At 42.5% G+C, this 70,248-nt stretch overlaps 4 protein-coding genes across 4 annotated transcripts; all 4 read right to left on the bottom strand.

Moving 5' to 3' along the window:
• Nucleotides 1-2,324: 2,324 nt before the first annotated feature.
• Nucleotides 2,325-10,004, bottom strand: LOC136790277 (uncharacterized). Its single transcript, XM_066993212.1, has 10 exons — nt 9,846-10,004; nt 8,654-8,938; nt 8,309-8,465; nt 7,550-7,707; nt 6,557-6,688; nt 6,086-6,193; nt 5,822-5,894; nt 5,046-5,179; nt 4,501-4,740; nt 2,325-2,387 (listed from the first exon to the last, which is right to left on the bottom strand). Exons 1-10 carry the CDS (start codon nt 9,894-9,896, stop codon nt 2,325-2,327), a joined length of 1,401 nt encoding a protein of 466 aa, XP_066849313.1. The 5' UTR covers nt 9,897-10,004.
• A 3,411-nt stretch (nt 10,005-13,415) lies between these two features.
• LOC136790278 (uncharacterized) lies at nt 13,416-21,095 on the bottom strand. Its single transcript, XM_066993214.1, has 10 exons — nt 20,937-21,095; nt 19,745-20,029; nt 19,400-19,556; nt 18,641-18,798; nt 17,648-17,779; nt 17,177-17,284; nt 16,913-16,985; nt 16,137-16,270; nt 15,592-15,831; nt 13,416-13,478 (listed from the first exon to the last, which is right to left on the bottom strand). The coding sequence occupies exons 1-10, from the start codon at nt 20,985-20,987 to the stop codon at nt 13,416-13,418; spliced, it is 1,401 nt and encodes a 466-aa protein (XP_066849315.1). The 5' UTR covers nt 20,988-21,095.
• Nucleotides 21,096-21,932: 837 nt separating this feature from the next.
• Nucleotides 21,933-32,184, bottom strand: LOC136790279 (uncharacterized). Its single transcript, XM_066993215.1, has 10 exons — nt 32,026-32,184; nt 30,834-31,118; nt 30,489-30,645; nt 29,731-29,888; nt 28,738-28,869; nt 28,267-28,374; nt 28,003-28,075; nt 27,228-27,361; nt 26,683-26,922; nt 21,933-21,983 (listed from the first exon to the last, which is right to left on the bottom strand). Exons 1-10 carry the CDS (start codon nt 32,074-32,076, stop codon nt 21,933-21,935), a joined length of 1,389 nt encoding a protein of 462 aa, XP_066849316.1. The 5' UTR covers nt 32,077-32,184.
• An 837-nt stretch (nt 32,185-33,021) lies between these two features.
• Nucleotides 33,022-43,273, bottom strand: LOC136790280 (uncharacterized). The gene is made up of 10 exons (XM_066993216.1): nt 43,115-43,273; nt 41,923-42,207; nt 41,578-41,734; nt 40,819-40,976; nt 39,826-39,957; nt 39,355-39,462; nt 39,091-39,163; nt 38,317-38,450; nt 37,772-38,011; nt 33,022-33,072 (listed from the first exon to the last, which is right to left on the bottom strand). Exons 1-10 carry the CDS (start codon nt 43,163-43,165, stop codon nt 33,022-33,024), a joined length of 1,389 nt encoding a protein of 462 aa, XP_066849317.1. The 5' UTR covers nt 43,166-43,273.
• Nucleotides 43,274-70,248: the final 26,975 nt, after the last annotated feature.

A 70,248-nucleotide genomic window follows, 5' to 3' on the forward strand; every position in this document is an offset into this window, starting at 1 on the left:
TGGAATTAACTTTCCCTGGAGCAGCCCATACAGTGCTGTGTTCTGCAATTGTAGCTCAAACAGCACTGGTATCACACCAGTGTTTTTTTCTATTAGTGAGCAATACTGGCACCACATCAAGACTCCCTCCAAGCCCCAAGAGCCAGCAGGCTGGGGGTGGGCAAGTGACGGGGAGGGGACATCACCGGTGCAGCTGACCTAAACTGACCAAAGGGATATTCCATGCCATGTGATGTCACACTCAGCAATAAAAGGTGGGAAAGGGGAAGGAGGCGGGGGGGGCTCTTGTTGTGGAAGCGTCTGTCCTCCTGAAAAACCACCACGCACATTGAGGCCCTGCTTCCCAGGACGTGGCTGAACAGCCCCCATTGATGGGAAGTAGAACCACAAAAAGACGAACCACAAAAGATGATGGGAGAAATTCCTGCCTTCTAGCATAGAAAGATTATTATAATTTGATTAATTGCTTTAATGGGATACGCAGGGAGATGGTTCCTGCTGCAGGCCAACTGGTCTTCCACTTCCGGTCCCCAGGAGAGTGGACATCAAACAAAATTCTCTGAGGATCATCCAACAAAGATGTTCAGATGTCAGGACACACTTGACATAGGAAATAGGAAATTTTAAGAAAAAAGATTTTTTTCTCTTTGCGGAAGTACAGATGAAAAGTTTTTTTTGGGGGGGATCATAGTAGATAATCTGTCACGCAAGAAAAGAGATTTGAGTTGGAGGAGGAGAACTTGGAATGCCCTTCACAACTCTGAAGTGAAGCCTGAAGAAGACTACAGTAGTAAGAACAATGAACTGGGAAATGCTACAAAGGATTGACCATTTTTCTCATATCTGTGGTGTCTTTGCACTAGCTAAGGAGTAAAAAAAAGTGATTTTTCAGAACCCTCATAAACGCTGTGCTTCTAATGATGCTTTGCTTGTTGCATATATATCTAAGGAGGTGAACTGCAAACCTATAATGCTTCCAGAATGGGGCTGCTTGGAGAGGATGTGCTTCAGCTACCTGGTAGCCTCAGGCTCATTGCTGGTGCTGAGGCAGAAGGTCTAATGCAGCCAGCCCAGAGCCCATTAGCTTTGCCAGGGGGTACGAAAGAATACCTGGTCTGGCATGGTAGGAGTAGGAATTCGATCAGGAAAGTGTCTTGAGGCAAGTGGCTACAAGAGCCCCAGCAGGGCTTTCCTGGATACTTGTGCACCAGAGTGCTCAGGGTGAGCCTTTACTATTCAAGAGAATTATAATAAACTCCGCATAGTGCTCTAAAGCCAAGACTAGAAAGAATCAAGCTGCCGATTGCAGGAAGGGAGGTTTTGTTCCCTGAGCTGCATGGCTTCGCTAAGTGTGACCTGTTCGTGTTCTGACATGACAAATTTCAGCCTGAGAGATGCCCTGGGTGACTGCTCACTTAGAAAATTCCCCCCCCCCCTTTTTTTTTTGGGGGGGGGGACGGACCAAATTTAACATGGTCTCCTGTTCCAAATTGTCTCTGATTATCTGCAAAGTCTTGATGTCGGCAGGAGGAGAACAGCTGCATCAGCGTGTGCTGTCAGCCAGGACTCGGGGCTGCAGGGACTTGCTGGGATGCCTCTGCAAGGCATGGCTCACTGGGGTAACCACTGACATGGTTTGCATGAGGCTGTCAGATAACATAACTGCAGTCATTTCTCTCTAAACTGCCTTCACCTCCTCTACTCCCCACCTGTTTCTTTCCTCACGCTGGAGCTCCCTACCAGCAGTGCCACGCTGTTTCTTCTCGCCTGATGGAAGCAATGTTGCAGCAGAGTAGGAAGGCCTCGCATGAAAGGGAGGCGGTCTTACTTCAAAAGTGGTTTCCCTTCCACTCTTCACCCACACATGAGCACTAACATGGATGTACTCAAGTGCTCTGGCCAGCGGCCTGGCACCAAGACACTTGTACCTGGTTGGCCTGGTCAGGGGTCCTTGCGGCAGCCCAGAGCACAAGGCTTGCCTGCTCTGAAGTCCTCCTCGCGTCTGCTGTTGGCTGTTTGGGCTGGGGAGGGTTTGCAAGTGCCTTTCCTGCTCTTACTGCTTCTCCTCTGAGAGTCATTAGGGTTTTCTCACTGTCCATTCTCATCTCCTCTGAGCTGCCAAGTGCTCCAAGCTGATCTTTATCTTCCCACCATCACCCCTTAATGGCTTACATTTTTCTTTTACCCTGGGTATCGGCTGCCCCCGGTATTCCAAGCAGCCACAAAAAGCTGCACGTTGCTCTGATAGGACCTTGAATTCTCATGAAACTAAACCCTGAACTGCCTGTGTGAACCAAGCACCAAGCCCTGGCAATAATTCTTATTTAGCCAGCAATCATTACTTTGTTTGCTTGGTACCCATTTTTCTTTGTCTCATAAATTATCTTCTAGAATAACAGCAATGATGTCCAGGTTTTAGTGAAAATTTTGCCTCAGCGTGCTCTCTAATCCTGTTGGCTTCACAGCACCCATGTGAACATCCTGAGAAAATGAGAGGTACAGAAGGTCTTCTCTGAGTCCCACCGGCTGCTGACAGAATTTAGACCAGAAGTGTCCATATTCTCACTCCTAGCATGGCACCACTCCACTCCCATGTGCGTATAGGCATCCTCTATCCAAATCTCAGATATTTGAATGCAAAGGCTTTCAACTAATGATCAGTCCTGGAATGAACTGCAAGATGGATTTTTTTTTTTCCGTCAAGGAAATGCACAAACCTAGGATGAAAGTCTTCTTCTTAAGAATACTCTAATGTCTTCTGAAAAAAAAATAATAATAATAAAATAAATTGTCTTGGAGTTTGTTTGCTTCCAGTGAATACACTGTATATGCTGTCACAGGATGCAGTTTTGCTTTAATTGATAAGCATCCTCGTGACACTATGCCTTCAATCCAGGGGAAAAAAGCACGAGTAACATTTACAACATTCACTGAAAATATTTAATTCAATGCTATATTGATATTTCTGTGTTCTCCTCAATTATAAGGTACACTCTGAGATCTAGAGTTCATCCAAAACCTAATCCAGTATATCCTCACTTTAACGAGTGGTAATCACAAAACCTGGGAATAATTGTCCTGATTTTCTGAGGAGCATAGTATTGCAGTGCGTACTGAATTCAAAGTAAGATTAATCTTCCTGGGCAGCAGATTGTTGTTATCCTGACATAATGGCAGCCCATACATAAGACCTGCAGATTGGTACTTTGGAGATCCAGAGTTCTTCCCCTGACTGTGATTTTTACAGTTTTTCTTTTCAGACATGCCTTTGCCAAAGAAAGATGCTAGAAGACTGCTGAGAGGCCTAGGAATCACAGAATCACTGAATGTTAGGGATTGGAAGGGACCTTGGAAGATCGTCTGGTCCAATGCCCCTGCCGGAGCAGGAGCAGCTAGATCAGGTCACACAGGATGGCGTCCAGGCAGGTTTTGAGTGTCTCTGGAGAAGGAAACTCCACGACCCTCCTTTGGGTAGCCTGTTCTCGTGCTCTGTCACCCTCACCATAAAAAAGTTTTGTCTCACATTTAAGTGGAACCTCCTATGTTCCAGCTTACACCCATTGCCCCTTGTCCTATCATTAGATGTCACCGAGAAGAGCCTAGCTCCGTCCTCCTGACACTCTCCCTTTACATATTTATAAACGTTAATAAGGTCACCTCTGACTCTCCTCTTCTCTAACTAAAGAGACCCAGCTCCCTCAGCCTTTCCTCAAAAGGGAGATGCTCCACTCCCTTAATCATCCTCGTGGCTCTGTGCTGGACTCTCTCAAGCAGTTCCCTGTCCTTCTTGAACTGGGGGGCCCAGAACTGGACGCAATATTGCAGATGTGGTCTCACTAGGGCAGAGTAGAGGGGGAGGAGAACCTCTCTCGACCTACTAACCACAGCCCTGCTAATACACCCCAGGATGCCATTGGCCTTCTTGGCCACAAGGGCACAGTGCTGGCTCATGGTCAGCCGGCTCTCCACCAGGACACCCACGTCCCTTTCCCCTTTGCTGCTCTCTAGCAGGTCAGTCAGCAACTTATCCTGGTGTCTGGGGTTGTTCTTGCCCCGATGCAGGGCTCTACACTTGCCCTCGTTATATTTCATGAACTTTCTCCCCGCCTGATGCTCCAACCTGTTGAGACCGGCAGCAAAAGTTCAGACAAGTCTGTTAGTTTTGAGTCACTTCATCTCTTTATTGTCAACTTGTTGTGCATTACTGCACAACACAGAGACTGTGACGCTTGCGTCTTTGTTCTTCAGGCCGGATTCTGTTGTTTTGAACCCTTGCGCATCCTCCACCAGAAAAGCAGCCCCTTCCTGGTTTGGACGCCTTTGAGAATGGTGTAGGTTCCTGTGGATGTCGTTGATGGCCTTAATTCTGGAAGCCGCACAATTGCTTCTGCTTTTGGGTTGTCTCAGTGGCTCCCTCATCTGTGGCTCCCTAGGCTTAGGGAGCATCTCGTCTGAATAGATGGCGCCTCTTTGAACCTTTGGGTTTTCTTGTGCACATACGCTTAGAACTGGCAGCCCAGCAGCTCCTTGGTGACGTGGCCGTCTTACAGAATGTGCATGGCTCTTGATGATTGCATTCACGGCTCTCATTCTGGCAAGAGCAGACGGCATGGTGCTTTTGGGCTGGTGCAGTGCTTCGCTCGGCAGTGCCAGTGGAATTGCCTGGTCCAGATAGCCCTCGACATTTTGACGCTTGTCTTCGTTTTTCCTCAAGTTGAGAGTTTCTGTGCATCTGAGGAACTGGTGACAGAAAACATAGCCTTTTAGAGACTGAAAGCAGGGAAAGAAGAGGCTTCCTTCATCAGAGAAGGAAAGGAAAAGCAGAAGCGTTTGAGTTCAACTTCCAGTTGTGTTTGTCATGTAGTAGAAGTACTTGCTGAATTACAGGTTGTACTAAATACCACCTTGTGTGCCCGTCATTGCTAAGCTCCGTATATTCCTACTGCTTTCACAGGTTGCATTTTCAATTGCAACTACGTTGTAAAAATAGAAATTCAGACTGTATTTGACAGACTGATGTCTACTCTTACTATAAAGGCACAGACCTTGCCATCTGGTACAGATGTTGCAGTCTCTCTGTCTATGGGAACAGCGTTTTCCTCTGCTGTCCTTTCCATCTGATGGTCACACACCTCTGTGGAAGTCTTTGGGACCTCCACTTCCACAGCTGCATTGCTTACTGCAATGGAAAGAATAATAATTACTATTATTATTAAAAAAAAAAAAAAAAAGTAAATGAACAACGGACAATATGAAGAGAAGAAATACATAGGAAATGGATGGAAGAAGTGTTGAGGGACACGTTATCTATGGCCTGCTGTTTTGCCGTACCTGAATTGCCTGAATGTCACGGCTCGCAGAGGACTGAGGTCTTTGTGTTAACCAAACGCGTGAATTCTAATACCAGGACTAGACTGCGGAAGCAGCACCTCAGCACCGTGATCGTGATCTCCAGGCCTGTTCAGCTTGGCTATAAATTGAGCCTTTATCATCCACAGTTTCGGCTATACAGGGGCAAGGGTTTGCGTGTGTCTTCAGACATCTCTTAAAATGCCCCGCTCTTTCCAGCAGCTCAGCACAAATTTGAAGCTACCTCCTTCTGCCAAACTCCTCTCTGTGTACCAGCACGGAAACCTGTTTCTTAGGTCCCACTGAGACCAATGAATGTGCTTAACTGAGGAAGGAGGCACTGAACAACTTGGAGCAATGTCCTGTATCTGTATCCTAAAAGCAGCCCCACGTTTGTGCCAGTAAAGACAGTTGCCAAGAACTTGGTTTGTCGTGCTCCTTTGGGAGCCAGTACTCTCAAGCCACTTCTTACCTGCTTCATCAGTATGCCGGGTGAGTGTAGAAGCCCCGTTTGTCTCTGGAGTCACTTGCTCCCCGAGAGAAACCTGTGCACAAAACCTTCACGTTACTGCGGGATTTAGTGCAACATGGAAGAATACTCCATATTTCGGCTGCTGTCTTTGAAACATCACAGAGAAGTCTGAGTGGGAAGCCCCATTCATTACCACATCCAAACAACCCTGTCTAGGACACTGTTTTAAAACCAAATGATATAATTGTTAATTGATAAAGTTACCTCTTTGCTTTGAAAGGCTTCTAGTGGGGCTTCTTTGGAGCTCGTCGCACTGCACTCAGCTTCCCTGGTGCTGCTTGATAGTGGGAGCTGAGTGGTACTTGAGGTCTCCTGAAAACAAATACAAAGAATCACATAATTAACAGTAATCTGGATTTGTGTTTCTGCCTGTGAAGGGCTGTCACAAATCAGTTCTACTTTAACAGATGTTAAGCCCAAATGGTTCCTTTATGGCAGTGTACCGTGATGATTTAGGGGATTACGAGCACCACAAGGAACCCATGTGATGAGAAGTTTGAACCGTTAAAGTTAGGTGAGGCTCGAGGAGGGCAAGTTGAAAAGAAAATGGGGTGCAAATTTTTCCAGGGACACCGGGAATGGTGAATCCTGGAATCAAGCAAATAATGTTATTTTCCTCTCGAGCTCTTTAACAGGGGAAACCTAATTTGTTAGTATTCAAAATGCCATTGTTACCTCTGCAGATTTGTGCTGGTGCTGGGAGTGAGCAAAGGTGGTCATTGAAGGGGTCATCTGCCCGTTCTCAAAGTGTTTCCTCACTGCAGCCAGGCCCCCGGGCACAGTGCAGGACTTGATTTCCTCTGAGGTCTAGAGTGATCAAATAAGGCCAGGTGTTTTCCATTTGCAGTAAGAACATACCATCCATTTCAACAAGTAAGGGCAAGGTGTTATAGGGTGTAAATGAAGCAGTTCATATGTTCTCAACACAGTTCGGTTGGGTCAGGCTTCCTCCAGTTCTTCCTTTTGGGGAGAGAGAGCTAACAGCACCATTGCTGGCAGTGTTGGGAGGAGGGAATTGGAACCTTCTTGGCCCAAAGAACCGCAGGAATCTGTTCCAAATATACAAGGGCAATTAGGAAATCAAGAAGACAGTGGGCAGGAATTGCATGGTTTGAAAACACGTGGACTCTGAAGGCGAGCGTGGCTGTTGGCTGCTTCCCTCAGGTGGCTTCTGGGCTACCTGAGCACCCATAGCTGAGCTGTTTTATCATGCGGTAATTTCAAATTCTTCAGCTCGAGCAGCAAGAGCTCTAAAGTCACTGTGCTCCTGAATAGGATTTTATTATTTGGCGATAGAGAATAGTTGTTGTGGTAAGGAAACTGCCTTGTTTTGTCATCATAGGATAACCGTGTTGCTGATCTCTCTCTCACCCATGATCCTCATACATGAAGTTCAGGCAAAGGTGGACTGAAAGGAAGAGCACTTCCATGAAGTAATGGGGATTGTCCAAAAGACCAAAGGCATCTAGCGTGAAAAACCTCATTTGGTAGAGAGAGAGACTGATGGATGACTATGTTTGCTCTGTAGGTTTCCTAATTTGGGATTTAAATTTTGATCCACCCTATGATCCACCTGATAGCTTGCTTGTAGAAATAAAGATGGTTACGATCTGTCCCTGGGCAAAGCAAAGGTAGAATTAAGAAGATATTGAGACATTGGTATCTTACATTGGCAAAGCGGTTGCTGTTCTCTGCCTTTGACACCGCAGCCTGATACAGAGCCATTTTGTCTTTCAAGGAGACATTCTCCTGGAATTCCATCAGCGTGTTTCCAGTGTGTGGAGGGCTCTCTTCTTGAAGTCCTCCTACAGCTTTGCAGCCACCCACTGCAACCACAAAGAGACGTCATAGTTGGGGAGAGGGAGATGGGTGCATGTGTTTCAAAGCTTGAAAGAAAAGCAGTAAGCAAAACAAACAGTATTGCCAACATTTTGCCAACTGTGTCGTACTTTTACTTTAGAACACATAAAGTACGGAGCATTTAATGTGTGGAAACCAGAATGCCTTTAACTAATAAAAGTTAACACATTGTTACCAAAGCAACAAGTTGCTAAATCCAAACTATCTTCACCAAAGAAGAAAATGAAGATACCACTTTTTCGTAATTGATGAATGCTGCCCATAGTTTTGATATCATATTTGTAATCTGGGCTGTCTTCATCAAAAGTTATCTTCTCAAAACATAAGACACCATTCTGTTGTGTTTTGTTCAAAAAGTATTTAATGGGCATCAGGCACTCCTCCGTAATACAAAAGACAAAATGGAGAAGGCTGGAAAGCTTGTTTTGCATTGGGAAGAACGCCACGTTCTCTCCCTGGGCGGCCTGGGGGCTGCCCTGATGAGGTGAGTGTGCTTGCCCCTTGTCACCTCAGAGATGGAGTGCATTGAACTGAAGGGAGAAATCCGATCCAAGTGGTAAGGCTAACCTTCAGTGTTGGTGGTCTGTCCATTGCCTGAGGACATCTTCTCAAAGATTGCCCTCCCCCGTTTCACGCTGGACACTTCCATCAGAGAAATGTCTGTCTGGCTCCCAGGCTGAGTGGCCAGTGCTGGTGGCAGTGAGCTTCTGCCACTTTCCGCTTCCTGTTGGAAGACATGGAGGGGATGTGAGCTAGAAGCTACTGGGAGGAGCCAGGTAGGCTTTTCAGGGGGCAGAAAGGATATGAAGAGGCAGCAGATTGGAAGGGGGTGCTGTTCTGGCAGTAGTGTTCTCCAAGTCCTCAGTGAGAGCACGGGAATCCTTTTCAGCTGCGGAACCTGCGTGCACTCACCTTCCTGCCACCCAGGGTCTCAAAGTGGCTCTGCAGCTCCTTGACGGAGATGGGGAAGGTCTCAGTCCGGCGAGGGCCACCCAGGGTGACGTCCGCCCTCCCGCTGTCTGCCGCGGCTTCCTCCACGGTGCTGCCTGGGCTGGCTTTCTCTGGTGCCAGGGACCGTGGGGCTGGCAGGCGTTGGAAGGCCAGGCTAGGTGTCAGAGCACTGGCGGCCTCCCATCTCTTCATGAGGAGCTTCACAGAGCTCTTCTGCACGGTCAAGTCGGGCAGCTCCATCGCGCCCTGCCAATGCAACGGGTACCTCATGACATAGCTTGTATTTCAGACCAGGGTTTGAGTGGTTTGCAGTATTTCATGGGGGAGGAAGAAGCACAGGAGAAGCGCTAGGTTTCTGCAACCCAAGGGTACTCATGAAGGAAATTCCCCTGGGACACGTGCACTTGTCAGCAAAGAATTTGACTTTAGGCCGCAACCTGACTTTAAGCCACTTTTGCCACCTGCTCACGGCCGCTTAAATCACTACAGAATGCTGAGGGCAATTCATTCTTAAGTCAAATACTTGGTGAAGACTGCACGTCTGACACTGTCAGGGCCTTGAATTGTTTCCCAGGCTTCGTAGAACCTTCTTAGCCTTTATGAAAATGCAGGAAGAAAATTGGGGGAATACGAAAACCCAAAGAGGTATGGAGCTGGGCTTCAATGGCCTTTAGCATGTCATACCGCCTTCGCCGACTGTACTTCCTAACTTTTGCTGGCCACTTCTAAAGTTATCATGCTTAAAACGTGCCAGAGGAAGGCACAAACTAAGGGCTTGGCTGCTTTTTGTTCGATGGCCATGCTGGGCAGGAAGGCAGAGGGATGCGAGAGAGAGAACCAGAAGCTGCTTCAGTTCTTCCCTCTGTCTGGTGACTAATATTCACTGGCCACGGTACTAGAGGATCTCTTCTCCACTAAAGACTCCCTGAAAGTGCACGTGAGAGCTAGCTGCACGCTTCTGACACTGTCACTGGAAGAGCGTGCAGTTTTTCTTCTGCAGGTAAGCAGAGCCACAAGTATCTGAAGCATTTCATTTTTTTTTCTTTTGCTCCCTCTCGCCCATTTATCACATGAAGAGTATCAGGCTTTGCGCTAGACCACCTACGTCCAAAAAAATGCACGAACTTGTGTATTCGTAAGGAGCTAATCTTACCGCTTGGCTCTTCTCAGTTGAATTTTCCTTTTGTGACTCTGCTGCACACATTGCGTGCCTGTTGAAAGGAAGGCAAATTTAAACATTCTCTTATTCACTGGTCTCATTTGACTAATGAATGTGAAGCTAGATCGACAGTTCACAGTATGCATTGGAGAAAAGCCTCATCCTACCTCGTCCGTCACAACCTCACTTCCAAGAAGTGATGGCCGCAGGAAGAGGCGCCGCCTTTTAACCTGCCTGTCTGCATTGTGAGCACACAGTCAGTCCACAGTGTCCAGGTTACCGTCTCCATGTGTGGGCATACGGAAACCAAGGCAACCAAGCCGGCCTCCTGGCTTTCCTTACCCCAACAGACCCACCAGAGAGTCCTTGGAATCTGTTGAGATTCTGTTGGTGGTGGTGCACAACCTCTCCCAGAAAGAACTTGGTGTCCTTAGGGACAAGTTCTTGGGCAGACCGTTGTGGTAGACAATAAATGCCCTCAAACAGAGAGACTATTGGCTTTTCATTTTTATTCTCCGTTACTCAGCTAACTTCAAATTCTCTCTTAGAGCTAACTGGCAGAATTGTTAGACTAGCTCTGGCATGCCGTGCTTGGTTTTCTTTCATTCACTCATGCTGGTGTTTTTTGTGTGTGTGTTTTTTGATACCGAAGAGAAATATCAAAATGTTGGGTAATTTACCCTTGGGGGCGTTCTCTCTTCCTGTAGTATCGGGGAGACTTCTGACTCTCAGGCTACAGCTCTTTGGCCAACAAAAGTTTTGAAGGACTCTCTAGTAAGCCAACCCATTTTATGATGCCACAAAAGTACAAGGGCAGAAGCAGAGAAAGCTAAGGACTGTAGATTTAAAGTAGAGAGTTAACATTTGGCAGTTAGGTACCTTCCTTTGGAAAAGGATCAGGGAGATCAAGGTGACTTAATCAAAAAAGTGATTACTTAGATGAAAATATCAAGGAAAACGCAGATTTCAATACTAAGAAAGGAAAGAAGTCTAATTTAATGGAACAACTCTTTGGAAGTAGCGCCAGTACCGTCCTCCTTTCTAGAAGTAACGACATGACACCTTTTGACATAGACTGGGAGTTTAGTAATACTCTTCTTGTTGATAAAAACAGTAAAGTCAAAGTAAAAGAAGACAATGATCTTTTCAGTGAAAGAAGAAACCTAAACAGACACAGTCTGCAACGAACTACACTCAAGCCAGGAGTTAAAACCTGCCTTACGCTAGGTCTGGCTGGGATGGAATTAACTTTCCCTGGAGCAGCCCATACAGTGCTGTGTTCTGCAATTGTAGCTCAAACAGCACTGGTATCACACCAGTGTTTTTTTCTATTAGTGAGCAATACTGGCACCACATCAAGACTCCCTCCAAGCCCCAAGAGCCAGCAGGCTGGGGGTGGGCAAGTGACGGGGAGGGGACATCACCGGTGCAGCTGACCTAAACTGACCAAAGGGATATTCCATGCCATGTGATGTCACACTCAGCAATAAAAGGTGGGAAAGGGGAAGGAGGCGGGGGGGGCTCTTGTTGTGGAAGCGTCTGTCCTCCTGAAAAACCACCACGCACATTGAGGCCCTGCTTCCCAGGACGTGGCTGAACAGCCCCCATTGATGGGAAGTAGAACCACAAAAAGACGAACCACAAAAGATGATGGGAGAAATTCCTGCCTTCTAGCATAGAAAGATTATTATAATTTGATTAATTGCTTTAATGGGATACGCAGGGAGATGGTTCCTGCTGCAGGCCAACTGGTCTTCCACTTCCGGTCCCCAGGAGAGTGGACATCAAACAAAATTCTCTGAGGATCATCCAACAAAGATGTTCAGATGTCAGGACACACTTGACATAGGAAATAGGAAATTTTAAGAAAAAAGATTTTTTTCTCTTTGCGGAAGTACAGATGAAAAGTTTTTTTGGGGGGGGATCATAGTAGATAATCTGTCACGCAAGAAAAGAGATTTGAGTTGGAGGAAGAGAACTTGGAATGCCCTTCACAACTCTGAAGTGAAGCCTGAAGAAGACTACAGTAGTAAGAACAATGAACTGGGAAATGCTACAAAGGATTGACCATTTTTCTCATATCTGTGGTGTCTTTGCACTAGCTAAGGAGTAAAAAAAAGTGATTTTTCAGAACCCTCATAAACGCTGTGCTTCTAATGATGCTTTGCTTGTTGCATATATATCTAAGGAGGTGAACTGCAAATCTATAATGCTTCCAGAATGGGGCTGCTTGGAGAGGATGTGCTTCAGCTACCTGGTAGCCTCAGGCTCATTGCTGGTGCTGAGGCAGAAGGTCTAATGCAGCCAGCCCAGAGCCCATTAGCTTTGCCAGGGGGTACGAAAGAATATCTGGTCTGGCATGGTAGGAGTAGGAATTCGATCAGGAAAGTGTCTTGAGGCAAGTGGCTACAAGAGCCCCAGCAGGGCTTTCCTGGATACTTGTGCACCAGAGTGCTCAGGGTGAGCCTTTACTATTCAAGAGAATTATAATAAACTCCGCATAGTGCTCTAAAGCCAAGACTAGAAAGAATCAAGCTGCCGATTGCAGGAAGGGAGGTTTTGTTCCCTGAGCTGCACGGCTTCGCTAAGTGTGACCTGTTCGTGTTCTGACATGACAAATTTCAGCCTGAGAGATGCCCTGGGTGACTGCTCACTTAGAAAATTCCCCCCCCCCCTTTTTTTTTTGGGGGGGGGGGACGGACCAAATTTAACATGGTCTCCTGTTCCAAATTGTCTCTGATTATCTGCAAAGTCTTGATGTCGGCAGGAGGAGAACAGCTGCATCAGCGTGTGCTGTCAGCCAGGACTCGGGGCTGCAGGGACTTGCTGGGATGCCTCTGCAAGGCATGGCTCACTGGGGTAACCACTGACATGGTTTGCATGAGGCTGTCAGATAACATAACTGCAGTCATTTCTCTCTAAACTGCCTTCACCTCCTCTACTCCCCACCTGTTTCTTTCCTCACGCTGGAGCTCCCTACCAGCAGTGCCACGCTGTTTCTTCTCGCCTGATGGAAGCAATGTTGCAGCAGAGTAGGAAGGCCTCGTATGAAAGGGAGGTGGTCTTACTTCAAAAGTGGTTTCCCTTCCACTCTTCACCCACACATGAGCGCTAACATGGATGTACTCAAGTGCTCTGGCCAGCGGCCTGGCACCAAGACACTTGTACCTGGTTGGCCTGGTCAGGGGTCCTTGCGGCAGCCCAGAGCACAAGGCTTGCCTGCTCTGAAGTCCTCCTCGCGTCTGCTGTTGGCTGTTTGGGCTGGGGAGGGTTTGCAAGTGCCTTTCCTGCTCTTACTGCTTCTCCTCTGAGAGTCATTAGGGTTTTCTCACTGTCCATTCTCATCTCCTCTGAGCTGCCAAGTGCTCCAAGCTGATCTTTATCTTCCCACCATCACCCCTTAATGGCTTACATTTTTCTTTTACCCTGGGTATCGGCTGCCCCCGGTATTCCAAGCAGCCACAAAAAGCTGCACGTTGCTCTGATAGGATCTTGAATTCTCATGAAACTAAACCCTGAACTGCCTGTGTGAACCAAGCACCAAGCCCTGGCAATAATTCTTATTTAGCCAGCAATCATTACTTTGTTTGCTTGGTACCCATTTTTCTTTGTCTCATAAATTATCTTCTAGAATAACAGCAATGATGTCCAGGTTTTAGTGAAAATTTTGCCTCAGCGTGCTCTCTAATCCTGTTGGCTTCACAGCACCCATGTGAACATCCTGAGAAAATGAGAGGTACAGAAGGTCTTCTCTGAGTCCCACCGGCTGCTGACAGAATTTAGACCAGAAGTGTCCATATTCTCACTCCTAGCATGGCACCACTCCACTCCCATGTGCGTATAGGCATCCTCTATCCAAATCTCAGATATTTGAATGCAAAGGCTTTCAACTAATGATCAGTCCTGGAATGAACTGCAAGATGGATTTTTTTTTTTCCGTCAAGGAAATGCACAAACCTAGGATGAAAGTCTTCTTCTTAAGAATACTCTAATGTCTTCTGAAAAAAAAATAATAATAATAAAATAAATTGTCTTGGAGTTTGTTTGCTTCCAGTGAATACACTGTATATGCTGTCACAGGATGCAGTTTTGCTTTAATTGATAAGCATCCTCGTGACACTATGCCTTCAATCCAGGGGAAAAAAGCACGAGTAACATTTACAACATTCACTGAAAATATTTAATTCAATGCTATATTGATATTTCTGTGTTCTCCTCAATTATAAGGTACACTCTGAGATCTAGAGTTCATCCAAAACCTAATCCAGTAAATCCTCACTTTAACGAGTGGTAATCACAAAACCTGGGAATAATTGTCCTGATTTTCTGAGGAGCATAGTATTGCAGTGCGTACTGAATTCAAAGTAAGATTAATCTTCCTGGGCAGCAGATTGTTGTTATCCTGACATAATGGCAGCCCATATATAAGACCTGCAGATTGGTACTTTGGAGATCCAGAGTTCTTCCCCTGACTGTGATTTTTACAGTTTTTCTTTTCAGACATGCCTTTGCCAAAGAAAGATGCTAGAAGACTGCTGAGAGGCCTAGGAATCACAGAATCACTGAATGTTAGGGATTGGAAGGGACCTTGGAAGATCGTCTGGTCCAATGCCCCTGCCGGAGCAGGAGCAGCTAGATCAGGTCACACAGGATGGCGTCCAGGCAGGTTTTGAGTGTCTCTGGAGAAGGAAACTCCACGACCCTCCTTTGGGTAGCCTGTTCTCGTGCTCTGTCACCCTCACCATAAAAAAGTTTTGTCTCACATTTAAGTGGAACCTCCTATGTTCCAGCTTACACCCATTGCCCCTTGTCCTATCATTAGATGTCACCGAGAAGAGCCTAGCTCCGTCCTCCTGACACTCTCCCTTTACATATTTATAAACGTTAATAAGGTCACCTCTGACTCTCCTCTTCTCTAACTAAAGAGACCCAGCTCCCTCAGCCTTTCCTCAAAAGGGAGATGCTCCACTCCCTTAATCATCCTCGTGGCTCTGTGCTGGACTCTCTCAAGCAGTTCCCTGTCCTTCTTGAACTGGGGGGCCCAGAACTGGACGCAATATTGCAGATGTGGTCTCACTAGGGCAGAGTAGAGGGGGAGGAGAACCTCTCTCGACCTACTAACCACAGCCCTGCTAATACACCCCAGGATGCCATTGGCCTTCTTGGCCACAAGGGCACAGTGCTGGCTCATGGTCAGCCGGCTCTCCACCAGGACACCCACGTCCCTTTCCCCTTTGCTGCTCTCTAGCAGGTCAGTCAGCAACTTATCCTGGTGTCTGGGGTTGTTCTTGCCCCGATGCAGGGCTCTACACTTGCCCTCGTTATATTTCATGAACTTTCTCCCCGCCTGATGCTCCAACCTGTTGAGACCGGCAGCAAAAGTTCAGACAAGTCTGTTAGTTTTGAGTCACTTCATCTCTTTATTGTCAACTTGTTGTGCATTACTGCACAACACAGAGACTGTGACGCTTGCGTCTTTGTTCTTCAGGCCGGATTCTGTTGTTTTGAACCCTTGCGCATCCTCCACCAGAAAAGCAGCCCCTTCCTGGTTTGGACGCCTTTGAGAATGGTGTAGGTTCCTGTGGATGTCGTTGATGGCCTTAATTCTGGAAGCCGCACAATTGCTTCTGCTTTTGGGTTGTCTCAGTGGCTCCCTCATCTGTGGCTCCCTAGGCTTAGGGAGCATCTCGTCTGAATAGATGGCGCCTCTTTGAACCTTTGGGTTTTCTTGTGCACATACGCTTAGAACTGGCAGCCCAGCAGCTCCTTGGTGACGTGGCCGTCTTACAGAATGTGCATGGCTCTTGATGATTGCATTCACGGCTCTCATTCTGGCAAGAGCAGACGGCATGGTGCTTTTGGGCTGGTGCAGTGCTTCGCTCGGCAGTGCCAGTGGAATTGCCTGGTCCAGATAGCCCTCGACATTTTGACGCTTGTCTTCGTTTTTCCTCAAGTTGAGAGTTTCTGTGCATCTGAGGAACTGGTGACAGAAAACATAGCCTTTTAGAGACTGAAAGCAGGGAAAGAAGAGGCTTCCTTCATCAGAGAAGGAAAGGAAAAGCAGAAGCGTTTGAGTTCAACTTTCAGTTGTGTTTGTCATGTAGTAGAAGTACTTGCTGAATTACAGGTTGTACTAAATACCACCTTGTGTGCCCGTCATTGCTAAGCTCCGTATATTCCTACTGCTTTCACAGGTTGCATTTTCAATTGCAACTACATTGTAAAAATAGAAATTCAGACTGTATTTGACAGACTGATGTCTACTCTTACTATAAAGGCACAGACCTTGCCATCTGGTACAGATGTTGCAGTCTCTCTGTCTATGGGAACAGCGTTTTCCTCTGCTGTCCTTTCCATCTGATGGTCACACACCTCTGTGGAAGTCTTTGGGACCTCCACTTCCACAGCTGCATTGCTTACTGCAATGGAAAGAATAATAATTACTATTATTATTAAAAAAAAAAAAAAAAAGTAAATGAACAACGGACAATATGAAGAGAAGAAATACATAGGAAATGGATGGAAGAAGTGTTGAGGGACACGTTATCTATGGCCTGCTGTTTTGCCGTACCTGAATTGCCTGAATGTCACGGCTCGCAGAGGACTGAGGTCTTTGTGTTAACCAAACGCGTGAATTCTAATACCAGGACTAGACTGCGGAAGCAGCACCTCAGCACCGTGATCGTGATCTCCAGGCCTGTTCAGCTTGGCTATAAATTGAGCCTTTATCATCCACAGTTTCGGCTATACAGGGGCAAGGGTTTGCGTGTGTCTTCAGACATCTCTTAAAATGCCCCGCTCTTTCCAGCAGCTCAGCACAAATTTGAAGCTACCTCCTTCTGCCAAACTCCTCTCTGTGTACCAGCACGGAAACCTGTTTCTTAGGTCCCACTGAGACCAATGAATGTGCTTAACTGAGGAAGGAGGCACTGAACAACTTGGAGCAATGTCCTGTATCTGTATCCTAAAAGCAGCCCCACGTTTGTGCCAGTAAAGACAGTTGCCAAGAACTTGGTTTGTCGTGCTCCTTTGGGAGCCAGTACTCTCAAGCCACTTCTTACCTGCTTCATCAGTATGCCGGGTGAGTGTAGAAGCCCCGTTTGTCTCTGGAGTCACTTGCTCCCCGAGAGAAACCTGTGCACAAAACCTTCACGTTACTGCGGGATTTAGTGCAACATGGAAGAATACTCCATATTTCGGCTGCTGTCTTTGAAACATCACAGAGAAGTCTGAGTGGGAAGCCCCATTCATTACCACATCCAAACAACCCTGTCTAGGACACTGTTTTAAAACCAAATGATATAATTGTTAATTGATAAAGTTACCTCTTTGCTTTGAAAGGCTTCTAGTGGGGCTTCTTTGGAGCTCGTCGCACTGCACTCAGCTTCCCTGGTGCTGCTTGATAGTGGGAGCTGAGTGGTACTTGAGGTCTCCTGAAAACAAATACAAAGAATCACATAATTAACAGTAATCTGGATTTGTGTTTCTGCCTGTGAAGGGCTGTCACAAATCAGTTCTACTTTAACAGATGTTAAGCCCAAATGGTTCCTTTATGGCAGTGTACCGTGATGATTTAGGGGATTACGAGCACCACAAGGAACCCATGTGATGAGAAGTTTGAACCGTTAAAGTTAGGTGAGGCTCGAGGAGGGCAAGTTGAAAAGAAAATGGGGTGCAAATTTTTCCAGGGACACCGGGAATGGTGAATCCTGGAATCAAGCAAATAATGTTATTTTCCTCTCGAGCTCTTTAACAGGGGAAACCTAATTTGTTAGTATTCAAAATGCCATTGTTACCTCTGCAGATTTGTGCTGGTGCTGGGAGTGAGCAAAGGTGGTCATTGAAGGGGTCATCTGCCCGTTCTCAAAGTGTTTCCTCACTGCAGCCAGGCCCCCGGGCACAGTGCAGGACTTGATTTCCTCTGAGGTCTAGAGTGATCAAATAAGGCCAGGTGTTTTCCATTTGCAGTAAGAACATACCATCCATTTCAACAAGTAAGGGCAAGGTGTTATAGGGTGTAAATGAAGCAGTTCATATGTTCTCAACACAGTTCGGTTGGGTCAGGCTTCCTCCAGTTCTTCCTTTTGGGGAGAGAGAGCTAACAGCACCATTGCTGGCAGTGTTGGGAGGAGGGAATTGGAACCTTCTTGGCCCAAAGAACCGCAGGAATCTGTTCCAAATACACAAGGGCAATTAGGAAATCAAGAAGACAGTGGGCAGGAATTGCATGGTTTGAAAACACGTGGACTCTGAAGGCGAGCGTGGCTGTTGGCTGCTTCCCTCAGGTGGCTTCTGGGCTACCTGAGCACCCATAGCTGAGCTGTTTTATCATGCGGTAATTTCAAATTCTTCAGCTCGAGCAGCAAGAGCTCTAAAGTCACTGTGCTCCTGAATAGGATTTTATTATTTGGCGATAGAGAATAGTTGTTGTGGTAAGGAAACTGCCTTGTTTTGTCATCATAGGATAACCGTGTTGCTGATCTCTCTCTCACCCATGATCCTCATACATGAAGTTCAGGCAAAGGTGGACTGAAAGGAAGAGCACTTCCATGAAGTAATGGGGATTGTCCAAAAGACCAAAGGCATCTAGCGTGAAAAACCTCATTTGGTAGAGAGAGAGACTGATGGATGACTATGTTTGCTCTGTAGGTTTCCTAATTTGGGATTTAAATTTTGATCCACCCTATGATCCACCTGATAGCTTGCTTGTAGAAATAAAGATGGTTACGATCTGTCCCTGGGCAAAGCAAAGGTAGAATTAAGAAGATATTGAGACATTGGTATCTTACATTGGCAAAGCGGTTGCTGTTCTCTGCCTTTGACACCGCAGCCTGATACAGAGCCATTTTGTCTTTCAAGGAGACATTCTCCTGGAATTCCATCAGCGTGTTTCCAGTGTGTGGAGGGCTCTCTTCTTGAAGTCCTCCTACAGCTTTGCAGCCACCCACTGCAACCACAAAGAGACGTCATAGTTGGGGAGAGGGAGATGGGTGCATGTGTTTCAAAGCTTGAAAGAAAAGCAGTAAGCAAAACAAACAGTATTGCCAACATTTTGCCAACTGTGTCGTACTTTTACTTTAGAACACATAAAGTACGGAGCATTTAATGTGTGGAAACCAGAATGCCTTTAACTAATAAAAGTTAACACATTGTTACCAAAGCAACAAGTTGCTAAATCCAAACTATCTTCACCAAAGAAGAAAATGAAGATACCACTTTTTCGTAATTGATGAATGCTGCCCATAGTTTTGATATCATATTTGTAATCTGGGCTGTCTTCATCAAAAGTTATCTTCTCAAAACATAAGACACCATTCTGTTGTGTTTTGTTCAAAAAGTATTTAATGGGCATCAGGCACTCCTCCGTAATACAAAAGACAAAATGGAGAAGGCTGGAAAGCTTGTTTTGCATTGGGAAGAACGCCACGTTCTCTCCCTGGGCGGCCTGGGGGCTGCCCTGATGAGGTGAGTGTGCTTGCCCCTTGTCACCTCAGAGATGGAGTGCATTGAACTGAAGGGAGAAATCCGATCCAAGTGGTAAGGCTAACCTTCAGTGTTGGTGGTCTGTCCATTGCCTGAGGACATCTTCTCAAAGATTGCCCTCCCCCGTTTCACGCTGGACACTTCCATCAGAGAAATGTCTGTCTGGCTCCCAGGCTGAGTGGCCAGTGCTGGTGGCAGTGAGCTTCTGCCACTTTCCGCTTCCTGTTGGAAGACATGGAGGGGATGTGAGCTAGAAGCTACTGGGAGGAGCCAGGTAGGCTTTTCAGGGGGCAGAAAGGATATGAAGAGGCAGCAGATTGGAAGGGGGTGCTGTTCTGGCAGTAGTGTTCTCCAAGTCCTCAGTGAGAGCACGGGAATCCTTTTCAGCTGCGGAACCTGCGTGCACTCACCTTCCTGCCACCCAGGGTCTCAAAGTGGCTCTGCAGCTCCTTGACGGAGATGGGGAAGGTCTCAGTCCGGCGAGGGCCACCCAGGGTGACGTCCGCCCTCCCGCTGTCTGCCGCGGCTTCCTCCACGGTGCTGCCTGGGCTGGCTTTCTCTGGTGCCAGGGACCGTGGGGCTGGCAGGCGTTGGAAGGCCAGGCTAGGTGTCAGAGCACTGGCGGCCTCCCATCTCTTCATGAGGAGCTTCACAGAGCTCTTCTGCACGGTCAAGTCGGGCAGCTCCATCGCGCCCTGCCAATGCAACGGGTACCTCATGACATAGCTTGTATTTCAGACCAGGGTTTGAGTGGTTTGCAGTATTTCATGGGGGAGGAAGAAGCACAGGAGAAGCGCTAGGTTTCTGCAACCCAAGGGTACTCATGAAGGAAATTCCCCTGGGACACGTGCACTTGTCAGCAAAGAATTTGACTTTAGGCCGCAACCTGACTTTAAGCCACTTTTGCCACCTGCTCACGGCCGCTTAAATCACTACAGAATGCTGAGGGCAATTCATTCTTAAGTCAAATACTTGGTGAAGACTGCACGTCTGACACTGTCAGGGCCTTGAATTGTTTCCCAGGCTTCGTAGAACCTTCTTAGCCTTTATGAAAATGCAGGAAGAAAATTGGGGGAATACGAAAACCCAAAGAGGTATGGAGCTGGGCTTCAATGGCCTTTAGCATGTCGTACCGCCTTCGCCGACTGTACTTCCTAACTTTTGCTGGCCACTTCTAAAGTTATCATGCTTAAAACGTGCCAGAGGAAGGCACAAACTAAGGGCTTGGCTGCTTTTTGTTCGATGGCCATGCTGGGCAGGAAGGCAGAGGGATGCGAGAGAGAGAACCAGAAGCTGCTTCAGTTCTTCCCTCTGTCTGGTGACTAATATTCACTGGCCATGGTACTAGAGGATCTCTTCTCCACTAAAGACTCCCTGAAAGTGCACGTGAGAGCTAGCTGCACGCTTCTGACACTGTCACTGGAAGAGCGTGCAGTTTTTCTTCTGCAGGTAAGCAGAGCCACAAGTATCTGAAGCATTTCATTTTTTTTTCTTTTGCTCCCTCTCGCCCATTTATCACATGAAGAGTATCAGGCTTTGCGCTAGACCACCTACGTCCAAAAAAATGCACGAACTTGTGTATTCGTAAGGAGCTAATCTTACCGCTTGGCTCTTCTCAGTTGAATTTTCCTTTTGTGACTCTGCTGCACACATTGCGTGCCTGTTGAAAGGAAGGCAAATTTAAACATTCTCTTATTCACTGGTCTCATTTGACTAATGAATGTGAAGCTAGATCGACAGTTCACAGTATGCATTGGAGAAAAGCCTCATCCTACCTCGTCCGTCACAACCTCACTTCCAAGAAGTGATGGCCGCAGGAAGAGGCGCCGCCTTTTAACCTGCCTGTCTGCATTGTGAGCACACAGTCAGTCCACAGTGTCCAGGTTACCGTCTCCATGTGTGGGCATACGGAAACCAAGGCAACCAAGCCGGCCTCCTGGCTTTCCTTACCCCAACAGACCCACCAGAGAGTCCTTGGAATCTGTTGAGATTCTGTTGGTGGTGGTGCACAACCTCTCCCAGAAAGAACTTGGTGTCCTTAGGGACAAGTTCTTGGGCAGACCGTTGTGGTAGACAATAAATGCCCTCAAACAGAGAGACCATTGGCTTTTCATTTTTATTCTCCGTTACTCAGCTAACTTCAAATTCTCTCTTAGAGCTAACTGGCAGAATTGTTAGACTAGCTCTGGCATGCCGTGCTTGGTTTTCTTTCATTCACTCATGCTGGTGTTTTTTGTGTGTGTGTTTTTTGATACCGAAGAGAAATATCAAAATGTTGGGTAATTTACCCTTGGGGGCGTTCTCTCTTCCTGTAGTATGGGGGAGACTTCTGACTCTCAGGCTACAGCTCTTTGGCCAACAAAAGTTTTGAAGGACTCTCTAGTAAGCCAACCCATTTTATGATGCCACAAAAGTACAAGGGCAGAAGCAGAGAAAGCTAAGGACTGTAGATTTAAAGTAGAGAGTTAACATTTGGCAGTTAGGTACCTTCCTTTGGAAAAGGATCAGGGAGATCAAGGTGACTTAATCAAAAAAGTGATTACTTAGATGAAAATATCAAGGAAAACGCAGATTTCAATACTAAGAAAGGAAAGAAGTCTAATTTAATGGAACAACTCTTTGGAAGTAGCGCCAGTACCGTCCTCCTTTCTAGAAGTAAAGACATGACACCTTTTGACATAGACTGGGAGTTTAGTAATACTCTTCTTGTTGATAAAAACAGTAAAGTCAAAGTGAAAGAAGACAATGATCTTTTCAGTGAAAGAAGAAACCTAAACAGACACAGTCTGCAACGAACTACACTCAAGCCAGGAGTTAAAACCTGCCTTACGCTAGGTCTGGCTGGGATGGAATTAACTTTCCCTGGAGCAGCCCATACAGTGCTGTGTTCTGCAATTGTAGCTCAAACAGCACTGGTATCACACCAGTGTTTTTTTCTATTAGTGAGCAATACTGGCACCACATCAAGACTCCCTCCAAGCCCCAAGAGCCAGCAGGCTGGGGGTGGGCAAGTGACGGGGAGGGGACATCACCGGTGCAGCTGACCTAAACTGACCAAAGGGATATTCCATGCCATGTGATGTCACACTCAGCAATAAAAGGTGGGAAAGGGGAAGGAGGCGGGGGGGGCTCTTGTTGTGGAAGCGTCTGTCCTCCTGAAAAACCACCACGCATATTGAGGCCCTGCTTCCCAGGACGTGGCTGAACAGCCCCCATTGATGGGAAGTAGAACCACAAAAAGACGAACCACAAAAGATGATGGGAGAAATTCCTGCCTTCTAGCATAGAAAGATTATTATAATTTGATTAATTGCTTTAATGGGATACGCAGGGAGATGGTTCCTGCTGCAGGCCAACTGGTCTTCCACTTCCGGTCCCCAGGAGAGTGGACATCAAACAAAATTCTCTGAGGATCATCCAACAAAGATGTTCAGATGTCAGGACACACTTGACATAGGAAATAGGAAATTTTAAGAAAAAAGATTTTTTTCTCTGCGGAAGTACAGATGAAAAGTTTTTTTGGGGGGGGATCATAGTAGATAATCTGTCACGCAAGAAAAGAGATTTGAGTTGGAGGAGGAGAACTTGGAATGCCCTTCACAACTCTGAAGTGAAGCCTGAAGAAGACTACAGTAGTAAGAACAATGAACTGGGAAATGCTACAAAGGATTGACCATTTTTCTCATATCTGTGGTGTCTTTGCACTAGCTAAGGAGTAAAAAAAAGTGATTTTTCAGAACCCTCATAAACGCTGTGCTTCTAATGATGCTTTGCTTGTTGCATATATATCTAAGGAGGTGAACTGCAAACCTATAATGCTTCCAGAATGGGGCTGCTTGGAGAGGATGTGCTTCAGCTACCTGGTAGCCTCAGGCTCATTGCTGGTGCTGAGGCAGAAGGTCTAATGCAGCCAGCCCAGAGCCCATTAGCTTTGCCAGGGGGTACGAAAGAATATCTGGTCTGGCATGGTAGGAGTAGGAATTCGATCAGGAAAGTGTCTTGAGGCAAGTGGCTACAAGAGCCCCAGCAGGGCTTTCCTGGATACTTGTGCACCAGAGTGCTCAGGGTGAGCCTTTACTATTCAAGAGAATTATAATAAACTCCGCATAGTGCTCTAAAGCCAAGACTAGAAAGAATCAAGCTGCCGATTGCAGGAAGGGAGGTGTTGTTCCCTGAGCTGCACGGCTTCGCTAAGTGTGACCTGTTCGTGTTCTGACATGACAAATTTCAGCCTGAGAGATGCCCTGGGTGACTGCTCACTTAGAAAATTCCCCCCCGACTTTTTTTTTTGGGGGGGGGGGGGGGGGACCAAATTTAACATGGTCTCCTGTTCCAAATTGTCTCTGATTATCTGCAAAGTCTTGGTGTCGGCAGGAGGAGAACAGCTGCATCAGCGTGTGCTGTCAGCCAGGACTCGGGGCTGCAGGGACTTGCTGGGATGCCTCTGCAAGGCATGGCTCACTGGGGTAACCACTGACATGGTTTGCATGAGGCTGTCAGATAACATAACTGCAGTCATTTCTCTCTAAACTGCCTTCACCTCCTCTACTCCCCACCTGTTTCTTTCCTCACGCTGGAGCTCCCTACCAGCAGTGCCACGCTGTTTCTTCTCGCCTGATGGAAGCAATGTTGCAGCAGAGTAGGAAGGCCTCGTATGAAAGGGAGGTGGTCTTACTTCAAAAGTGGTTTCCCTTCCACTCCTCACCCACACATGAGCACTAACATGGATGTACTCAAGTGCTCTGGCCAGCGGCCTGGCACCAAGACACTTGTACCTGGTTGGCCTGGTCAGGGGTCCTTGCGGCAGCCCAGAGCACAAGGCTTGCCTGCTCTGAAGTCCTCCTCGCGTCTGCTGTTGGCTGTTTGGGCTGGGGAGGGTTTGCAAGTGCCTTTCCTGCTCTTACTGCTTCTCCTCTGAGAGTCATTAGGGTTTTCTCACTGTCCATTCTCATCTCCTCTGAGCTGCCAAGTGCTCCAAGCTGATCTTTATCTTCCCACCATCACCCCTTAATGGCTTACATTTTTCTTTTACCCTGGGTATCAGCTGCCCCCGGTATTCCAAGCAACCACAAAAAGCTGCACGTTGCTCTGATAGGATCTTGAATTCTCATGAAACTAAACCCTGAACTGCCTGTGTGAACCAAGCACCAAGCCCTGGCAATAATTCTTATTTAGCCAGCAATCATTACTTTGTTTGCTTGGTACCCATTTTTCTTTGTCTCATAAATTATCTTCTAGAATAACAGCAATGATGTCCGGGTTTTAGTGAAAATTTTGCCTCAGCGTGCTCTCTAATCCTGTTGGCTTCACAGCACCCATGTGAACATCCTGAGAAAATGAGAGGTACAGAAGGTCTTCTCTGAGTCCCACCGGCTGCTGACAGAATTTAGACCAGAAGTGTCCATATTCTCACTCCTAGCATGGCACCACTCCACTCCCATGTGCGTATAGGCATCCTCTATCCAAATCTCAGATATTTGAATGCAAAGGCTTTCAACTAATGATCAGTCCTGGAATGAACTGCAAGATGGATTTTTTTTTTTTCCGTCAAGGAAATGCACAAACCTAGGATGAAAGTCTTCTTCTTAAGAATACTCTAATGTCTTCTGAAAAAAAAATAATAATAATAATAAAATAAATTGTCTTGGAGTTTGTTTGCTTCCAGTGAATACACTGTATATGCTGTCACAGGATGCAGTTTTGCTTTAATTGATAAGCATCCTCGTGACACTATGCCTTCAATCCAGGGGAAAAAAACACGAGTAACATTTACAACATTCACTGAAAATATTTAATTCAATGCTATATTGATATTTCTGTGTTCTCCTCAATTATAAGGTACACTCTGAGATCTAGAGTTCATCCAAAACCTAATCCAGTAAATCCTCACTTTAACGAGTGGTAATCACAAAACCTGGGAATAATTGTCCAGATTTTCTGAGGAGCATAGTATTGCAGTGCGTACTGAATTCAAAGTAAGATTAATCTTCCTGGGCAGCAGATTGTTGTTATCCTGACATAATGGCAGCCCATATATAAGACCTGCAGATTGGTACTTTGGAGATCCAGAGTTCTTCCCCTGACTGTGATTTTTACAGTTTTTCTTTTCAGACATGCCTTTGCCAAAGAAAGATGCTAGAAGACTGCTGAGACGCCTAGGAATCACAGAATCACTGAATGTTAGGGATTGGAAGGGACCTTGGAAGATCGTCTGGTCCAATGCCCCTGCCGGAGCAGGAGCAGCTAGATCAGGTCACACAGGATCGCGTCCAGGCAGGTTTTGAGTGTCTCTGGAGAAGGAAACTCCACGACCCTCCTTTGGGTAGCCTGTTCTCGTGCTCTGTCACCCTCACCATAAAAAAGTTTTGTCTCACATTTAAGTGGAACCTCCTATGTTCCAGCTTACACCCATTGCCCCTTAGATCATTAGATGTCACCGAGAAGAGCCTAGCTCCGTCCTCCTGACACTCTCCCTTTACATATTTATAAACGTTAATAAGGTCACCTCTGACTCTCCTCTTCTCTAACTAAAGAGACCCAGCTCCCTCAGCCTTTCCTCAAAAGGGAGATGCTCCACTCCCTTAATCATCCTCGTGGCTCTGTGCTGGACTCTCTCAAGCAGTTCCCTGTCCTTCTTGAACTGGGGGGCCCAGAACTGGACGCAATATTGCAGATGTGGTCTCACTAGGGCAGAGTAGAGGGGGAGGAGAACCTCTCTCGACCTACTAACCACAGCCCTGCTAATACACCCCAGGATGCCATTGGCCTTCTTGGCCACAAGGGCACAGTGCTGGCTCATGGTCAGCCGGCTCTCCACCAGGACACCCACGTCCCTTTCCCCTTTGCTGCTCTCTAGCAGGTCAGTCAGCAACTTATCCTGGTGTCTGGGGTTGTTCTTGCCCCGATGCAGGGCTCTACACTTGCCCTCGTTATATTTCATGAACTTTCTCCCCGCCTGATGCTCCAACCTGTTGAGACCGGCAGCAAAAGTTCAGACAAGTCTGTTAGTTTTGAGTCACTTCATCTCTTTATTGTCAACTTGTTGTGCATTACTGCACAACACAGAGACTGTGACGCTTGCGTCTTTGTTCTTCAGGCCGGATTCTGTTGTTTTGAACCCTTGCGCATCCTCCACCAGAAAAGCAGCCCCTTCCTGGTTTGGACGCCTTTGAGAATGGTGTAGGTTCCTGTGGATGTCGTTGATGGCCTTAATTCTGGAAGCCGCACAATTGCTTCTGCTTTTGGGTTGTCTCAGTGGCTCCCTCATCTGTGGCTCCCTAGGCTTAGGGAGCATCTCGTCTGAATAGATGGCGCCTCTTTGAACCTTTGGGTTTTCTTGTGCACATACGCTTAGAACTGGCAGCCCAGCAGCTCCTTGGTGACGTGGCCGTCTTACAGAATGTGCATGGCTCTTGATGATTGCATTCACGGCTCTCATTCTGGCAAGAGCAGACGGCATGGTGCTTTTGGGCTGGTGCAGTGCTTCGCTCGGCAGTGCCAGTGGAATTGCCTGGTCCAGATAGCCCTCGACATTTTGACGCTTGTCTTCGTTTTTCCTCAAGTTGAGAGTTTCTGTGCATCTGAGGAACTGATGACAGAAAACATAGCCTTTTAGAGACTGAAAGCAGGGAAAGAAGAGGCTTCCTTCATCAGAGAAGGAAAGGAAAAGCAGAAGCGTTTGAGTTCAACTTTCAGTTGTGTTTGTCATGTAGTAGAAGTACTTGCTGAATTACAGGTTGTACTAAATACCACCTTGTGTGCCCGTCACTGCTAAGCTCCGTATATTCCTACTGCTTTCACAGGTTGCATTTTCAATTGCAACTACATTGTAAAAATAGAAATTCAGACTGTATTTGACAGACTGATGTCTACTCTTACTATAAAGGCACAGACCTTGCCATCTGGTACAGATGTTGCAGTCTCTCTGTCTATGGGAACAGCGTTTTCCTCTGCTGTCCTTTCCATCTGATGGTCACACACCTCTGTGGAAGTCTTTGGGACCTCCACTTCCACAGCTGCATTGCTTACTGCAATGGAAAGAATAATAATTACTATTATTATTAAAAAAAAAAAAAAAAGTAAATGAACAACGGACAATATGAAGAGAAGAAATACATAGGAAATGGATGGAAGAAGTGTTGAGGGACACGTTATCTATGGCCTGCTGTTTTGCCGTACCTGAATTGCCTGAATGTCACGGCTCGCAGAGGACTGAGGTCTTTGTGTTAACCAAACGTGTGAATTCTAATACCAGGACTAGACTGCGGAAGCAGCACCTCAGCACCGTGATCGTGATCTCCAGGCCTGTTCAGCTTGGCTATGAATTGAGCCTTTATCATCCACAGTTTCGGCTATACAGGGGCAAGGGTTTGCGTGTGTCTTCAGACATCTCTTAAAATGTCCCGCTCTTTCCAGAAGCTCAGCACAAATTTGAAGCTACCTCCTTCTGCCAAACTCCTCTCTGTGTACCAGCACGGAAACCTGTTTCTTAGGTCCCACTGAGACCAATGAATGTGCTTAACTGAGGAAGGAGGCACTGAACAACTTGGAGCAATGTCCTGTATCTGTATCCTAAAAGCAGCCCCACGTTTGTGCCAGTAAAGACGGTTGCCAAGAACTTGGTTTGTCGTGCTCCTTTGGGAGCCAGTACTCTCAAGCCACTTCTTACCTGCTTCATCAGTATGCCGGGTGAGTGTAGAAGCCCTGTTTGTCTCTGGAGTCACTTGCTCCCCGAGAGAAACCTGTGCACAAAACCTTCACGTTACTGCGGGATTTAGTGCAACATGGAAGAATACTCCATATTTCGGCTGCTGTCTTTGAAACATCACAGAGAAGTCTGAGTGGGAAGCCCCATTCATTACCACATCCAAACAACCCTGTCTAGGACACTGTTTTAAAACCAAATGATATAATTGTTAATTGATAAAGTTACCTCTTTGCTTTGAAAGGCTTCTAGTGGGGCTTCTTTGGAGCTCGTCGCACTGCACTCAGCTTCCCTGGTGCTGCTTGATAGTGGGAGCTGAGTGGTACTTGAGGTCTCCTGAAAACAAATACAAAGAATCACATAATTAACAGTAATCTGGATTTGTGTTTCTGCCTGTGAAGGGCTGTCACAAATCAGTTCTACTTTAACAGATGTTAAGCCCAAATGGTTCCTTTATGGCAGTGTACCGTGATGATTTAGGGGATTACGAGCACCACAAGGAACCCATGTGATGAGAAGTTTGAACCGTTAAAGTTAGGTGAGGCTCGAGGAGGGCAAGTTGAAAAGAAAATGGGGTGCAAATTTTTCCAGGGACACCGGGAATGGTGAATCCTGGAATCAAGCAAATAATGTTATTTTCCTCTCGAGCTCTTTAACAGGGGAAACCTAATTTGTTAGTATTCAAAATGCCATTGTTACCTCTGCAGATTTGTGCTGGTGCTGGGAGTGAGCAAAGGTGGTCATTGAAGGGGTCATCTGCCCGTTCTCAAAGTGTTTCCTCACTGCAGCCAGGCCCCCGGGCACAGTGCAGGACTTGATTTCCTCTGAGGTCTAGAGTGATCAAATAAGGCCAGGTGTTTTCCATTTGCAGTAAGAACATACCATCCATTTCAACAAGTAAGGGCAAGGTGTTATAGGGTGTAAATGAAGCAGTTCATATGTTCTCAACACAGTTCGGTTGGGTCAGGCTTCCTCCAGTTCTTCCTTTTGGGGAGAGAGAGCTAACAGCACCATTGCTGGCAATGTTGGGAGGAGGGAATTGGAACCTTCTTGGCCCAAAGAACCGCAGGAATCTGTTCCAAATACACAAGGGCAATTAGGAAATCAAGAAGACAGTGGGCAGGAATTGCGTGGTTTGAAAACACCTGGACTCTGAAGGCGAGCGTGGCTGTTGGCTGCTTCCCTCAGGTGGCTTCTGGGCTACCTGAGCACCCATAGCTGAGCTGTTTTATCATGCGGTAATTTCAAATTCTTCAGCTCGAGCAGCAAGAGCTCTAAAGTCACTGTGCTCCTGAATAGGATTTTATTATTTGGCGATAGAGAATAGTTGTTGTGGTAAGGAAACTGCCTTGTTTTGTCATCATAGGATAACCGTGTTGCTGATCTCTCTCTCACCCATGATCCTCATACATGAAGTTCAGGCAAAGGTGGACTGAAAGGAAGAGCACTTCCATGAAGTAATGGGGATTGTCCAAAAGACCAAAGGCATCTAGCGTGAAAAACCTCATTTGGTAGAGAGAGAGACTGATGGATGACTATGTTTGCTCTGTAGGTTTCCTAATTTGGGATTTAAATTTTGATCCACCCTATGATCCACCTGATAGCTTGCTTGTAGAAATAAAGATGGTTACGATCTGTCCCTGGGCAAAGCAAACGTAGAATTAAGAAGATATTGAGACATTGGTATCTTACATTGGCAAAGCGGTTGCTGTTCTCTGCCTTTGACACCGCAGCCTGATACAGAGCCATTTTGTCTTTCAAGGAGACATTCTCCTGGAATTCCATCAGCGTGTTTCCAGTGTGTGGAGGGCTCTCTTCTTGAAGTCCTCCTACAGCTTTGCAGCCACCCACTGCAACCACAAAGAGACGTCATAGTTGGGGAGAGGGAGATGGGTGCATGTGTTTCAAAGCTTGAAAGAAAAGCAGTAAGCAAAACAAACAGTATTGCCAACATTTTCCAACTGTGTCGTACTTTTACTTTAGAACACATAAAGTACGGAGCATTTAATTTGTGGAAACCAGAATGCCTTTAACTAATAAAAGTTAACGCATTGTTACCAAAGCAACAAGTTGCTAAATCCAAACTATCTTCACCAGAGAAGAAAATGAAGATACCACTTTTTCGTAATTGATGAATGCTGCCCATAGTTTTGATATCATATTTGTAATCTGGGCTGTCTTCATCAAAAGTTATCTTCTCAAAACATAAGACACCATTCTGTTGTGTTTTGTTCAAAAAGTATTTAATGGGCATCAGGCACTCCTCCGTAATACAAAAGACAAAATGGAGAAATCCGGAAAGCTTGTTTTGCATTGGGAAGAACGCCACGTTCTCTCCCTGGGCGGCCTGGGGGCTGCCCTGATGAGGTGAGTGTGCTTGCCCCTTGTCACCTCAGAGATGGAGTGCATTGAACTAAAGGGAGAAATCCGATCCAAGTGGTAAGGCTAACCTTCAGTGTTGGTGGTCTGTCCATTGCCTGAGGACATCTTCTCAAAGATTGCCCTCCCCCGTTTCACGCTGGACACTTCCATCAGAGAAATGTCTGTCTGGCTCCCAGGCTGAGTGGCCAGTGCTGGTGGCAGTGAGCTTCTGCCACTTTCCGCTTCCTGTTGGAAGACATGGAGGGGATGTGAGCTAGAAGCTACTGGGAGGAGCCAGGTAGGGTTTTCAGGGGGCAGAAAGGATATGAAGAGGCAGCAGATTGGAAGGGGGTGCTGTTCTGGCAGTAGTGTTCTCCAAGTCCTCAGTGAGAGCGCGGGAATCCTTTTCAGCTGCGGAACCTGCGTGCACTCACCTTCCTGCCACCCAGGGTCTCAAAGTGGCTCTGCAGCTCCTTGACGGAGATGGGGAAGGTCTCAGTCCGGCGAGGGCCACCCAGGGTGACGTCCGCCCTCCCGCTGTCTGCCGCGGCTTCCTCCACGGTGCTGCCTGGGCTGGCTTTCTCTGGTGCCAGGGACCGTGGGGCTGGCAGGCGTTGGAAGGCCAGGCTAGGTGTCAGAGCACTGGCGGCCTCCCATCTCTTCATGAGGAGCTTCACAGAGCTCTTCTGCACGGTCAAGTCGGGCAGCTCCATCGCGCCCTGCCAATGCAACGGGTACCTCATGACATAGCTTGTATTTCAGACCAGGGTTTGAGTGGTTTGCAGTATTTCATGGGGGAGGAAGAAGCACAGGAGAAGCGCTAGGTTTCTGCAACCCAAGGGTACTCATGAAGGAAATTCCCCTGGGACACGTGCACTTGTCAGCAAAGAATTTGACTTTAGGCCGCAACCTGACTTTAAGCCACTTTTGCCACCTGCTCACGGCCGCTTAAATCACTACAGAATGCTGAGGGCAATTCATTCTTAAGTCAAATACTTGGTGAAGACTGCACGTCTGACACTGTCAGGGCCTTGAATTGTTTCCCAGGCTTCGTAGAACCTTCTTAGCCTTTATGAAAATGCAGGAAGAAAATTGGGGGAATACGAAAACCCAAAGAGGTATGGAGCTGGGCTTCAATGGCCTTTAGCATGTCGTACCGCCTTCGCCGACTGTACTTCCTAACTTTTGCTGGCCACTTCTAAAGTTATCATGCTTAAAACGTGCCAGAGGAAGGCACAAACTAAGGGCTTGGCTGCTTTTTGTTCGATGGCCATGCTGGGCAGGAAGGCAGAGGGATGCGAGAGAGAGAACCAGAAGCTGCTTCAGTTCTTCCCTCTGTCTGGTGACTAATATTCACTGGCCATGGTACTAGAGGATCTCTTCTCCACTAAAGACTCCCTGAAAGTGCACGTGAGAGCTAGCTGCACGCTTCTGACACTGTCACTGGAAGAGCGTGCAGTTTTTCTTCTGCAGGTAAGCAGAGCCACAAGTATCTGAAGCATTTCATTTTTTTTTCTTTTGCTCCCTCTCGCCCATTTATCACATGAAGAGTATCAGGCTTTGCGCTAGACCACCTACGTCCAAAAAAATGCACGAACTTGTGTATTCGTAAGGAGCTAATCTTACCGCTTGGCTCTTCTCAGTTGAATTTTCCTTTTGTGACTCTGCTGCACACATTGCGTGCCTGTTGAAAGGAAGGCAAATTTAAACATTCTCTTATTCACTGGTCTCATTTGACTAATGAATGTGAAGCTAGATCGACAGTTCACAGTATGCATTGGAGAAAAGCCTCATCCTACCTCGTCCGTCACAACCTCACTTCCAAGAAGTGATGGCTGCAGGAAGAGGCGCCGCCTTTTAACCTGCCTGTCTGCATTGTGAGCACACAGTCAGTCCACAGTGTCCAGGTTACCGTCTCCATGTGTGGGCATACGGAAACCAAGGCAACCAAGCCGGCCTCCTGGCTTTCCTTACCCCAACAGACCCACCAGAGAGTCCTTGGAATCTGTTGAGATTCTGTTGGTGGTGGTGCACAACCTCTCCCAGAAAGAACTTGGTGTCCTTAGGGACAAGTTCTTGGGCAGACCGTTGTGGTAGACAATAAATGCCCTCAAACAGAGAGACCATTGGCTTTTCATTTTTATTCTCCGTTACTCAGCTAACTTCAAATTCTCTCTTAGAGCTAACTGGCAGAATTGTTAGACTAGCTCTGGCATGCCGTGCTTGGTTTTCTTTCATTCACTCATGCTGGTGTTTTTTGTGTGTGTGTTTTTTGATACCGAAGAGAAATATCAAAATGTTGGGTAATTTACCCTTGGGGGCATTCTCTCTTCCTGTAGTATGGGGGAGACTTCTGACTCTCAGGCTACAGCTCTTTGGCCAACAAAAGTTTTGAAGGACTCTCTAGTAAGCCAACCCATTTTATGATGCCACAAAAGTACAAGGGCAGAAGCAGAGAAAGCTAAGGACTGTAGATTTAAAGTAGAGAGTTAACATTTGGCAGTTAGGTACCTTCCTTTGGAAAAGGATCAGGGAGATCAAGGTGACTTAATCAAAAAAGTGATTACTTAGATGAAAATATCAAGGAAAACGCAGATTTCAATACTAAGAAAGGAAAGAAGTCTAATTTAATGGAACAACTCTTTGGAAGTAGCGCCAGTACCGTCCTCCTTTCTAGAAGTAAAGACATGACACCTTTTGACATAGACTGGGAGTTTAGTAATACTCTTCTTGTTGATAAAAACAGTAAAGTCAAAGTAAAAGAAGACAATGATCTTTTCAGTGAAAGAAGAAACCTAAACAGACACAGTCTGCAACGAACTACACTCAAGCCAGGAGTTAAAACCTGCCTTACGCTAGGTCTGGCTGGGATGGAATTGACTTTCGCTGGAGCAGCCCATACAGTGCTGTGTTCTGCAATTGTAGCTCAAACAGCACTGGTATCACACCAGTGTTTTTTTCTATTAGTGAGCAATACTGGCACCACATCAAGACTCCCTCCAAGCCCCAAGAGCCAGCAGGCTGGGGGTGGGCAAGTGACGGGGAGGGGACATCACCGGTGCAGCTGACCTAAACTGACCAAAGGGATATTCCATGCCATGTGATGTCACACTCAGCAATAAAAGGTGGGAAAGGGGAAGGAGGCGGGGGGGGCTCTTGTTGTGGAAGCGTCTGTCCTCCTGAAAAACCACCACGCATATTGAGGCCCTGCTTCCCAGGACGTGGCTGAACAGCCCCCATTGATGGGAAGTAGAACCACAAAAAGACGAACCACAAAAGATGATGGGAGAAATTCCTGCCTTCTAGCATAGAAAGATTATTATAATTTGATTAATTGCTTTAATGGGATACGCAGGGAGATGGTTCCTGCTGCAGGCCAACTGGTCTTCCACTTCCGGTCCCCAGGAGAGTGGACATCAAACAAAATTCTCTGAGGATCATCCAACAAAGATGTTCAGATGTCAGGACACACTTGACATAGGAAATAGGAAATTTTAAGAAAAAAGATTTTTTTCTCTGCGGAAGTACAGATGAAAAGTTTTTTTTGGGGGGGGATCATAGTAGATAATCTGTCACGCAAGAAAAGAGATTTGAGTTGGAGGAGGAGAACTTGGAATGCCCTTCACAACTCTGAAGTGAAGCCTGAAGAAGACTACAGTAGTAAGAACAATGAACTGGGAAATGCTACAAAGGATTGACCATTTTTCTCATATCTGTGGTGTCTTTGCACTAGCTAAGGAGTAAAAAAAAGTGATTTTTCAGAACCCTCATAAACGCTGTGCTTCTAATGATGCTTTGCTTGTTGCATATATATCTAAGGAGGTGAACTGCAAACCTATAATGCTTCCAGAATGGGGCTGCTTGGAGAGGATGTGCTTCAGCTACCTGGTAGCCTCAGGCTCATTGCTGGTGCTGAGGCAGAAGGTCTAATGCAGCCAGCCCAGAGCCCATTAGCTTTGCCAGGGGGTACGAAAGAATACCTGGTCTGGCATGGTAGGAGTAGGAATTCGATCAGGAAAGTGTCTTGAGGCAAGTGGCTACAAGAGCCCCAGCAGGGCTTTCCTGGATACTTGTGCACCAGAGTGCTCAGGGTGAGCCTTTACTATTCAAGAGAATTATAATAAACTCCGCATAGTGCTCTAAAGCCAAGACTAGAAAGAATCAAGCTGCCGATTGCAGGAAGGGAGGTTTTGTTCCCTGAGCTGCACGGCTTCGCTAAGTGTGACCTGTTCGTGTTCTGACATGACAAATTTCAGCCTGAGAGATGCCCTGGGTGACTGCTCACTTAGAAAATTCCCCCCCGACTTTTTTTTTTGGGGGGGGGGGGGGGGGACCAAATTTAACATGGTCTCCTGTTCCAAATTGTCTCTGATTATCTGCAAAGTCTTGGTGTCGGCAGGAGGAGAACAGCTGCATCAGCGTGTGCTGTCAGCCAGGACTCGGGGCTGCAGGGACTTGCTGGGATGCCTCTGCAAGGCATGGCTCACTGGGGTAACCACTGACATGGTTTGCATGAGGCTGTCAGATAACATAACTGCAGTCATTTCTCTCTAAACTGCCTTCACCTCCTCTACTCCCCACCTGTTTCTTTCCTCACGCTGGAGCTCCCTACCAGCAGTGCCACGCTGTTTCTTCTCGCCTGATGGAAGCAATGTTGCAGCAGAGTAGGAAGGCCTCGTATGAAAGGGAGGTGGTCTTACTTCAAAAGTGGTTTCCCTTCCACTCCTCACCCACACATGAGCACTAACATGGATGTACTCAAGTGCTCTGGCCAGCGGCCTGGCACCAAGACACTTGTACCTGGTTGGCCTGGTCAGGGGTCCTTGCGGCAGCCCAGAGCACAAGGCTTGCCTGCTCTGAAGTCCTCCTCGCGTCTGCTGTTGGCTGTTTGGGCTGGGGAGGGTTTGCAAGTGCCTTTCCTGCTCTTACTGCTTCTCCTCTGAGAGTCATTAGGGTTTTCTCACTGTCCATTCTCATCTCCTCTGAGCTGCCAAGTGCTCCAAGCTGATCTTTATCTTCCCACCATCACCCCTTAATGGCTTACATTTTTCTTTTACCCTGGGTATCGGCTGCCCCCGGTATTCCAAGCAACCACAAAAAGCTGCACGTTGCTCTGATAGGATCTTGAATTCTCATGAAACTAAACCCTGAACTGCCTGTGTGAACCAAGCACCAAGCCCTGGCAATAATTCTTATTTAGCCAGCAATCATTACTTTGTTTGCTTGGTACCCATTTTTCTTTGTCTCATAAATTATCTTCTAGAATAACAGCAATGATGTCCAGGTTTTAGTGAAAATTTTGCCTCAGCGTGCTCTCTAATCCTGTTGGCTTCACAGCACCCATGTGAACATCCTGAGAAAATGAGAGGTACAGAAGGTCTTCTCTGAGTCCCACCGGCTGCTGACAGAATTTAGACCAGAAGTGTCTATATTCTCACTCCTAGCATGGCACCACTCCACTCCCATGTGCGTATAGGCATCCTCTATCCAAATCTCAGATATTTGAATGCAAAGGCTTTCAACTAATGATCAGTCCTGGAATGAACTGCAAGATGGATTTTTTTTTTTCCGTCAAGGAAATGCACAAACCTAGGATGAAAGTCTTCTTCTTAAGAATACTCTAATGTCTTCTGAAAAAAAAATAATAATAATAATAAAATAAATTGTCTTGGAGTTTGTTTGCTTCCAGTGAATACACTGTATATGCTGTCACAGGATGCAGTTTTGCTTTAATTGATAAGCACCCTCGTGACACTATGCCTTCAATCCAGGGGAAAAAAACACGAGTAACATTTACAACATTCACTGAAAATATTTAATTCAATGCTATATTGATATTTCTGTGTTCTCCTCAATTATAAGGTACACTCTGAGATCTAGAGTTCATCCAAAACCTAATCCAGTAAATCCTCACTTTAACGAGTGGTAATCACAAAACCTGGGAATAATTGTCCTGATTTTCTGAGGAGCATAGTATTGCAGTGCGTACTGAATTCAAAGTAAGATTAATCTTCCTGGGCAGCAGATTGTTGTTATCCTGACATAATGGCAGCCCATACATAAGACCTGCAGATTGGTACTTTGGAGATCCAGAGTTCTTCCCCTGACTGTGATTTTTACAGTTTTTCTTTTCAGACATGCCTTTGCCAAAGAAAGATGCTAGAAGACTGCTGAGATGCCTAGGAATCACAGAATCACTGAATGTTAGGGATTGGAAGGGACCTTGGAAGATCGTCTGGTCCAATGCCCCTGCCGGAGCAGGAGCAGCTAGATCAGGTCACACAGGATCGCGTCCAGGCAGGTTTTGAGTGTCTCTGGAGAAGGAAACTCCACGACCCTCCTTTGGGTAGCCTGTTCTCGTGCTCTGTCACCCTCACCATAAAAAAGTTTTGTCTCACATTTAAGTGGAACCTCCTATGTTCCAGCTTACACCCATTGCCCCTTAGATCATTAGATGTCACCGAGAAGAGCCTAGCTCCGTCCTCCTGACACTCTCCCTTTACATATTTATAAACGTTAATAAGGTCACCTCTGACTCTCCTCTTCTCTAACTAAAGAGACCCAGCTCCCTCAGCCTTTCCTCAAAAGGGAGATGCTCCACTCCCTTAATCATCCTCGTGGCTCTGTGCTGGACTCTCTCAAGCAGTTCCCTGTCCTTCTTGAACTGGGGGGCCCAGAACTGGACGCAATATTGCAGATGTGGTCTCACTAGGGCAGAGTAGAGGGGGAGGAGAACCTCTCTCGACCTACTAACCACAGCCCTGCTAATACACCCCAGGATGCCATTGGCCTTCTTGGCCACAAGGGCACAGTGCTGGCTCATGGTCAGCCGGCTCTCCACCAGGACACCCACGTCCCTTTCCCCTTTGCTGCTCTCTAGCAGGTCAGTCAGCAACTTATCCTGGTGTCTGGGGTTGTTCTTGCCCCGATGCAGGGCTCTACACTTGCCCTCGTTATATTTCATGAACTTTCTCCCCGCCTGATGCTCCAACCTGTTGAGACCGGCAGCAAAAGTTCAGACAAGTCTGTTAGTTTTGAGTCACTTCATCTCTTTATTGTCAACTTGTTGTGCATTACTGCACAACACAGAGACTGTGACGCTTGCGTCTTTGTTCTTCAGGCCGGATTCTGTTGTTTTGAACCCTTGCGCATCCTCCACCAGAAAAGCAGCCCCTTCCTGGTTTGGACGCCTTTGAGAATGGTGTAGGTTCCTGTGGATGTCGTTGATGGCCTTAATTCTGGAAGCCGCACAATTGCTTCTGCTTTTGGGTTGTCTCAGTGGCTCCCTCATCTGTGGCTCCCTAGGCTTAGGGAGCATCTCGTCTGAATAGATGGCGCCTCTTTGAACCTTTGGGTTTTCTTGTGCACATACGCTTAGAACTGGCAGCCCAGCAGCTCCTTGGTGACGTGGCCGTCTTACAGAATGTGCATGGCTCTTGATGATTGCATTCACGGCTCTCATTCTGGCAAGAGCAGACGGCATGGTGCTTTTGGGCTGGTGCAGTGCTTCGCTCGGCAGTGCCAGTGGAATTGCCTGGTCCAGATAGCCCTCGACATTTTGACGCTTGTCTTCGTTTTTCCTCAAGTTGAGAGTTTCTGTGCATCTGAGGAACTGGTGACAGAAAACATAGCCTTTTAGAGACTGAAAGCAGGGAAAGAAGAGGCTTCCTTCATCAGAGAAGGAAAGGAAAAGCAGAAGCGTTTGAGTTCAACTTTCAGTTGTGTTTGTCATGTAGTAGAAGTACTTGCTGAATTACAGGTTGTACTAAATACCACCTTGTGTGCCCGTCACTGCTAAGCTCCGTATATTCCTACTGCTTTCACAGGTTGCATTTTCAATTGCAACTACATTGTAAAAATAGAAATTCAGACTGTATTTGACAGACTGATGTCTACTCTTACTATAAAGGCGCAGACCTTGCCATCTGGTACAGATGTTGCAGTCTCTCTGTCTATGGGAACAGCGTTTTCCTCTGCTGTCCTTTCCATCTGATGGTCACACACCTCTGTGGAAGTCTTTGGGACCTCCACTTCCACAGCTGCATTGCTTACTGCAATGGAAAGAATAATAATTACTATTATTATTAAAAAAAAAAAAAAAGTAAATGAACAACGGACAATATGAAGAGAAGAAATACATAGGAAATGGATGGAAGAAGTGTTGAGGGACACGTTATCTATGGCCTGCTGTTTTGCCGTACCTGAATTGCCTGAATGTCACGGCTCGCAGAGGACTGAGGTCTTTGTGTTAACCAAACGTGTGAATTCTAATACCAGGACTAGACTGCGGAAGCAGCACCTCAGCACCATGATCGTGATCTCCAGGCCTGTTCCGCTTGGCTATAAATTGAGCCTTTATCATCCACAGTTTCGGCTATACAGGGGCAAGGGTTTGCGTGTGTCTTCAGACATCTCTTAAAATGCCCCGCTCTTTCCAGCAGCTCAGCACAAATTTGAAGCTACCTCCTTCTGCCAAACTCCTCTCTGTGTACCAGCACGGAAACCTGTTTCTTAGGTCCCACTGAGACCAATGAATGTGCTTAACTGAGGAAGGAGGCACTGAACAACTTGGAGCAATGTCCTGTATCTGTATCCTAAAAGCAGCCCCACGTTTGTGCCAGTAAAGACGGTTGCCAAGAACTTGGTTTGTCGTGCTCCTTTGGGAGCCAGTACTCTCAAGCCACTTCTTACCTGCTTCATCAGTATGCCGGGTGAGTGTAGAAGCCCCGTTTGTCTCTGGAGTCACTTGCTCCCCGAGAGAAACCTGTGCACAAAACCTTCACGTTACTGCGGGATTTAGTGCAACATGGAAGAATACTCCATATTTCAGCTGCTGTCTTTGAAACATCACAGAGAAGTCTGAGTGGGAAGCCCCATTCATTACCACATCCAAACAACCCTGTCTAGGACACTGTTTTAAAACCAAATGATATAATTGTTAATTGATAAAGTTACCTCTTTGCTTTGAAAGGCTTCTAGTGGGGCTTCTTTGGAGCTCGTCGCACTGCACTCAGCTTCCCTGGTGCTGCTTGAAAGTGGGAGCTGAGTGGTACTTGAGGTCTCCTGAAAACAAATACAAAGAATCACATAATTAACAGTAATCTGGATTTGTGTTTCTGCCTGTGAAGGGCTGTCACAAATCAGTTCTACTTTAACAGATGTTAAGCCCAAATGGTTCCTTTATGGCAGTGTACCGTGATGATTTAGGGGATTACGAGCACCACAAGGAACCCATGTGATGAGAAGTTTGAACCGTTAAAGTTAGGTGAGGCTCGAGGAGGGCAAGTTGAAAAGAAAATGGGGTGCAAATTTTTCCAGGGACACCGGGAATGGTGAATCCTGGGATCAAGCAAATAATGTTATTTTCCTCTCGAGCTCTTTAACAGGGGAAACCTAATTTGTTAGTATTCAAAATGCCATTGTTACCTCTGCAGATTTGTGCTGGTGCTGGGAGTGAGCAAAGGTGGTCATTGAAGGGGTCATCTGCCCGTTCTCAAAGTGTTTCCTCACTGCAGCCAGGCCCCCGGGCACAGTGCAGGACTTGATTTCCTCTGAGGTCTAGAGTGATCAAATAAGGCCAGGTGTTTTCCATTTGCAGTAAGAACATACCATCCATTTCAACAAGTAAGGGCAAGGTGTTATAGGGTGTAAATGAAGCAGTTCATATGTTCTCAACACAGTTCGGTTGGGTCAGGCTTCCTCCAGTTCTTCCTTTTGGGGAGAGAGAGCTAACAGCACCATTGCTGGCAATGTTGGGAGGAGGGAATTGGAACCTTCTTGGCCCAAAGAACCGCAGGAATCTGTTCCAAATACACAAGGGCAATTAGGAAATCAAGAAGACAGTGGGCAGGAATTGCGTGGTTTGAAAACACCTGGACTCTGAAGGCGAGCGTGGCTGTTGGCTGCTTCCCTCAGGTGGCTTCTGGGCTACCTGAGCACCCATAGCTGAGCTGTTTTATCATGCGGTAATTTCAAATTCTTCAGCTCGAGCAGCAAGAGCTCTAAAGTCACTGTGCTCCTGAATAGGATTTTATTATTTGGCGATAGAGAATAGTTGTTGTGGTAAGGAAACTGCCTTGTTTTGTCATCATAGGATAACCGTGTTGCTGATCTCTCTCTCACCCATGATCCTCATACATGAAGTTCAGGCAAAGGTGGACTGAAAGGAAGAGCACTTCCATGAAGTAATGGGGATTGTCCAAAAGACCAAAGGCATCTAGCGTGAAAAACCTCATTTGGTAGAGAGAGAGACTGATGGATGACTATGTTTGCTCTGTAGGTTTCCTAATTTGGGATTTAAATTTTGATCCACCCTATGATCCACCTGATAGCTTGCTTGTAGAAATAAAGATGGTTACGATCTGTCCCTGGGCAAAGCAAACGTAGAATTAAGAAGATATTGAGACATTGGTATCTTACATTGGCAAAGCGGTTGCTGTTCTCTGCCTTTGACACCGCAGCCTGATACAGAGCCATTTTGTCTTTCAAGGAGACATTCTCCTGGAATTCCGTCAGCGTGTTTCCAGTGTGTGGAGGGCTCTCTTCTTGAAGTCCTCCTACAGCTTTGCAGCCACCCACTGCAACCACAAAGAGACGTCATAGTTGGGGAGAGGGAGATGGGTGCATGTGTTTCAAAGCTTGAAAGAAAAGCAGTAAGCAAAACAAACAGTATTGCCAACATTTTGCCAACTGTGTCGTACTTTTACTTTAGAACACATAAAGTACGGAGCATTTAATTTGTGGAAACCAGAATGCCTTTAACTAATAAAAGTTAACGCATTGTTACCAAAGCAACAAGTTGCTAAATCCAAACTATCTTCACCAAAGAAGAAAATGAAGATACCACTTTTTCGTAATTGATGAATGCTGCCCATAGTTTTGATATCATATTTGTAATCTGGGCTGTCTTCATCAAAAGTTATCTTCTCAAAACATAAGACACCATTCTGTTGTGTTTTGTTCAAAAAGTATTTAATGGGCATCAGGCACTCCTCCGTAATACAAAAGACAAAATGGAGAAATCTGGAAAGCTTGTTTGGCATTGAGAAGAACGCCACGTTCTCTCCCTGGGCGGCCTGGGGGCTGCCCTGATGAGGTGAGTGTGCTTGCCCCTTGTCACCTCAGAGATGGAGTGCATTGAACTAAAGGGAGAAATCCGATCCAAGTGGTAAGGCTAACCTTCAGTGTTGGTGGTCTGTCCGTTGCCTGAGGACATCTTCTCAAAGATTGCCCTCCCCCGTTTCACGCTGGACACTTCCATCAGAGAAATGTCTGTCTGGCTCCCAGGCTGAGTGGCCAGTGCTGGTGGCAGTGAGCTTCTGCCACTTTCCGCTTCCTGTTGGAAGACATGGAGGGGATGTGAGCTAGAAGCTACTGGGAGGAGCCAGGTAGGGTTTTCAGGGGGCAGAAAGGATATGAAGAGGCAGCAGATTGGAAGGGGGTGCTGTTCTGGCAGTAGTGTTCTCCAAGTCCTCAGTGAGAGCGCGGGAATCCTTTTCAGCTGCGGAACCTGCGTGCACTCACCTTCCTGCCACCCAGGGTCTCAAAGTGGCTCTGCAGCTCCTTGACGGAGATGGGGAAGGTCTCAGTCCGGCGAGGGCCACCCAGGGTGACGTCCGCCCTCCCGCTGTCTGCCGCGGCTTCCTCCACGGTGCTGCCTGGGCTGGCTTTCTCTGGTGCCAGGGACCGTGGGGCTGGCAGGCGTTGGAAGGCCAGGCTAGGTGTCAGAGCACTGGCGGCCTCCCATCTCTTCATGAGGAGCTTCACAGAGCTCTTCTGCACGGTCAAGTCGGGCAGCTCCATCGCGCCCTGCCAATGCAACGGGTACCTCATGACATAGCTTGTATTTCAGACCAGGGTTTGAGTGGTTTGCAGTATTTCATGGGGGAGGAAGAAGCACAGGAGAAGCGCTAGGTTTCTGCAACCCAAGGGTACTCATGAAGGAAATTCCCCTGGGACACGTGCACTTGTCAGCAAAGAATTTGACTTTAGGCCGCAACCTGACTTTAAGCCACTTTTGCCACCTGCTCACGGCCGCTTAAATCACTACAGAATGCTGAGGGCAATTCATTCTTAAGTCAAATACTTGGTGAAGACTGCACGTCTGACACTGTCAGGGCCTTGAATTGTTTCCCAGGCTTCGTAGAACCTTCTTAGCCTTTATGAAAATGCAGGAAGAAAATTGGGGGAATACGAAAACCCAAAGAGGTATGGAGCTGGGCTTCAATGGCCTTTAGCATGTCATACCGCCTTCGCCGACTGTACTTCCTAACTTTTGCTGGCCACTTCTGAAGTTATCATGCTTAAAACGTGCCAGAGGAAGGCACAAACTAAGGGCTTGGCTGCTTTTTGTTCGATGGCCATGCTGGGCAGGAAGGCAGAGGGATGCGAGAGAGAGAACCAGAAGCTGCTTCAGTTCTTCCCTCTGTCTGGTGACTAATATTCACTGGCCATGGTACTAGAGGATCTCTTCTCCACTAAAGACTCCCTGAAAGTGCACGTGAGAGCTAGCTGCACGCTTCTGACACTGTCACTGGAAGAGCGTGCAGTTTTTCTTCTGCAGGTAAGCAGAGCCACAAGTATCTGAAGCATTTCATTTTTTTTTCTTTTGCTCCCTCTCGCCCATTTATCACATGAAGAGTATCAGGCTTTGCGCTAGACCACCTACGTCCAAAAAAATGCACGAACTTGTGTATTCGTAAGGAGCTAATCTTACCGCTTGGCTCTTCTCAGTTGAATTTTCCTTTTGTGACTCTGCTGCACACATTGCGTGCCTGTTGAAAGGAAGGCAAATTTAAACATTCTCTTATTCACTGGTCTCATTTGACTAATGAATGTGAAGCTAGATCGACAGTTCACAGTATGCATTGGAGAAAAGCCTCATCCTACCTCGTCCGTCACAACCTCACTTCCAAGAAGTGATGGCCGCAGGAAGAGGTGCCGCCTTTTAACCTGCCTGTCTGCATTGTGAGCACACAGTCAGTCCACAGTGTCCAGGTTACCGTTTCCATGTGTGGGCATATGGAAACCAAGGCAACCAAGCCAGCATCGCAGCTTTCCTTATCCCAGAAGACCGGCCAGAGACTCCCCAGGGCAGAATCTGTTGTTGGTGCACAACCTCTCCCAGAAAAAACTTGGTGTCCTTAGGGACAAGTTATTGGGCGGACCATTGTGGTAGATATAAAAGCCCTCCAACGGAGAGAGCATTTTTCATTTTTATTCTCCACTACTCAGCTAACTTCAAATTTTGTCTTAGAGCTAACTGGCAGAAGTGTTTGACCAGCTCTGCCATGCTGTGCTTGGTTTTCTTTCACTTACACATGTTGATGGTTTTGTGTGTGTTTATGTGAATGGTGCAGAACGTGCATGAATGTGCATGGTTCTTGATGATTGCATTAATGGCTCTCACTTGGGAAGCAGCAGACAGCATTGTGCTTTGGGACTGGCATAGTGCTTTCCTCATGTGTGCCAGTGGAATTGTCTGCCCTCACCTTTTGGACACTTGTCTTCATTTCTCAAACTGACACTTTGGACAGTCTGGATAATTTTTATCCAGAAATATTCCTTTTTATCACTCCTGGTGTAGATATGTTTACATGTCAACTAATTCTAAAAACTTTAGAAAGGTCCCAATTATTGTATTATGAAGATGTGTGTTTTATCCTTTTCAAATATTTTGAAAAATAATAATAACACATTACAATAAAAATAAATAAATAAATAGAAACTCAATAAAACCCTGTATGAAATGTAATCCAAGTTGTCACTATTTTTATATTGTAGTACCCTATGTCTTAAGAATCAATTATGATAAATGAGGTAAATATATATTAAAAACAAACAAACAGCACAATAGAACAAAACCTAAAGATCTTAAAATCTGAACAGCTACATCTAGAAGTTCCTTCAGAAATAACTATTACTTTAATTTCTCAGAAACAATCTAGGCACCAGCTTTAAAATATTTTGATAACTGACTTTTTATTTCATGCATCTACTGTAACACAAGGTACAACTGGACCATTTCAGAAAAATTTTAAAAAATGCTGAGTATTTGTATACATATATATATATACATATTTGTGTGTGTGTGAAGAAAAAGTTGCATGGAATAATAACCTGACTTTCAGGCAGCCATGCACAGTATTTCTGTGCTAGAAGATAAAAACATCTTTGTGAGATTTTCTACATTTACTTTCCCTGCAAATTGTAGTCATTTCAAGTATTCACTCAATGGAGTGCAGGCATACAGATACTTCCAGTCTTGGGTGCATATTCCCTGTGTGAAAAGTTCAGAAAAGGGGTTACTTAGCCTTAAAGTAATACTTCAGTGATTCTTTTTATGGCTTTCAGAAGAAAAAGAATTCAGTGCGACCAGCTCATTATACTTACTCATCGTTGAACATAGTAAATAAATAATTAAGGTGTTACATTTCTTCATATTCCATTTTCTTTCTTCTCGCTATTCTATGCCATGCGTTATGCAGAAGATGCGAATTAACACTGGGAAAATGATAACAGTGATTTCACTTGGTATTAGCATATTTACAACAATGTATTTCAGATGTAACTGTAATAGAATTTCAGATATAGATAATTTCATACCAAAAGAACACCAAATGCATGTGTTAAGAATTCTTTTTTTTTCCTTGATCAAGTTAAAATCCTAATTACGTTAAAACTGTGAAGTTGTCTTAGTGTGCTATAAAAGGAAAACAATGTGTCCTATTGTGGCTTTCGTTTCATGCACATTTGACAGTGAAAACAGTGGAATATGGGCAAGATTATTTTCCAGGAACAAATAAATGTTCTAGAATATGAAACAGATAAGACTAATAACTGGAAGCCATAAAATTCAGTAAGATTTTGAATTTGCATTTCCCCAAACATGACTACTTTTCACATATACATGCATAACCTTATTTGCTTTCAGAGGACTAACAGTCTGCCTGTCAGTCATCATGAGAAATCATCTAGATTTGAACTTCTATGTAGCATATTTTTAACATCTTTGAAAGTCAACTCAGAGACTTAGCCTTAACTCAGCCTATTCTACAGTGAAGTCCTTTTAGATAGGAATATTAAGAAAATTTTATCACATATTCTACTGTAATTTCCTGAAGTGTAGAAGTAACTGGCACTTTTCTTAACTGTTTGGTTCTTTATATAGTAATTCAGACACTGATTTTCTATTTCAGACTGTGCATTATTATTTTAAGTGAGGTTGACATACTTTAGTTGAAAGTGAAAATACCTATCCATCATATTAATATATTTATATATTATTTTATATATGTAATTGTATGTTTTCCTTCTGTGAAGGACGAACAACCTATAAGTAATGTGTTGCACACTCTGGCCATGAAGGCACATAAGTAGATTGGGCGAAACATCAATAAATGCATACCAGCAAAGTGGCAACGAGATTGTGCTATCCAAAAAGCCAATACTTCAACAGAGAAACAATTTGATACTATAGGAGCCTCATCCCTTCCCCCTCTGCCCCCCCCCCCCCCAAAAAAAAAAAAAGGAAAAACAGTAAGACAAAGCTACATTAGGCTTGTCCATCTTTCTCACCATAACTGCCTAACTGCTGTGCAAAATTTTTCTGGAGGCAAAACATGTTTTTACATTGCATCAGTGTAATACTGTTTATTTTATGCCAATATGTAGCAACATACAGGTGGTACCTTTTAGGAGTATCAGTCCAATTGTACTCCACAAGAGTAGAACCAGAAAAAAAAAAAAAATAAAAGCCATGCACCTACTTTTTTCTTCTGCATGAGCAGCATGTCTTATGGAAGCAACTGGATTCAAATACAGACTCTTCTGGCCTTTAAAACAGTACAAAGCAGGAAGGTGAGATATACGCAAGCTCCCTTCAATCTATTTCAGTAGTGTACAAAAAGACCAGGCACAGCAAATTAGTGTTACAGTCACCTAATGAAAGGAGTGTGACTTCTGAACCTCTCACTTCTCTCCTCTTCCTTTAGGAACAGAAGGAATCTTCAACATCTGTAATTAACCGCTAGCATCTGCTGCTCAGCCTGCCTTTCAGAATACTAAAATTGCTAATGAAGCTTATCTGTAGGAATAATTCTTTCTGTGCCTTTTACGAGATAAATAATTAGGGCCATTGGAGTTTTTTGTACAATCTCTGAGCAATTCAGTGTTCACAGTTCCACACTGCTTTTATTTTAAAGCATCTCAGACATTTTTAAGGCTGGTAAGGCTTTTTAAAAGATTCTTGAATTTTACTGATGAGAAGTATTGTACAAATGCTAATAAATGTAGTTTTTTCAATAGATCAACCTGGTGAGAGAAAGCAGTTGTGCTCTAATGAAAACAAAGAGGGAAATATATAGCAGTGTTACAAAGGTCATCCTTAACACTGGGAGTCTTCTGATAGCAGCTGAAGCGCTCAGTTCCTCTCTTCCAGAAGCAGAAATTGAAATCCCTCAAAGTTCTTTCAGTGTCTTCAGCAGCCTATACTGGACAAGTTCAGCAGGTTCTGGAAATCTATTGTATTCTCCACATCACGGTGGGGCTGAGGGACTAAGCTGGCAAAAGAATTTACCTAATATGTAATTAAAATAGTCATTTAGGCTTATCTTTTGGATAATTTGTAATTTTCTCATTAGCAAATGTCTGTAGACGTTTTTAAATGTCATTTTATTATGTAAGGAACAGAAAAGCCAGAATCTTCTTTGACTGAGTGAACACCTTGTGCCTCTACAGCCAGAATGCAACTCTTAGGCTGGAAGGTACAGTTCTTCCAGAAAGTGTGCCCTACGTTGTTAATGGATGTATCCAAATCTTGCATGCAAAAGTGTTTTTCCTCTGCTTTTATACTAATTTAGGAAGCAATTAAGTGATTTTTATTTAATCAGGGCTGGAACAATAGGATCCTCTTCCCAAGGAGCAGACCACTGTGGCAATGTCTGAATAGAAGCTCAGCCATGTCGTCTGAAAGGTTTCCTCTGGGACTTCTTGCAATTGTTATGGCTTTGGCATTGTTTTGATTACAGTTAACTATCTGAATATATGTGGGATGAACCAGAAAACAAGCTAACAGTAAGATAAGCACCATGAATTTGGTCCTGGGAGAAATAAGATTCTTTTAAGCACAGGACTGTATGGAAAGAGTTTTAATTTCTAAACAAGGAAACTGGTGTTTTCTTTTTCCCCCTGTAAAGTATGACTTATGATCTCCTTTATTCTTCTATTCTAGAAAGTCATGCTAAAAAGCTTTTCTGCTTATACTTGCTATTAGAAGACACTTCTTCCTCCCAAAACACTCTGTCAGTGGCTCTCTAGGCACATTATTTGGTTAAGTGGAAAGGCACAGATTTTCCCACTGGATGCCTTGAAAATTATGCATGTGGATCCTAGCCACTGAAAAAGTGCTCCAAAAGCTTACTTGGAACAAGGTTATCGGTTGTATAAAATGAAAGGCCCACTGTATGTTTGCCCACGGGTACGTTGCACATTTTTAGGAGTCAGGTTAAAATAAAATCAAATGAAAGCATTTATTCACAAAATACAAAACGGGGATTAATTACAAGGACACAAGTGACAAGGAAGAGTAACCATATTAAATTTACTTTATGCAAGATCCATTCCAAAAGGCCTTCCCCTGCCCCCAATTTTCTGACAACTAGTAACAATACCCCATGCATTCAACAGCTCAGACCCTAGTTCATCTTCCACATGCGCACTGCAAAGAATCTTCAGCTAAGGAAGAACATTACCTTTTTGGTGATTTTCAAAAGCCACCTGGACATGGTCCTGGGTAACCTACTCCAGGTTTGCGTCCAGACAGCCTCAAGAGGTCCCTTTCAACCTTAACCATTCTGTGATTCTGTGATCACCCCTCTTTTTTTCCTAAGGTTCATTAAAATTCAATTCATTCATTCAACTGGCAAATCATGAGCCATAAATAGCAAAATTGTGGAAGAGTAGAATGCCTTTTCCCAATCATTAAGATAAAGTGTAAATAATAATGTAAAATCTTCAACATAAAATTGTAAATTGAGAACTGTGATTTATGGAAGGCTACAGGGGGGTGACTTCCTGTGACCTTTACCTTCATTTTGGAATGAGAATACACTTAGATTGATTGATGTAATCCCCAATCATACCTTAAGGTCTGTCACAACTACCAGGAAAAGAGAACTCTTCAAATCAATTCTATTTAAATAACTGTTGTTGAATCTAATCAATACTTGACTCATGCCAATAGATTCTTCTTCGATAGAAAATAATGTGGCAAGACCTTGTAAGAGTTAAGGGATGGAGTGCCCTGGATCTGCATCTGTGGTTGTTCCTCTGTACTTACGGAATAAAGAAGAAATAGCATTAGTAAAGCGGTTAAAAATGTTTCTAATCAGCTGGTTGGGAAAAAAAATAGGCCAGATTAAAAGTGAGTTTTAAAAGTGCCATTTTCTTTCACTTAGGCACTGTCTCTGTGCCATTCTGCCCTACAACTGCTTTTCATCCAGCTCACACATCCCAGTCACTGCCAAATCATTCTTTTATTTAAATACCAGATCACTTAGAGAAGATTTTTCTTCTTAAGGAAGTGCTTTTAGATTTATAAGATACTTGGGTTTTATTTCAGAATTCTAAAGTGGCTGATCTATTTGCATGTGACATGATCTTTTAATTGTATTTTCACTAAAAGAAAACAAAAGGCTCAGAATGATTTCTACTGTCTCACAAGCAAACATCTGCGGCTTTAAGACAGGGATCTTGTTGCAGTCATTTGTGTCCAGATGGAAGACATGAAACAAAGAACTGTGAATCACTATGAATTACTGTAAGTATGCAGGGCTCGGCATAAGAAATTTCTGTAAGACCCTCTTTCTACATGCTGATTGCTTATGCATTATGTTGCACCAGAAACATCTGCTACTGTTTAAGACCTTTTGCTCATGTATGCACCAGTGATGTGGTTCATATTTATAACATTAGCACAGCTAATGGAAGGAGGCACTAATCAGGTTTGTAAATTTAAATAGGGAAGGCAGAACTTCAGGTTAGCTGTGACACTTGATAAGAGGTGTCAGGTTTGTGAAATGGCTTGGAATAAGCTAACTAACAATTTTTTTGTTTGGACTTATTGATTGACTCATTCACTTTTATATGTTCTGTTTGTCCATTTTCAATGTGAGGGCTTGAGACAAGCATATTCATCATGTTCCAGGTGGGACTCATCTTCTGTTGTAAATAGAAGGAGACAGATGCCTTTAGAGGGTGATTTTGTCCACTCCATGTACAAGTATATCTTGGAATGGGGTGAAGGGCTGCCCAGGGAGGTGGTGGAGTCACCATCCCTGGAGGTCTTTAAAAGACGTTTAGATGTAGAGCTTAGCGATATGGTTTAGTGGAGTACTTAGTGTTAGGTCGGAGGTTGGACTCGATGATCTTGAGGTCTCTTCCAACCTAGAAATCTGTGATACTGTGATACTGTGATACTGTGAAGTTTCCTCAGAATATGTCTCTGTCTCTCCATTGTTTAGAGAGGTAGTGTGGTGCACCAACTTCATTGTCTAACGTGCAGATGGTAGATCTGCATAAGATAAATACCAAATAAATGTTTGTCTATGACTAAGAGTTGTGAAACACTCTTACCGCTTATGTCCTGATAGATCATTTCTGATCAGTAATTGGGGTACAGGTGCAAGATAATGTTTCCACTTTTTTTCCTGCTTTTTCCTTCTGACGCTTTTTGCTTTCATTCTGTGTACGATCCAAGCAGATGAAATTTTCTTCCAGGAAAAAACTTGACATGTCTGGTTAAGAAGGCAAGGCTTATGTTTTGCCTTAGGATCTGCTATCAGCTCACAAATTGCTTCTCCTTCCTCATTGAATTTCATGTTTGTAGTTACAGGCTTATTTTAAATGTCATGCCTTAGAAACCATTAGTATACAAATACATAAATAAGAACCCAGATAAATAATTTAAAAGACTTTGGATAAAATATTTTTTGTACAATTTCCGAGGCTAATCTGCAGATTTCTGTTGCCCTAACCATCATATGTCTTTGGGGTATTTGCTCTGATGTGAGTAAGATACTTAGTATTTTGAAAGCAATCTATATTTAAAAGAGTGGTTTAGTTAAAAGTTCACCAAAATAACATTTTGGTTTGTCATTTATGAGTTTTGATTTGCCATTTATAGGTATTTTTTCAAGGAAAATGATATAGATATATTTAAATCTAAGAACTAGATCTTTAGTAGGAGAATAAATACCATGTTTAAGTTTCTTCTTAGCTGGCAATAACTTTTAAGCATGATATGGCATCCTGATTAATAATAAAATAATGAAATAAATCAAGAAGCTGTACATCCAAAGTATATGTTCTATTTCTAGATATATAGTTGAATCATAATTTGAGTATTTTCATAACTCTCAAGAGATTGATTGTTAACATATCAGTTTTTAATATAAAATTATAGTCATAGAAACTTAATGTTTATGCCATGTAGTCTGCTAGAACAATGCATAGTTTATTAAATTATAGATATATGTGAAATCATGAAAAGAATAAATTTTATCTAAATTAGACTGCTTACTGACTTCGCTATTAATTTAACAAGCAGTTCAGAAACTTTATATAAATGCATAATTACTTCTGATAATACAATGTAGGGAATCTACTTTTGGGAATTTTACATGCTTAGCAGAAAAGGATGAATGTTAAGAATAGTTAACTAAAAATATTTTTACACAGTATGGAATGAAATTACAAAAATCAAGTATGTTCAGTGTAATGGTTACAAGTTTTTTAGCTTATGACTGGAGAAACAAAAAGTTAAAGCTATTAGTGGATCTTTCTGGAAAAGAAGAACTCTCTTTTGCAATAAACCTAGAACTGACATCTAGTCTTGTGTTGTTTTGAAATAATGAGCTCCATAACCATGACATTTGGGTCATTGTCCAGCAATGAATGCAAAAGTTTGGAAACATGGAAATAAATCAGCTCTACTGAGTCATCCTGGTCCTTTCTGAAAGGACTACGGAGTATATCTTTGTCAATTTATACTGCCTAGGTTTGTGTGGCATTGTGTGGCAGTGTGGATTAGGACTTCTACTCAGTGGCAGCAAACACATAAAGTGAGATGTATCTCTGGAAAGGCTCAGCAGAGTACTCAAGGACCTGTCAGCATTAAATAGCTCCCATCTGCCTTGCCTTCAAATAAATAGGCAGTATTTACAGAAACATATTCGGAGAGAATAAGATAGGAATATTTCTCTTCCCATTCCCAGCTCTGTGAGTACTTGAACATGGGCTTTGCATTTTTCTGCCATAGAAAGTCTGAGTAAAGGGAAGGAGAGAGACTACAGAAAGGACAGCTGCTGTAAAAACAAGGGGAAAAACCATCACTTATAAAGTCACAAGCTAGAATGTAGAGGTAAATAGAGACTTTTCCTTAATCCAGAATGCTGACAAAATCTAATGGGCTGCAGGAGGGAGACTACTGATTGGAAAAGTTACCAAAAATAGATTACAGCAAAGCCTAAAGGGCATTGCTCCATTGCTCAGTGGTAACCATATGTTGAAAAATAAGAAGTCTGGTTCTTTTCACTACTTCTGCTGTACATGTAGACGGGTCCAAGAAAGTTGGAAGAAGCTTACCTGAAAAGTACCTCTTGTATAGATATGACTCCTGTACTACATAAGAGTGATATTCCTTTTGGAAATGGGTGAGATGTCTTTACCTTTAAAGTATGTATAAGAGCACAGACCAAGAGCCTTGGGTTCGTCATGTGGGATATATTCATCAAAAGAACCAAATGACGAGGACTAGAATGGGATTCAGCCAATATTGTAGCAATATATGTGCATATATATATGTATGAGAGAAAATTGGTATATTAAAGAAAAACAAAGTGTTAGTTCTTTGCAAGAAGTTCACTTTTTAACTCTCTTTTTAGAATCTGAGAACATAAAAATAGTGAATATCATCTTTTGTTTGGCAAAGATGCTTGATAACCTGTCTCAGGGCATTAAAACATAAATATTGATGTCATTCAAGAGCTTTATATAAGTTTCTCATTATTACTTTTTTTTTTCACATTCAAAAATTTCACTATCAAAGTTGCATGTTCATAATTGCAGATTTATAATATGTACAAAATCACAGTGTATAGTTAGAGAACAGCTGCTTGAATTATAGGTAAAAATCTGTTTATCTTGGATACTTTGTGTCAATATATTGCCTTCAAAAATATTTTTCCCATTACATGAGATTCAATAGTGTCTGTTCTCTGACTAAACATATTATATGCATAAAAAAAAGGGGGGGGGGAGAAAGTGGCTATGACACTAACACAACACATTCAAGAATATAAAGCAAATAGAGGCAAATAGTGGCAAAAAGGATGGTTACTCAGAAGAACGTAAGTCAGATAAAGATTCTGCATAGAAAACAAACAGAAAACTTCAAATTGTGTGTTATTGTCATGCACTAATCCTTCCAGCTTTAATCACCCAGAGCAATGATAGGTGGCAGATAAAGATGGAGTGTAGTGGAATTTATATATAGCTTTATATATAGTACAGCTTTCTCATTGATCCTGGTTGATATGGTATGTCTGTCCAGGATTTGTAAATGCCAAATGACCCATTTACGGTAGGAATAATTTTGAATGTGCTGCATGGCTCCCAGAAATCCTAGGCAAATGTTCATTGCATGTACAAGCTGATCTGCATATCTGCAGTATATTTGATCTCTTCCTCTTCCACCCACTGTGAATTCTCTACAAATTTATAGTAGACAATCTCTGCACACTATCTACCTGTGCAGTATTCATCAGTGAACTGGAAATATGCCTGTACTTTTGTCTGGGTTTTCCCAGACATACAGATAGACATCTTAAAACATTCTTCCATGCCATGTGCTCCAATCTCTAAGCAAGGATCAAGGTACACGTGTTCTGCATAGCTGGTGCACCTACTAAACCATAAGAAGCAAGAGAATTTGTTTTGTTCAGACTTAAGAAGAGAAGAGGCTAGTTTATTGCTGTCTTCAACTACTTAATGGGAGGGAACAGAAAATAGATCTAGACTTTTCTCAAAGACGAACAGTAACAGGAGAAAAGTCAAAAACACAGTTTGGAACATGGACAGTTCCTACCAGCTATAAGAAAAGACTTCACCATGCAAATGATCAAATATTCCAATGGTCAAATATTGGTTCAAGTTGCCAAGAGGGGTAGTGGAGTTTCCATCACTGGAGATGCTCAAAATTCAGCTGCAGGATGCCCTGGGCAGCATCACCCATTAAGCCTGCTTCCAGCAGGAGGCTGGATTAGGTGGCTTCCAGAGGTCCCTACATGATTCTGTAATTCTGTAAACTGTCTGGAAAAGATTGAAATTGGACTCTGTTGCTAAAGGTCTGAAAATCACACTGTATCACTTTGTCACTTAGATGGCGTTGCTATTGTTTAGCATAAAGTAAAAGTAAATGTAATAGAAAGCAAGCTTTTGTTGATTTCTGTCCCCTCCAACAAGACAGTAATTTGTTCCAGAGCCTTAATTTGTCCTGATAACCATCCCAGGCTGTTTTCTGTTCTTTCTGTGGTTATTTCCAAGAAAATAAATTTCCAGAAACCCTTGTCAGATTCCAGGTTGATTATCTAAATAAATGTTTGGCATTAGAATTACTGTGATCTGCAGTCCTTCTATTTTTTTTCAGTTGATTTTTTTTTTTTTTTTTTATAAATTAACATTGAAAGAATTAATTGAATCAGAAATTTTAGAAAAGCTTTTTTTTTTTTAAATATTTTTATTGATCTGGAATTGCCTACCAGATTTTTTTTTTTTTTACCCAAATCTTTACTTCTTCAAGCAATTATTAATATATGTATATTAAGTACAGGTTACTACTAGCAGAACTTAACTCATTTGTTTGCCTTCAGTGATATAACTCCTTCACCCTCTTTAAATAGTGTAGAATAATCTTGGACTCTCAAAGCATAATTGAGCAGTAGGATTTAGATTCTAAGAACATTTTTAGGCATAAAGAACCTAGTGAAATTCAATAGAAAATTATAGTTCTATGCTTCTGATTAAATGAACAGCAGCATTTAGAATCAGGATTTGGATGAAAATACAGAGATCAGTTCATCTAAAATGTATTCTTTATGATTATTACCCAATAAGCTTTTTCTTTTCCATAACACAAGGATTCATTCAGTAAAGTGTTAGCGATAACTGAATATAGAAAATACCTCTTTTTGTACTCATGGTACTATTTTTCACATCTGTATGAAATTTCTGTGAACAACAGTTGATGATGCTAGCTTACACTCCTTTCCCAAGATATTCAGAATAGATTCAGATCTTTTGTTTCAGCTCCTGACATTTGGGAAATTAATCTTGTGTCAACATTGCTAGATTAAAAAGCATGTATGATGATACTACTTTCTTAATTATCTTTCCTCTCAGAAAATACACCACAGTAAAGAAAAGGAAAATGCTCAGAACGGGCATGCTCTCTGTTCTCAGGGAATATTCTGCTGCTCTAGGACAGAAACAAATATTGGTAGGAGTCTACACCTGCACAGATAACAGCAGAGGACATTATTCACTATATATGTGTGGTCCTCCGGGCATAAGTTGCTACATAATAATCACATCTCATCAGGGACTTTTTTGAGAATCTTTGTAACTTGTTCCTCACTGATCTATTTAACAAGAGAACTTCAAAATTACAAGTGACCACTAATGGAGTCTGTAGTAGGTCTTACAAGTATTATCCTTTATTGGTGTATCTGTACTAACATCTGATTTAATTTGGTTCCTTTTAGAAAGCTCTGAGTCAAGGTATTTTTGTTGGTGTTGTTAGCACTTGAATTACCAAGCAAGCTAGACTTAGCCAGAATATTAAGGAAAAAAAACTAATGTTTGCTAGGGATGTATAAAACCTTTGTCAATGTTGTGCTATTATCTCATAGTTACAGTTGTGGTAGCCAAAAATATGTACAAGCAATATCTTCAAGTGCCAGAGGAAAACTCATCGAGAGAACTCAGTAGCCGTGCTTTTGATTTCACTTTAATTTTGAGCTAGTACTAAAATCTGTGTGGTTGTTTTTTTGTTTGGGTGTTTTTTGTTTGTTTTGTTTTGTTTTTTGGAGAGGGAAGCTGTATACATATTTAGCAGCTGCACTCTATCACTGCAAAGCCCACCTCAGGAAGTGTCCATAGATATTATAGGATTGGATCTGAAGTACCTGAAAAAGTTCCAGCTCTAAATAATCAAGCTGGCATCATGTCCATCAGATCTGGGCCATAAGCTCCTTCTGACCGATATCCTCTGCTGTGGCCTCATCCTGGGACAAGGACCCATTCTCAGTCCTGTGTGAAGTTTAACAGCTGCTGGGCCTGTGCAAATATGCCTGGGCGCATTCAGATATTTGGTCATAGACATTTGGCCGTGACCACATGACAGGAAGAGCACATTATGTTTTTGTGTGTTCTCTGGAAAGGTGCCCTAACATTTTCAGTGCCAGACTTGGCACTAGAGAAGCCCAGGCTGTCTTGCTTCAGCTGGTCATGTAGTTTAGCAGCACTGCTCTGCAACCATTTTGTTTCTAGTTGAGGGGACTTAATGCCTACCAGAATCAGAGAAGCCTTGTGGAAGCACAAATGCTCACTTCAACAGCTATTAAAACGCTTTGTGGATACTTTTTGTTGTTGTTGTTGTTAGCTTTATTATTAATAGACAGCATGATGTGATTTATTCTGAATTTGTACAGCCAAAACACCTATGAACCAGGGCAGTGCTGCCAAGCCATGTTGTGTTAGTTCATATACAAAAATCAGGCAAATCAAAACAAAACAAACAAAACCACATGGGTTCTGCTCCAGCTACTTACAATCTAAAGACAAGGACAGTTGCAATCTGAGGACAAAACAGAGTATAGAGAAACGGGAGAAAAGAGTACAAAGAAAAAGAAAAAAAAAGAAAGAAAGAAAGAAAAGAAAAAAAAAAAAACAACAAGGAGTTGATAAGACAGAAAAAAAAAATGAAAAAAAAAAAAACCTGTGCATTTCTTAGATCAACTCAGGAATTCAGCACAGCATATCACATTCTATGTAAGAAACATACCTGGCCTCTTAGAGCTTTTTCATTAGCAAAGTCCTCTACTTACTGGCTAAATATTCTAAGACTGCCTCACACACAGTCAGCTTTGAATCAGGAATGTACTTGTACTTCTTTATACCGTCCATAAAAATTATTTCTATTTAAAATGAGAGGCTGTAATCTCAGCAGGCCAGCAGCCTGATTATCTAAAAGCAGATCAGAAGAGTACTTAAGCAAGATGACCAAGTAACTTTGCAGATATCTAGAAGGGTTTACAAAGATCAAACAAGCCTGTTTGGGAGAGGCTGGCATAAGATATTGGCCAAGGGCAGGAAATGACCATTTGGTACAAACTGGAGGGCTAATTTGCTGAGCAGCAAATCATAAAGGATCAGGAAAGCAAAGAAAAATGGTTCATCTCTGGAACACAAGGCAGCTGGCAGAGGCATGAATGGAGAGGGGATATATGGTCAAAGCAATAGGCTTTGCAGTATAGGTCAAAAGTGCAGAAAGTCAAGACAAGTGAAAAAGTTGTTTCAGTAGCAGAGAGGGAAGATGTTAGGAGCTTGGCTGAAGATTTATAGATGAGCATCTCAACAGGAAGGATAATTTTTATTAGTCTGGCAGTAAACTCTTAGCTAGTTTCAACTATATAAATTCCCTAGTCTTACTGAGTTGCTGCCAAGACAGAACATTTAATCACTGCAGGGGGCTGCAAAGTCAGATGTAGTAGCTATCACAGTATTTTCAGATTTTCCTCTAACATATGTAGCCAGTTTGATGGTTTGACTGCCAAGGCTTGAGCCTCCATTTGCTATCTACTGGCTGCACATGCAAGAATTCTCTCACAGATCTGTTAGCATGTCCTCTGCCCTACGGCAGAGGCATTTGGGGACAAACTTGCTCAGCAAAACAATGGATGAAGTAAAGATTCATGTACACACAACCAGGACAGTAGCACCAATTGCCTTGTCAGGCAAGGTTATTGGCAATATGCAAGGCAGAGGATGATTCAGTATGGTTCCTAGTAGCAACACCATCTCTCACTCCTGAGGGAAAATGGAAAACATTAAGAAAAAAAAACAAGAATGAAAAAAAAAAAAAAATCAGCCAAACAAAAGAACCCCTGCAAAACCCCAAACTATTTACCAGAGTCCTTGAATGGTAAATGGGGAAAAAATTGATTTCCTGACATTTTATTTCCTTTCCCAGGGCTACTTCTATATGATTGAGTGACTAATTCTGTAACCAGTATGAATAAATTATTTTTTCCTTAAATAAATGTTAATATAATGATGGGAGAACTGAATATTTAGAGTTTACTTTGAGTGTCTTTTTGCTCATCTATTACATCTTCAAATCTCACCTTCAAACTTTACTTCCTTTCAATATTAAATCAGGCAGTAGAAGTGAGAGTTTATATCTCTACTACTGTTTTCTAGTCACAAATAAAACACATTCATAGCTTAAGCCAAATAACTTAAATACATGAAAGTAAATTAAAAAGCATTACTTGTTTCCAGAGTGTAAAGCATAACAAGCTTTGATGTGAAGTCCACAAGTCTTGCTGTAATACAAGTAAATAATATTAGCAGCTGTAATACTAGTAGTAACAACAACAGCAACAATAATAATAATGGCACCCAACACTGGCATTAAAAAGCTGTAAGTGGTGAGGGAATTGAGAAAAAAATATAGTATTCATAAAACGTATTGATAACATGACATATATTCTAAAAAAATCACCAAACAGTTCTGTAGCTCAGAGACTCAAGTTTTCAGAAGAAATTTCTACTCCATTCCCTTGATACCTTTTCCTGATAAGCCCCATACCTGGGAGGTTCACAGTTTAATTCCCTTAGTAAATTTACTCTGTATTTCAACTTAACTGCATAACGGCTAAGTAAAGACAAAACATAAACTCTTCTTTCTCCTTTTTTTTTTCCTTTTTCATAACATCCTTTCAAATAGAGGATTATTGTGTGGGGATCTGTAATCGTTTAATCAACAGGCTATAAAAGAGACAGGTTTTGTTTTGTTTTGTTTTTAAAAAGTAATGATTTTTTTTTCTAATCTCCTATTTGTGGTTCTTTAATTTGAAGAATCCTGTAGATATTTCCAAAATGCTCAATTGCATAGATTTCCAAAATGCTCAATTGCAGAGAATTGTTTGGCTGACAAACGTAATTCTGCTTTTACATGAGCACAGTACAAAAGGTCTATGCACCATTTAGCTCCCACTTCAGCTAAGAAAACACAGCATTAACACAACTTCAGTGATGCATAGACTTGTGCAAGTCCACTGCAGAGGGTGAATTTCACCCTGAGGGAAGGCTGGGAAGTACTTTGTGTATTGAAATGAATGGCTCGGTTTGAAAATTCTCAGAATAACAACACTACAGGGCATTCTGCTCAGGGACACACAAATGTTTGTCCAAGAACTGGCCCTCTGATAATGAATACCTGCCAGATTTGCTAGTCCTTATAATCACCAAGCCATTCCTGGATGTTTAGATTCCTCCTTGTTTGGATCAATACCTCTGTCTTGACTATTGGATACACTCCTGTAAGTGTATACAGTGTACAAAATAACAAAAATGGAAGTCTTAGCCTTTCTGATGCCAGGCCAGGATCTGTTTGCATGCTTATACTGCAATTATTATTTCAGCTGTTTCATTACTTATATCAATCTGGCAACACAAAAGAAGTATACAACATGAATCAGACAGAGAAAAGTAAGTAGGAATACCTTGATGCATTCAACTGTTATTACTGTCCTTTTTATTCTTCTGCATTGTCTTCTGTGTGATTTTATACTTGCACCTGAAAATGAGAGTGCATCTAGTTTTAGTTGCTGTCTGTCCTCATCTGCATTTCATTGTCTTGATTGTGCACAAATACAAGTTAAAGCAAGTTTCAGTATGAATTTGAAATAGGTTCTGCTTCTCAGAAGTTCATAATGTGAATTTCATTGTTTCAGTGTCAAAAATAATGTATTTTCCAGTGAAGGAAAAAAAAAATGGGAAAATGAAAATGTTATGTTTTACTGTGCTTCTTTTTTTTCTTTCTCCAGACCAGAAAAAAAAAAAAAAAAAGTAAAATAAAACATTTTAACTTTCCCATTTTTCTGTTCACAGGTAAATATGAATGCTCTTTCATGTCAATCTTTGATTTCAAGAAACTAGAATGATACTGACAAACTCATTTTCATGTGATGTCCTCAAACAGGAATCTCTCTCTCTTAAACTAATGAATGGTATTTCTGATTAAGAACAGATGACTGTGAGCAGTAAAAAACTATTGTGATTGTCTACATTTTAGCTCTAAATTAAACATGTAGAGGGTGACCATTTAATCACTCATCTTGGGGAACAGATTCCTTAGTACTGTTGCACCTCTATGAGAGTATTTTAGCCTTTACTATTACTCCCCCCTCAGGCCATAGAAGACAGTAATTAAATCCCTTTTTACCATAATCTTCTCAAGGTTAAATAAACCAAGTTCCCTCAGTCTCTTCTCATATGTAATGTGCTCCAGCCTCCTAACAGTTTTGGTGGCTCTTTGCCTCTTGCTCCACTTCATCATTATCTCTTCTACTGGATCAAAGATGTACACAGAATCCCAAATGCAGCCTTACAAAAGCTGAAGAGAGGGTTAAAATCCCTTGCCTTAACCTGCTGGTTGTACTTATGAAATTTGACAGCAAGGTAGTTCACAGTCTGCATCAACGTAGAGAGAGCTATTCTGTCCCAAGTCCAAGACTTCACATATATGTTCACAAGTTTTTTTTTGGCACATTCCTCCGGTTGTTTAGGTCATCTGAGTGGCAGTGCTGGCCTCCAGTGTAGCAATCATTCCCTCCAGTTTGGGGCTATCCACAAACTTGCAACTTGCAAATGCTCTTGGATAGCATACTTCTGAAATGTTTCTAAGCATGTTCAGGTGCATGCATGTATTTAGGGATTTTTAGTATGAGTGGGCACCTGATTCCATATGAATCATTCTCTTATGCACAAGCATTTAATTCTGCCTTGTTCATAACCTAGCAGCTCGTCTTTTGTGCTTAATCTCTCTGTGCCTCTGTTCTTTATCAGTAATAAAAGGACATGATAGAAATAATGGCTTGTGGTAAAGATAATTATCTCTGTTCTGCCAAATGATATTTCCAAAACACCAAAATTATCATCATATGAGAAATAACAATATCTGTCTTTGACAAACTCTCATCCGAATGAGCAATTGAACCAACTGGGAACCTGCCTTGTTCTAAAGACATTGCAACAAAAGGAAGAGACATTCAGTGTAGCAAAAAGGAGTGGACTAATTTGAGAAGGCATTTTATTACATAGGTAGTATGAAAGACATTGCAGGGAATCTGATGAAATTCTGCAACAGACTTGGCTTTGCCTGGGAAAGCATTTATATTATTACCCATTTTCTTTCTCCTGCAACATACATGAATGAACAGAGAGGTTCAGCAGAATAAGAGCAGCACTGACCGCTGGTATTCCTGGAGTCTTGCAGGTGGCACTCCAGTATCTCTGTGCTAGGCTTGTTGCTATTTCTCCTTCATCTCTTACATAAATATATACAAAATACAGCCCCTACACAACCACAAAACAAATCGAAGCAAAGCAAAGCAAAGCAAAACAAAACCAAAACAAACAGAAAAAATAACAAAAACACCTTTGGCTTAATTATTTTTTCTCTAAAAGATAATAACCAATCTGAAAAATACAGTTTCTGCTAGCAAGTTGTGCATATACACAAAACGCAGAATAGCTCATATGCTAGCATGAAGGTGGAGCACAGCTGTTTTCTTTTCTCCATTTTGGATGACAATTCTGTCTCCTCTGATGTTACAATTTCAATTATTTCAATTCTCCTGCAATAAGTCTTTTTAAAATGAAAATCTGCTTCGCTGATATGAATTAACATGGAAACTAAAGTTACAACTTTACAAATGGTTGTGATTTCATTTATTAAACTGTATAATTTTAGGGCCAGGTGAATAATTCATATTTAAAAAAAAAATCAATTAACCTCCCCATTTTGGTTGTACTTGTATTGTCTACCCATCGATTAAAACCTTCTCTACATTTGACTTATTCAAAATTAATTTTCAGAATAAATTTAGTAATTAATTCTTGGTCTTTGGATTATTCATGAGTAATTCAAAGAGAATATTGTGTATTTGTACAATGTTAAATATTGGTTAGTTTTGAATGAAACTGTCAGCTCCGACAGTAATCTAAGAATTTTATGAAAACTTAAAAATTCTCTGAGAAGACTAATTTAATAAAAATAAAACCTTCTGATTGCTCATCTCTTTTTTCCTAAGACCATTTAATATATGTGTGTCACTCACCCAGACTTTTCCCTTTCTGGAAATCAGCTTCATAATAATATTGGACAATTAAAATGTAAATTCTTACACTCTTTCTATAACATGACTTCAGTGAAAGAAAAGAAAATTGTTCAGAGATATGCTTGTATTTATAGGCTATGTGTTTTTGCTGTATGACAAAAGAAAATCTGAAAGCAGTTTTGTTATTCACAACCACTGCTTCAAGCTATACCTAAAATGATGAAATGACAGGGGATTTCAGGAAAAGGTAAATTTAATGTAAGTTTGTTGTGTTCTTGCAAGAAATTTTAATAAAAAAAGACACTTTTTTATGTTATGTTAACCAATCTAAGGTTTTATCCAGCACAAGGATACAAACTTGCTGGTCTAGGAAATCTTTTCAGATTCCCTCTGCTGGTCTTTTAATATTTGCTAAAATGATGAAGGCCACTCAAGGAGCTTTTAATCAGTCTTGAAGTCTTCTGGCCGAATGTAAGTCTAATAACCTCAGACTTGCATCCTAAATCAAAATTTTCCTATACAGTTGCAAAATCTCTAAGGAAAGTTTTTAGCGCAATCAGTTCTAAATAAATTATGAGACACCTGGATGTCTAATGAGAAAATTAAAGCATAAGATGAAAAATATGTAATTTTGCATGTATTAAAATGGTACCATCAGTGTTGTAGGTTGCAGGAAGTAAAAATGTGTAGTCCAGGAAGGTAATTATAAAGAGATTATTATATATATAATATTAATTTCAGCTTATTATACTAAAACAACATAATTTTTAAAGCACCTTTTCAAAAATATGTTAACAACTAAATGTATTACTTTTCTTCCTTTTTTTTTGATTCCAGAGAAAATTTGACAGAAATTTTCAGAAATTTTCAGAAAATCTCTATTAATACTTATTTTTAGCGTTATTGTTCATATCCACTTGCCACTAACATCGCTCAAAGAGAATTTGGTCTGTAAATATTAAATATATCATAATGAAACCTTAACAGGTTGGATATCATTTTTCAACTGATGTACTTTAAATGGGCTGCGAACCAGAAACAAAGTGTTAACTAGAACAGGGAACTCTGCAGATGAGAGTGGTGGATCTGATTGTGTAATTAAAGAAATGATCTCTGCACTTGGTTAAGGAAACATCCTAGATACTGTGAAAACACTGGATATTACTGCATATTCACTAATGTATTGACAGCAGAATAGGTAAGAGACTAGATGTGATTTTTTTCTTCTGCATTTTGTTTCTTTCCATAAAAAAGAAAAATGCTGGTACAGCTCAAAAATGTCAAATTTTATTTTAAAAAGCAAAGTTTATTGAAATTTAGTGTCAAGGTTGAAAACCCATTACTGGAGTTCTCTCCAAAACTTCATGGTCATATAATATATTATGAAGACAGCAATAACCTTTGCTACAGATGCCTAGGAAAGTTCTCTGGTCTGTGGTGGTATTTGGAAATCTTATATTTGAACTTTCTCTCAATTAAGCCAAATAGCTATTCTACAATCTCTTACTTCCCCACCCCCCCCTTTTTTTTTTAACCTTCTTCCCTCAGGTACAGAGATCATTTCCATCATTTCCTTTTTTTTCACAGTCAGATCCACCATTCCCTCTAAAATCCACAATATTTGGCTAATAACTTCAAAGATACAATTTCAGAAACTGTTCTTAGAATGAACTGAAAGCTTCACTCTCTGACTTTCTAGCAAGAAATCTGGCCTCCTCCAGATAGGTATAACCTAATATATTGCCTACTGACTCAATAGTCCTCACCCCAAGGACAGGAAACTACAAGATAGACAGGAAAAAAAAAAAAAACAGTTTTATTGCTTCCTGTGAAGCTTTTTCTGATATGGAAAGGTTCTGGACATCTATATAAATAGATAAAGAATACATATTTAGATGATTTATTTCGCTCCAGAATCGCATCTGATTTTCTACCGCAGTCAGCCAAATACTGGAAGGAGTTTTATATTGACCTGAGTCTCATACTTAGGTTTTTAGGGTGGAATTTTGTCTTTGGGTGCAAAGGGTGCTCAGGAAATTTGATATAACTATTGGCTATTTTTGGATTACTTTCATTGTATTTTGAAATGGTAGCCTAAGTTTAACTATAAAAGTAAGCACGGGGGTTAACTTAATGAACCCCTGGGGTCCCTTTCAGTCTGAAATAGTCTATGATTTTGAGATTTTACAGAAGTGATGGATGGAAAGAAAAGAGATCATAGATCACATCTGTAAGGCTTATAAGTGATGCAGCTTGTCAAGTCCGTGAATTTTGGATGTGAAAGCCATCTGCAGAGGTTTATGATACCACCAGTTCTTTGATGGTGAAGGGATTTTGAAACTAGACTTTGGAAAAGGTTGAGAGAACAAATCCAGAGTAACCTCTTGAGTGATGGCCTAATCTCTTTTTGTTCCTTGCTATTGATGGTACTTTAACAGTTCTTACTGTGGGCAAGACAATGCCATCAATTTTTAAGCACAAGTCCTCATTAATATAAACGTGGTTTTTTTCTACTTAGCAACAGATAAGATCCCAAGTCTTCACTCTCCCTTAGCACTCCCTTAGCACACGTTTTTCCTTTTTCTTCCTTAAAAAAAAAAAAAAAATAAAATAAATGTTTTTTCCCTAACTAGTTACTTGACTCATCTCAAATCTATGATCTTGATAGTTGTAACCATCCTCCATGGAGCCAGATTATACTACAGTCTGTACTTCTCATGATTATTCAGTAAAAATCATCAGATAATTTGACTTCTGGGTGGCATTCAACCAATAGCTACAATGCTTATGTAAATAAAGATTGTTCAGATGCTTACAACTGGAGCAAATATTAACACGTTTATGCCAATGCAGATATCTCTGACATCCAGGCAAACACCTGTCAAAATGTCAAGTCCTGCTTCCAAAGCAGAGGAGCTGCTATGTCTTCTCATTCAAGAGGTTGCAGGAGGGGTTTTGTATTACACTTGCTCTAAAAATTTGCAGGACCTTGATGCACAATGCACATTTAGGGAGGCAGACCTCACAAATAGTGCTCACTGACCTTGACTCTATCTTTTATCAATCCCATGTGTTGTGGGATAGGAAGGCTATGCGATCCCACACACCAACAATCTACCTTCAATGAGCAAGTGGGAATTACAGTGAGAGTTGTTCTTTAGCACTTCTAGAAGTGCTGAGATGAGACCATGCTTTCATTTTCTAAGTAGAAATCTTCATTGACATAAATGGGAAATTCTGATTAATAATCAAAAGAAACATCTGGCCCTCAGTCTTCTCTGTGTTTTCACAATATTTAGTTTTTGTTTCTATGGCAGATACAGACTTGTTTTCTAAGCTGCCACTGGTATCCTGCTTTGACCACATCACCAGTTTCCTTCTACATCTAAGTTTTCCCTCATTTGTCTTTATTTTTTAATTCTAAATTGGTACATTGTGAACTTGTTTTAGTTTTCCCAGAACTAATTAAAAATCTGAGTTGAATACATTGCAATTGAACATGTTCAGTTTAGCAAGTTACTTCCACAAATTTCATGTTTCCTTTTTTTTTTGTAAAATATTTACTATCATCAAAGCTGCAATACTGTCTTTCCATCTTTTTTTATTTCACTTTTAATAACAAATTTATGCATAAACTGAACAACAGTGTTTTCTCCATGATATGTTCATAAAGTATTCTTTATCTTAGTGTGACAGTACTAATGAGGAGATCAAAGCAAAAGTAAAATAAAATCATCCTTGGTGATGGCCTGATGCAATTTTTAAATTGCTAAACTGAATAGAAGTATTAGTGAGTTCTAGTCTGTCCTTTGGTTTTCTTGAAAATGGGATTGAGCATCACAGATTTTACTCAGTGCCTTGAACTCAAATCAGATCTGAAAATTGATTTATTGCATTGGGCAGCAGGATGTCTGGAGTTCCCAGAGAACAAGTGGAGTCATTACATCTGGCAGAAGATAGGGACAAACCCCCTAGTTCTGTGCTTAGGCAATAACTATTGAAGAATGACAAGAATCGTGATGAGCAACTTTCAAGTAAAAATGTGGACAATGGTTGTAACTTTTGGTTATTCAAGCCCTTTAGCATGGATGGAATTTTATATTTGATCATAGGACCCACCAAAGAATTTCTCTACACACCAAATCAGCTTCTAAAATGTTGTTTCTTTCTTCACTATTAGCACTTGGAGATGGAGAGACACTATTAACACTTGGAGATGGAGAGTCCCCCAGCTAAAATCTGATTGGCATTACCAGAGTTCGTATGGGTGAGGACATTTTACCACATATTGTTAATAAATACATAGCCATATTTTATTTTTCTCTCACTTTGTTAAAAGATATACATGTTACATGACCAGCATGTAACAAAAATACTTTTTTTTTTAAATATAAAACTCATTAAATAATTTAAAATATAAGAACAAGATTAAATGCACATGAGTAGTGAGCATATAGATTAAGAACAATCTAAAATCCAAAGGTGATATTATACTCAGACTCCCATGCAGCTGGTGAAAAAGTTAGTAGTATAAAAGCTAAAGAATAAACTGTGGTTGGACATACACTCAAGGGAATAAAAAAATAATAAAATAGTAGTAGTAATAGTTAGCTTTATCTTAAAATAGTACTTCAGGGCAATAGGGATTGTCCATCTGTAAAATATTAGTGCTTACAAAAGCAGATGATCATTCTGACATACCAAATTCCAATCTGATATCCAAATTGCTTCATAAAGTATTGGTTGACAGACGTTGGCCAAGGTCTACTGAATGGTAAAGGTAAGTGTTGAAAAGAGAACTGCAGAAGCAGGTCATGTCCTAAACTTGTAATTTGGTCTCAGTATTCACCCTATCTGAACTGGGAAACTGATTGCCTAGTACACCCTATATTATGACTCCTAGGGAAAATTCAGCTTTTTCCTTTCTTTGGATTTAGGAAGAGCTGAAGCAAGTATCTTACCTGCTAACTTAGATGACTCAATGTCTTTAAAAAACCTGTCAGACATAATTATATTCAATTTCTATTCTCTGTCTGCAGTGATATCACAAAATTACTCTTAACTCTGAATAGAACTGAACAGGCAGTTTCCACCTGTCTTTGAATGGTCACAAGAGCTTGATAATGCATGTGATTTACATACTGATAAATCACAAAAGAATTTTTCATATATGTATATTTTTTGTCAAGATGATGATTTTGGTGGAACTAATGTGAATAGTAAAAGAACATGATAGAAGTATATTGCAGTCAGTGTTAAAAATGTACAGATTTTTCAACTGCCACGGTTCAATCTGGATCCCCAAACCAGTTTTTAATCAATAAAATATTATTTCTAGTGTAATTTTTCAGCCCGCAACCAAATATCTTTTATACATTAAACAAACAAACAAACAAACCACTACAACAAAAACCATTCATTTGTGACTAAGTAGGTTGTTTCCACTGAATTTCAGACCTCACCATGATCTATGTCATGGCAGTCAGGCGAAGTCCCTGATGACTGGAAAAAAGTAAACATCACTCCCATTTTTAAAAAGGGTAGAAATGAAGACCCAGGGAACTACAGACTGTTGAGCCTCACCTCTGTGCCTGGGAAGATCATGGAGCAGATCCTCCTGGAAGCAATATTAAGGTATGTGCAAGACAAGGAGGTGGTCTAAGACAGATAGCACAGCTTCACCAAAGCTGGTCTAAGTGGAAGGTGACCCTGCCTACAGCAGGGGGTTTGGAACTAGAGGATTTTACGGTCCCTTCCAACCTGAGCCATTCTATGATGCTATGATTCTATGATGTATGTTGTATGTTTGTTCTATGGTTCTATGATATTGTGTCTCGCACCAGTGTTTTGTGTTTTGTTGTTTTGTTGTTTTTCAGAAAATGTGTATAACACCAGATCAAAGACTTCACTCTACTGGAACCTTGTATATTCTATTTCTTTCACTGCATCCAATTTAATTTTTTATAAGATTTAGATTTATACTCCTGAATAGACACAATTTTGTAAATTTGCCAAATATATATACACGTTTTCTTGTAGACTGGATTTATCAGTACTTTTTAAGTCCAAGAAACCAGAATAATTTCAAGACTATTTTCCTTTGCCAGGGCAGAGAAAAAAAAGCAACTGTAACATGTGAATACAGTAAGTTTTAAATGTATAAAACTTACAAGCTTATGATTTCCTAAGATAAAAATGCCTACTACAATATGGATGAGGTAGTGGATGCAAGTGGATGCAAGTTTGTGAGAGCCTCAGTATGGTTGTTAACGAAAAAAAATGAGGAGAATTATTGCTTCCTATGCAAGATAACATGATTTTTAACTTGACTAAATTTAGCTATTGACTACTTTTTGCATTTACTTCAAGATGGTATAAGCAGTACTGGCCATAATCCAAGTGTAGGAAATCCAAATAATTGGATATGTGCAGTTTGAAAACATTCACTGCTGATAAAGAAATGATTTGCTCCTTTCGAAGCTTTCTTTCCAAGCAGTACACCTTTCAAGTGTTTGGATTCCATCTTTTGCCTGCTAAAAATTCTGAGTGGCAGATAGGATGAGTGTTTTTTAACTATTCATTGTTAGACATGTAAAGTTTAAATAACAGGAAAGGATAATTGTAGTGTTTTGAAGACTTACTCCCTAACCTCCACTGCTAATTCTAAAATAGAATATCCTAAGTGTCTCTTCTTCTTGTACAAATGCTCTAGAGGAGGAAATAGTTCCTGCACTGATCCTGCAAATATTATGTGCAATAATGAGGGACTCCCATGAAAAAGTAGAAGACAAACACAATTACATAATGATAATACCCAGAGTATACAACAAAAAATTCATTGTCTTGTTGCACGTTGATGTTGATACAGTTGTTTGTGAAGGAAAACTTTTTTTCTTCCCTATCACACTTTCTTCTTCTCTTTAGTTTTTCTAACTACAAACTGTATTAGGCCAAATATTACAATTAAAAAAAAAAAAAAAAAGACTTTTTTTTTTCAAGGAAGAATATATTTTACCAGCCACTGAGAAAATATCCAAGTAGAACTAGTCACTTTTTTCTTGTCACAACTATCTTATGACAGAGGGGTTTTGTTTTGTTCTGTTTTTAAGATAGAGAAAATATCTATAGTTTGGAAAAAAAAAAAAACTTAGTAAGGATAAAAACAAAATAAAACAAACCCTCCAAGCTTCCATCTGAAAAGTAAAATCCTGAAGAGTAATTCTCTTTTAAAGCATGACAACAGTCTGAGAATTAAGCCTTCAGTCACTGACAAGTACTATCTAGCATAATAATAAAAAGGAAGAGTACTCTGTACCATGAGTTATCTTTGGCCATAAGACTAACCCTAAGAGGGGAAAGGATCCATGAGGCATGAGTCTGAAGCTCTCAGAAATGCTTTGACAGCCTTTCAGATTTATTTTCTTTGTGTCAGAAGTGTTTGTGCTCGTTACTTAATCAAATCATTGATTTCATCTGTAGCTCCACGACATCTCTGGGCAACCTGTGCCAGTGCTCTGTCACCCTCAGAGCAGTGCTCCAGATGTTCAGATGGGCAGTTTGTGCAGGTTGCCTCCTGTCCTGTCCCTGAGTCCCACTGAAAAGAACCTGGCTCCATTTTCTTTTCACCCTTCCTTTAAGTATTTATATACATCGATGTGATCCCCCCAAGCCTTCTCTTCTCCTGGCTGAACAGTCCCAGCAGGCAGAATTCGTACAAGGAGATTGATGGTTCCTTGAGAGATGAAATGTGAGAAGTTTCTGGAGAGCTACAGTGCAATACCTCCAGAGCGACCTTGTTGAGCAAGCTTCCTGACTGACTGTGAAATGCTGCAGAAGGGCAGAGCCCCCATACAAAGTCAGTCCTTACTAGGAAAAATAACCACTGTTCTTACAGACTTTGGCAGGGGCTTTGTAGATTGTGCTGAAAACAACCACTACAACAAAAATATAAAAATCTGAATTGAAATCAGAAGAAGGGATTCTTCACGGTTTTGTAGAATCAATAAAAGTCTCTCTATAAATTAATCTAAAATAGACTGAATAGGTATGAGTGTTTCAGAGGACTTTAATTTACCTGAACTGGTTCTTCATTCATTACTGTCAACAGACAATGCCTAAGATCCTAGGTAAAGAATGTGGATGCTCATCTGCCTGATTCTTTACTGCACTGCATTTCTTCTTTTTTTCTGCCTTTTTAAGTTTTACATTCCTGTGTGTTATGCCCATGATTCCTTCCCACCCCCACCTTTTTTTTTCTTTTTTTCTTTTTTTTCTGGTCAGATATGTAAAAGGAATAAATAATGGCAAAATTGAAAATGGAAAAAAAAAAGGCAAGGAAATTTTGTATAAAACATAAAAAGGTATTTAAATATATAAAAAGCAAAGA

This window comes from Anser cygnoides, chromosome 3 (assembly GCF_040182565.1).
Source record: "Anser cygnoides isolate HZ-2024a breed goose chromosome 3, Taihu_goose_T2T_genome, whole genome shotgun sequence".
Taxonomy (NCBI): domain Eukaryota; kingdom Metazoa; phylum Chordata; class Aves; order Anseriformes; family Anatidae; genus Anser; species Anser cygnoides.

Bases quoted from the DNA above. Each gene is read 5' to 3' on its own strand.
- LOC136790277 (XM_066993212.1), bottom strand. From the start codon at position 9,896: ATGTGTGCAGCAGAGTCACAAAAGGAAAATTCAACTGAGAAGAGCCAA. The intron at 4,741-5,045 runs GTCTGTGCCTTT...TTCTGTCACCAG, and splicing joins CATCTGTACCAGATGGCAAG to TTCCTCAGATGCACAGAAAC. The intron at 2,388-4,500 runs GTATGTGCACAA...CTGTTATTCTAG, and splicing joins CTGGGCTGCCAGTTCTAAGC to AAGATAATTTATGAGACAAA.
- LOC136790278 (XM_066993214.1), bottom strand. From the start codon at position 20,987: ATGTGTGCAGCAGAGTCACAAAAGGAAAATTCAACTGAGAAGAGCCAA. The intron at 19,557-19,744 runs GTGAGTGCACGC...GTCTTCCAACAG, and splicing joins AGACCCTGGGTGGCAGGAAG to GAAGCGGAAAGTGGCAGAAG. The intron at 18,799-19,399 runs GTTAGCCTTACC...TTGTGGTTGCAG, and splicing joins ACAGACCACCAACACTGAAG to TGGGTGGCTGCAAAGCTGTA.
- LOC136790279 (XM_066993215.1), bottom strand. From the start codon at position 32,076: ATGTGTGCAGCAGAGTCACAAAAGGAAAATTCAACTGAGAAGAGCCAA. The intron at 28,870-29,730 runs GTAAGATACCAA...TGATCACTCTAG, and splicing joins ACAGCAACCGCTTTGCCAAT to ACCTCAGAGGAAATCAAGTC. The intron at 27,362-28,002 runs GTAAGAAGTGGC...TTTCCATTGCAG, and splicing joins CCGGCATACTGATGAAGCAG to TAAGCAATGCAGCTGTGGAA.
- LOC136790280 (XM_066993216.1), bottom strand. From the start codon at position 43,165: ATGTGTGCAGCAGAGTCACAAAAGGAAAATTCAACTGAGAAGAGCCAA. The intron at 38,451-39,090 runs GTAAGAAGTGGC...TTTCCATTGCAG, and splicing joins CCGGCATACTGATGAAGCAG to TAAGCAATGCAGCTGTGGAA. The intron at 38,012-38,316 runs GTCTGCGCCTTT...TTCTGTCACCAG, and splicing joins CATCTGTACCAGATGGCAAG to TTCCTCAGATGCACAGAAAC.